This window comes from Nicotiana sylvestris, chromosome 4 (assembly GCF_000393655.2).
Source record: "Nicotiana sylvestris chromosome 4, ASM39365v2, whole genome shotgun sequence".
Classification (NCBI taxonomy): domain Eukaryota; kingdom Viridiplantae; phylum Streptophyta; class Magnoliopsida; order Solanales; family Solanaceae; genus Nicotiana; species Nicotiana sylvestris.
This window is the reverse complement of record NC_091060.1, coordinates 79064039-79136127: the sequence shown is the minus strand read 5'-3', so window position 1 is coordinate 79136127 and position 72089 is coordinate 79064039. Positions and strand designations below refer to the sequence as shown.

Below are 72089 nucleotides of genomic sequence, written 5' to 3'. Positions count from 1 at the left end.
TTGTTTTATTGTTGAATGATTCTTATTTGAAGTTGCTATTATATGATATCCCTTTGTTGTCGAATTATCCTCATGCATTTAGACGTAGTTGCTATTTCATGCCATATCTTTCCTTGCTAGCTTATGTCATACACTAGAATGAAGTTGTCATTTTGTGAAAATACCTTCATTATTGAGTTTATTCTTAAGCAATTAATTGAAGTTGAAGTTATTGTGAGTCATTAACCTGTTCTAGTTGAAGTTGTTGTTTAATGGAGTATCTTTCATTGTTGAGTTATTTTTTCATTTTATTTTGTTGCTATTGAGATTCTTGTACACATTATGGTTAAGGTGTGGGCTATGTGTTGTGCGATATTGGTATTGTTGTCTTGGAAAGGTTGTGGCCTATGGACGCTTGTGGTACGGGTTGATATGTCATATTTGTTGCACCCCACAATTAAATAAATCATGGTAAGTGTAGATTTTAGCATAAACAATCAGTTGGAGACACGTCCGGGGCCAGAAGGTGGTCACACATTTCAGTGGGTTTGCACCAAATATTTCACCGGACGCTGCGACTAGAGCGGGGCGACCCATTTTGCATGTGGGAGTGGCAGAAATTCCTATGCTTGGTAATAATATAAAAAGGTCAGGGATGCTCTTTCTATTTCATTCTAGAAGTATCACCAGAACAAGTCCTCTCAAAATACTCCCAACGCCTTTAGAATTTCCTAGCAAATTGAGGCAAAGTCGAAGGTGAATCTAGATTTGGCAAGATTTAGCTTGAAGGAACTTGGAATCATTGCTATAACCCCCATCGTGTGGTGGCACTAACTCTAAAGATTCATTAAAGGCAAAGTTAACCACCATAGAAATGTAAATAGATCTCCAACAAGGCATATAGAGAAATCATCTTTCTTGGCATGAGTTAGTGTAAGTCTCTCCTTCTTTCTAAATGACTTGTGTACTGTAAGGTTTAGTAGTTCTAAGCCCTCTCAGTGATGTTATCTTGTTCTTGTGTGTTGTTGCTGATAATATATCTTTTAAAGTCTACATTGTTTCGGTTGGTATCTTGTGGTCGAAGAGTATGATTCACTCTAAAGTTAAAAGTTGTTATCTCTTGAAACTTCTACTGCATTGCTATATATATATATATATATATATATATATATATATATATATATATATATATATATATATATATATATATATATATATTGTGTGTGCGTGTGTGTGTATATATATATTGTGTATGTATTTATTTTTACTCTAACGAGCTGCTCTATAGTCAGCCGAGTACGATACCTATTGTGCAACCACTGATTAGTTGGGTATGTTGACGCATGATATGAGATATTACCAAGCCCATCTATGGCTGTCTATATTGATATGTGATGTCAGGCTACCGATGTCAGGCTACCGAGTCCTCTTGAGGCCGGCCAAACCGAGTTTTGTTGAGATCGGGTACAGTCGAGGCCTCTTGAGGTCGAGTACAACCGAGTCCTCTATGAGACCGGGTACGGAGTCATGAAAAATTTACCCCAAAGTATGGCTGCAAATATAAATATATTGTAACGACCCAACCGATCATTTTACTTTCTACATCCTCGTTCCCCTAAATAAAACTTTTTGTATGTGTTTTTACTGCTTTATGACTTGCGGGGATGGTTAGTTCGTGTTTGGAAGGGTTTGGGTTGAAATTGGAACACTTAGTTCCTTAATATTGGCTTATAAGGGCTAAGTTTGACTTGGATCAGTATTTTTAGTAAACGACCTCGGAACCGTGATTTGACAGTCTTAATAGGCTTGTATGATGATTTTAGACTTGGGCGTATGTGCGGATCGGGTTTTGGATGATCCGAGAGCGTTTCTGCACATAAAGTTGAAAGTTGGCGCATTAAAGGTTTTAAAGTTATTTAAATTTGGTTTGAAGTAGGTTTTGGTGTTATTGAGGCCCGTTAAGGATTCCGAGCCTAGGAATAGCTTCGTATAGTGATTTAAGACTTGCATGCAAAATTTGGTGTCATTCCGAGTAGTTAAGTATGATTCGGCGCGTTCGGAGTGAGTTGGAAGAACTTGAAGTTCATAAGTTGATTCTATTTGGTTATCGCAGGTGCAAAAACCGCTGGGTAGTGAGGTTCATTTAAATCGAGGACTTAGGCTATTTTGGCTCATTTCTTTCATCTCTTAGGCGATTTTTGAGCTCTTTGAAGAGGGGTTTTCACCTAGCTATTGGAGGTAAGTAATTTCTATCCAATGTAAGTTAAATACATAGATTATGGGTAGATTTTAACATGTAAAATGGTGAAAAATATGGGTTTAGTTGAAAAACCTAAGTTTTGATGAAAATGGGATTTAACCACGAAAACGATTATGGAATTGGGTAAAAATTATATATTTGAGTTCGTGAGGTTATGGGTAATAATTATTTTTAAAAATTTTCGGAATCCGGGCACGTGGGCCCGGGGTTGAACTTTAGGAATCTTCTAATTTGGGTTAAGTAATTACCCTAATAGTTAAATTATGAACTTTTGAGTATATATTGATTTGTTTATATAATATTTGGCTAGTTTCTGGTTGTTTGGCACCAAGTTGAGAATTTAAAGCGGATTTGTAGACCAGAAGTGAGTTTGAGAACGAGGTAAGTCTCTTGCCTAACCTTATAAAAGGGAACTCATCCTCTTAGGTGTGTTTTGTTGTATGTTACTTGTGTGGGGAGCTACATACGCACTAGGTGGCGAGAGTTCGTGTGTAGCTATATTCAATGAGATGTCCAGGTAGTCTTAGATTCACATCACACTTTAGTTGTATTGTCATGTTTGTTAGGCATACTAATTATATTAAATAGAGCTGAGATTAGAGATTTAAAGTTTCAAACTTCCAATTTAGATTTCTTATTTTTGGAAAGAATTGAGGAATACATAATAACTCTGAGAAATCCATGTCCTCTCGCATCGCAAGTACTTCTGCGTGCGAGGTAAACTTCTCTACTTCATGGGAGTGGGCCATTCGCTTTGGTAGTATAATAGACACATCGATGGTTCATGTCGTTCGACCCTCGGCAGTACACACAGTATTTTGGATCGAATCGTACGTCCTCGGCATAAATCGTGCATGATAACACTCGGAACCCGATTACACTTGATATTATGTTATGGCTTGAGAGATATAATTTATTTAATGACCGAAAGTGATTTGGAACTAGTATGTATTAGATGGAGATTTTGGAATTTATTATCAGTTAAAGAATTATTTATTCACTGCTTGCTATTGTGGTATTATTATTATTTCCATATTCCATGCCTGTTTAGAATTTCTGCATTTTATTATTGGCCCATAGTGAGTGTCGATGTCGACCCCTCATCACTACTTCTTCGAGGTTAGACTTGATACTTACTAGGTACATGTTGTTTATGTACTCACGTTACACTTCTGCACTAATCATGCATGATCTAAGGTAGGTTCATCTGTCTGTCATTCCCGGCACGCACACCCGATACCCCGAGGCTTAGTGGTGAGCTGCTTTCTGAATCCATTCTGCAGCACCCGAAGTCTCTCTTTTGCATTTACTTTCTGTCTATTTTATTTCAGACATTAGTTTATTGTCTTGTATATTCTTCTAGTAGCTCATACACTTGTGGCACTAGGTCTTGGAAATATGTTAGTAGACATTTGATGGCTTTTAACTAATTATTACACCACATTTGCTCTTGTATTTGTTTACACTTCATTTTATTAAATTTGTCACCTCTTAGTTACCTAATAAATAAAAGTCAACTATTTCAAAAATTTTAAAAAGAATAAATACATGGCTAGTTTACCGTTGGCTTGCCTAGCGGCGACGTTGTGCGCTATCACGGCCTATAAGAGATATTAGGTCGTGACAACATGGTATCAGGGCAGTAGGTTCACGTAGGTTTCACAAGTTATGAGCAGGCCTAATTGAGTCTTGCGGATCGGTGTGGAGACGTTCATACTTATCTTCGAGAGGCTATAGGGTGTTAGGTAATTACTCTTTCTTCATCTCCTATCGTCCAGTTGATATGGTGCTATGTATCTTTCTTTTATTCTCTCACAGATGGTGAGAACGCACATTGCAGATGTACCCGACCATGGAGAAGTTGCTCCCCATGTTGCTAGAGGCCGAGGGAGGACTCAAACTCCTGGTTGAGAACGAGGATGTCCTAGAGTTGCTCCAGTTGTGCCACCAGTAGATCTAGTGGATGATTCTGCTATTGAGGAGTAGGGTGAGGTGCTACAGGGAGCCAGCCCAAGCGGATTTCATGTCCCCACCAGGATTGCAGGAGGTCATGGACCATATGTTGCGGTTCATGGATTTTATGACTCAGGCTGGTTTATTTCTAGTAGACCCAGCCACATCTCAGGCAGGAGGGGGAGCACAACTTCCACTCAGGATCCTGGGCATGCAGTTGTCGTATATCAGACCCCAAGCGCACTACCCGTGGGCGGAACTAAGCTAGTTGCAGCAGCTATACCTGAGCCTAGACTAGCTGCGACTGGTGAGCCGCAGAAGCTATTGGATAGATGGATTAGACTACATCCTCTTATCTTTGAAGTTGAGCGATATGAGGACCCCCAGGACTTTATTGATCGTTATAGGGATAGACTGCACAACATGAGGATATTGGAGTCCCACGAGGTGGACTTTACCACTTTTTAGCTGGAGGGCAAGGCCCATAGGTAGTGGTAGTTATATCTTCTCAGCAGACTAGCAGGTTCTCCTCCCTTGACTTGGGACCAGTTCACACGTATCTTTCTAGATAGGTATATTCCACCCTTTTAGAGGGGAGATAGGCCATTTCAGTTTGAGAAGCTCCAATAGGGTCAGATATCGATGACCAACTATGAGTCACACTTATGATACTCCCCGCCAATGTAGAGAGAGTGTGGAGGTTTGTTGCAGGTTTGCACTCTGCTATCCAGGCCACTATGGCCCGAGAGATTGAGATGGGGACTTCTTACGAGCTAGTTGTAGAGATAACTTGGAGGATCAAGGGTGTTCGTCAATGGAGCTGAGAGCAGGTGCCGAAGTACAAGCGGTTTTGTTATTCTGGAGGGATCAGTGGTGCTCCGTCTGGGGACAGAGGTTAGTTTGGGAGGGGTCAGTCTAATAGGCCCACATATCCAGCACCGCCGCTTTCTCAGGGTGCTCTAGTGCGGCCCTATTTCAGCACCATGCCAAAGAGCTCCTACCGCCCACTAGCTATTCAAGGTTCCTCCAGTGGGTATTCAGGCCATCAGGGTCAGACTTTAGGTCAACAGTCTACCATTCTGAGGGGGTATTACGAGTGCGGGGATCTTAGCCACATGAAGAGGTTTTGTCCCGAACTTTAGGGCAAGGTAGTACAATAAGGTCATCAGCCTATGATTACAGCACCAACTGTCGTACCAACCGTCCGGCCGCCCAGAGGCAAAGGGCAGGCTGGTAGAGGTTGTCCTAGAGGTGGAGGCCAGTCAGGTGGCCCTCTAGCCAGGTTCTATGCTTTTCCAGCCAGACCAAATGTAGTGGCCTTAGATACCGTGATCACAGGTATTATTCTGTCTGCGGTAGAGATGCTTCGGTACTCTTTAATCCAAGGTCGACATATTCATATGTTTCATCTCTTTTTTGCTCATATCCTGGGTGTTCCTCGCGAGTCCTTGGGTACTCCTGTATATGTGTCCATGTCAGCGGGTGATTCTGTTGTGGTGGATCGGATCTACCAGTCCTGTATTGTGAATTTTTGTGGTTATAAGACTACAGCAGAGCTTTTGTTGCTTGATATGACCAACTTTGAGGTCATCTTGGGCATGGATTGATTATCTCCACATTACTCCATCCTTGATTGCCATGCCAAAACTATTACCTTGGCAATGTTAGAGCTTCCTAGATTGGAGTGGGAGGATTTGTCTATCAGTGCATCTAGTCGGGTTATCTATTTTCTGAAGGCTCAACACATGGTCAAGAAGGGTTGTTTGGCTTATCTAGCTTATGTTCGGGATACTACTGCAGAGACCTCGACGATTGATTCAATTCCCGTGGTCCGAGAGTTCTTCGATGTGTTTCCTTCTGATCTACCAGGCATGCCACCAGATCGTGATATCAATTTTTGTATTGATTTAGCTCCAGATACCCAGCCTATCTCTATTCCACCGTACTGCATGGCTCTGAAAGAGTTGAAGGAGTTGAAAGAACAACTTGAGGAGTTGCTAACAAAGGGGTTCGTCAGACTGAGTATGTCACCTTGGGGTACACTGGTGTTATTTGTGAAGAAGAAAGATAAAACTATACAGATGTGCATTGATTACCGTCAGTTGAACGAAGTTACCATTAAGAATAAGTACCCTTTTTCGCATATTGTTGTTTGACCAGTTGCAGAGTGCTAGGGTGTTCTCTAAGATTGACTTGAGATCGGGGTACCATCAGTTGAAGATTCGTGATTTGGATGTTCCGAAGACGGCTTTCTGGACTAGATATGGCCACTATAAGTTTCTATTTATGTCTTTCGGTTTGACTAACGCCCCAGCGACGTTTATGGACTTGATGAACTAGATGTTCAGGATATAAATTGACTCTTTTGTCATTGTCTTCATTGATGGCATTTTGATCTACTCGCGTAGCATGGAGGAGCACGAGCAGCATTTGAGAGTGGTTCTTCAGACTTTGCAAGAATAGAAGCTATATGTTAAGTTATCCAAGTGTGAGTTTTGGTTAGATTTTGTGTCATTCAAAGGTGCATGTTGTATCTGGCAACGGTATTAAGGTAGATCCCAAGAAGATCGAGGGAGTTCAGAGTTGGCCTCGTCCTACCAAAATGACCGAGATCAGGAGCTTCTTGGGGTTAGTAGATTATTATCGTCGGTTTGTGGAGGACTTCTCAACTATTGTAGCACCTTTGACTAGATAGACCCAAAAGGGTGCTCCGTTCCGATGGTCTGACAATTGCTAAGCGAGCTTTCAGAAGCTCAAGACCGCCTTAACTTTAGTACCGGTGTTAGTGTTGCCTTCTAGTTCAAGGATGTATACTGTGTATTGCGATGCTTTACGCATTGGACTAGGTTGTGTATTGATGCAAGAGGGGTGAGTTATTGCATATGCTTCACGTCAGTTGAAGCCTCACGAGAAGAATTATCTCATACATGATTTGGAGTTGGCCACGATAGTTCATGCTCTCAAGATCTGAAAGTGTTATCTTTATGGGGTGTCCTATGAGATTTACACCGATCATCGCAGCTTGCAGCATTTGTTCAAGCACAAGGATCTCAATTTGAGGCAGTGCAGGTGACTTGAGTTGCTAAAAGATTATGATATTACTATCCTTTATCATCCAGGCAAGGCAAATGTGGTTGTGAATGCCTTGAGCAGAAAGGCGGAGAGTATGTGTAGTTTGGCATTCATTTCATTATAGGAGAGGCCATTAGCTTTGGACATTCAGTCATTATCTAACAAACTTGTGAGGTAGGATATTTCATAGCTCGGTCGAGTTCTTGCAAGTGTCGTCGCGCAGTCTTTACTATTCCAGCAGATCAAGGCTCGCCAGTACGACGATCCGTGCTTATTAGTTATCAGAGAGACAGTACTACAGGGTGGTGCCAAGGAGGTTACTGTCAGTGAGGATGGTGTTCTGCAACTCTAGGGTCATCTATGTGTCCCTAATGTTGATAGATTGAGGGAAAGGATTTTAGAAGAGGCACACAATTCTCGGTATTCTATTCATTCAGGTGCTACGAAGATGTATCACGACCTGAGGCAGCATTATTGGTGGCGACGGATGAAGAAGGACATAGTTGAGTATGTCGCGAGGTGCCTAAATTTCCAGGAGGTTAAGTATGAGCATCAGAGGCTAGGTGGCCTACTCCAGCAAATGGTTATACCTGATTGGAAGTGGGAGCACATTACTATGGACATCTTCGTTGGGATGCAACGGACCTTAAGGAAGTTTGATACACTTTGGTTCATTATCGGTAGGTTGACCAAGTCAGCACACTTCATTCCGATTGTGACCACGTATTCTTTAGAGAAATTGGCTCAGATTTACATTTTGGATATTGTTCGGTTGTATGGTATGCATGTTTCCATTATATCAGATAGAGGCCCTCAGTTTACTTCGCATTTCTGGAGGGCAATACAACCTTTCATCCATAGATCGACGGGAAGTCGGAGCGGACGGTTCAGATCTTGGAGATATGCTCAAAGCATACTTCGAAGGGTATTATGATCGATTCTTGCCTTTGGCCGAGTTTTCCTACAACAACATTTATCAGTCCAACATTGAGATGGCTCCATTTGAGGCTTTATATGGTCGGCATTATCATTCGTCCATCGGATGGTTTGAGTCGGGCAAGGCTAAATTATATGGTACTGATTTGGTGAAGGATGCCTTGGAAAAGGTAAAGTTGATTCAGGAGCGACTTCGCACAACACAATCTAGAAAAAAGATTTACACAGATCAGAAGTCACGTGATTTATCATTTATGGTTGGCGAGAAGGTTCTCTTGAAAGTCTCGTTGATGAAGGGAATCATGAGGTTCGGGAAGCAGGGCAAGTTGAGCCCAAGGTTTATAGGTCTATTTGAGGTGTTGAGACGAGTAAGGGATGTTGCTTATGAGCTTGATTTGCCTCCCAGTCTATCGGGAGTTCATCCGGTCCTCCACGTGTCCATACTCCAGAAGTATCATGCCTATAGGTCGTATGTATTAGACTATAGCACGATTCAGTTAGATGATAGCCTAGGTTACGAGAAAGAGCCAGTTGCCATTGTTGACAAGCAGGTTCGCCAGTTGAGGTCCAAGAAGATTTCTATGGTAAAAGTTCAGTGGAGGGGTCAACCAGTGGATGAGGCAACTTGGGAGACCGAGGAGGACATACGGAGCAGATATGCACACTTATTCAACACTCCAGGTACGATTCTAGACCCGTTTGAGGACGGACGTTTGTTTAAGAGGTGGAGAATGTAACGACCCGGCTAGTCATTTTACTTTCTAGATCCATGTTCCCCTAAATAAGACTCCCCGTATGTGTTTTTACTATTTTATGACTTGCGGAAATTGTTAGTACGGGTTTGGAAAGGTTTGGGTTGAAATCAGATTACTTAGTTCCTTAATATTGGCTTATAAGGGTTAAGTTTGACTTGGGTCAATATTTTTAGTAAATGACCTCAGAACCGGGATTTGACGGTCCCAATAGTCTCGTATGATGATTTTGGACTTGGGCGTATATTCAGATTGGATTTTTGATGACCCGGGAGCATTTCAGTGCATAAAGTTGAAAGTTGGCGCATTGAAGGTTTTTAAGTTCTTTAAATTTGGTTTGAAGTAGGTTTTGATGTTATCGAGATCCTTTTGGTATTTTGAGCCTGTGAATAGCTCCGTATAGTGAATTAAGACTTGCACAAATTTGGTGTTATTCCGAGTAGTTTAAGTATAATTGGAGTGAGTTGGAAGAACTTGAAGTTCATAAGTTGATTCTATTTGGTTTTTGGTTGTGATTCTTAGTTTTGATCTTGTTTCCCATGTTTCGAGAGGTCTAGTAGGTCCTTCTTATGTTTACAAACTTGTTGGTATGTTTGGGCGAGGCCCTAGGGGCCTCGGGTGCTATTCGGATGATGCGCGGATCAAGTTTGGACTTGAAAGAATTGCTGGTGCACCAGTTCTAGTACGTCCGCACCTGCGAGATTTTGGCCGAAGGTGCAAGCTTTTGACTGGAGAAGAGGCCTGGCATGGACTGCCTAGTGGTCGCAGAAGCGAAGCAGGAACCACATATGTGAAGGCGCAGGTGCGAGGCAGTGGATCGCAGAAGCGGGCTCTCAAAAGCGAGGTTTTGGTCGCAGAAGCGATGAAGGTAGACATGCATGTGGTCCACACCTGCGAGGTTTTGTCCGCAGAAGCGGAGACGCAGGTACGACAGTGGCATCGCAGGTGGGAAAACCGCTAGGCAGTAAGGTTCATTTAAGTCGAGGACTTAGGCAATTTTGGCTCATTTCTTTCATCTCTGGGCGATTTTTGAGCTCTTTGAAGATGGGTTTTCATCTATCTATTGGAGGTATATAATTTCTATCCAATGTAAGTTAAATACATAGATTATGGGTAGATTTCAACATGTAAAATAATGAAGATTAGGGGTTTAGTTGAAAAACCTAAGTTTTGATAAAAAAATGGGATTTAACCATGAAAATGATGAATTGCGTAAAAATTATATATTTGAGTTCGTGAAGTTATGGGTAACATTTATCTTCAAAAATTTCCGAAATCCGGGCACATGGGCCCGAGAATGAATTTTAGGAATATTCCAACTTGGGTTGAATAACTACCCCAATAGTTAAATTATGAACATTTGAGTATTTATTGATTTATTTATATAATATTTGGCTAGTTTCGGGTTGTTTGGTACCAAGTTGAGGATTTAAAACGTACTTGTGGACCGGAAGTGAGCTTGAGAACGAGGTAAGTCTCTTGCCTAACCTTGTAAGAGGGAACTCATCCCCTTAAGTGTATTTGTTGTGTGTTACTTGTGTGAGGAGCTACGTACGCACTAGGTGACGAGAGTCCGTATATAGCTATATTCCATGAGATGTCGGGGTAGTCTTAGATTCACATCACGCTTTAATTGTACTATTATGTTTGTTAGGCATACTAATTATCTTAAATAAAGCTGAGACTAGAGATTCCAATTTAGATTTCTTATTTTTGGAAAGAATTGAGGAATACATAATAAGTTTGAGAAATCCATATCCTCTCGTGTTGCAAGTACTTCCACGAGCGAGGTAAACTTCTCTACTCTCATGGGAGTGGACTGTTCACCTCGGCAGTATAATAGAGGCATCTATGGTTTGTGTCGTTTGACCCTCAGCAGTGCACACAATATTTTAGATCGGGTCGTACGACCTCGGCATAAATCGTGCTTGATAATACTCGGAACCCAATTACACTTGATATTATGTTATGGTTTGAGAGGTATAATTAATTTAATGACCAAAAGTGATTCGGAACTAGCATGTGCTTTAGATGGAGATTTTGGAATTTATTATAAGTTAAAGAATCATTTATTTGTTATTATTATTATTTCCATATTTCATGCCTATTTAGAATTTCTGTATTTTATTATTGGCCCATAGTGAATGTCGATGTCGACCCCTCGTCATTACTTCTTCGAGGTTAGACTGGATATTTACTAGGTACATGTTGTTTATGTACTCACGCTACACTTTTGCACTAATCGTGCAGGATCCGAGGCAGGTGCATCTGGCGGTCATTCCGGTGCGCACCCCCTATACCCCGAGGCTTAGTGGTGAGCTGCTTTTTGAGTTCGTTCTGCAGCACCCGGAGTCTCTCCTTTGCATTTACTTTCTGTCTATTTTATTTCAGACAGTCGTTTAGTGTTTTGTATATTCTACTAGTAGCTCATATACTTGTGACACCATGTCTTGAAAATATGCTAGTAGACATTTGATGGGTTTTAAGTAATTATTACACCACACTTGCTCTTGTATTTGTTTACGCTTTATTTTATTAAATTTTCACCTCTTATTTACTTAATAAATAAAAAACAACTATTTCAAAATTATTAAAAAGAATATATGAGAGGCATGGTTATACAATAGTTTGCATGCATTCACGATCCATGGTCCCTAATTTTCCACAGTTTGGTTTACGTCCCAGTAGCGTGTCTTCAGTATTCAGGTTGAAATCATGTACTCATATTTCTTATGCTATTACTCTTATTTGCTTGTGCTTCTTAATCTTACATTCTCAGTACATTATCCGTATTGATGCCCCTTCCATTTTGGGCGTTGTGTTCATGTCTACAGGTACAGATAGACCCGATGACGCACGTTCTGAGTAGGTGCGCGAATCAACTATTGGTTATTGCTCTCCTCTCCTTCGTAGTAGCTATTCAGAAGTCAATAGTACCTAGTTGTGTATGTGTATGTTTCTTTTGGTACTTTTAGAGGCTTGAAGGCTATAGTTTGGTTGTATATTGTATAAAAAGGGGCAGTAACGACTTGGTTAAGAACATTTGTAAATATGTATAAAATGCCAATATTTTCTTGGTTAAATCAGTTATATTTGTTGACTGCCAATTTTGACCCTCCCTTTTATATCTAATTTATTCATATTTAATAATTTACAATAAATACTTTAAAAGTATTTTCTATTAATGAATATCTATGTTTACAAATTAATTAAGTACTAGTTTCAAAGTGGCTATCCACGCCATTTCTACATAAAAATAGCACGGTCTGGCCAGTTTTTCGACTGGTCATTCAAAAATAGTCAGCATTTGCAAAGTCATTGAAAAATAACTACTATTTTGTTGCAACAAGAAAAGTTCCAGCATAATATACTAGAGATCGGTGCACCTATGTATGAACTTCCAGCATATTATGCTGGAACTCCAACACGCAGAAAGTTCCAGCATAATATACTGGAGATTGGAGCACATGTGTATGAACTTCCAGCAAATTATGCTGGACGGGTATATTATACTGGAACTCCAGTATATTATACTGGATGTTCAGTATATTATACTGGAGTATACTGGAACTCTGGTATAATATACTGAGTTCCAGTATATTTATGCTGGAACTCCAATATAATATACTAGAGTTCTAGTATATTATATTGGAATTCCGTATATTATGCTGGAGTATTTTTTCAGATTTTGAATAGTGCTTTCGTTCAGATTTATCTTTACATAAAAAGTGACTAAATTTCGATTACTTTTGAAAATGTGACTATTTTTGAATGGGGAAATTGCCAGCTATGTCCATTTATAAGTAGCTCATTACAAAAGTTGGCCAATTGATAAAATATTACTAATATTAGCCAATTAGCTATTTGTAATAAAAAAATATCAAATTTTTGCTTTTGTTTTGAGTGAGTATTATTAGAATAGATTGGGCACAACTTAAGGAACTTGAATCTCAGTTTTGGGATGATTTGGTGAAGTTTTGAGGTGGTTTGAATTGAAAATTCGGTAAAAACTGAACATGAAAAAAAATGATATGTGTATCACACTGTGTATCATTTGTGTATCACATATGTATCACATGTATATCCATGTATACCTGTGTGTGAGATACATGCGTGATACATGTGTCTTAGAAGATTTTTTTGAACTTGATTTAATTACTAATTTTGATACAAAACCAGTTCAAATCACCTCCAATCTTCCTCAAATTTTGTATATTGACTTGTTTATATATTTTCAATGAATTTCAACTACACCCATTGAAAAAATTCCTTTTTTGTTTAGATTTTTGGAATATTGTATCTATTTTTTGTATTTCATCACCTTATTTGCTACCTCATCCATAAAATTTCCTTTCCGTCTTGTATCTAGTGTTGCTAATCACGCTTAAAAATATGGAAGCTGATTTTTGCATGTGATTCTTTGAGAGAAAGAACCCTATTATTTGGTTTTTCAATTTTTGTTGGCTAGTTTTGGTAAGTCTATGATTAATGGCTAGAGGTTGGTAAGTTGAGATTTATTTGAGACATTTGTGTAAGTTTCCAAATGATCACTTGTAAATTTGGCTATATTTGAATTTCTCCGCATTTCTACTACACATCCAATAGCAGGCCCAATAAAATGAAGCCCAATATATCACAATAGAGACGTTCGTTTTGTCGGACGTTAAAAAAGGTCAACACCTCAGTCCAGCCAAAAAACTCACAAAATTTCCCTCCCATTTGCCGTTTGGTGAGGAAAATCAAGAATACTCCTAATACTTAAGGTTTGGATGTAAGCAGTTCTCTCTCTAAGTAGAAATAGAGTTGAAAAAATGGGTAAGCAGCAGAAGAGAGACAGAAGCAATCTCATTGTTTTGACGGGAGCCGCTGCTCTTCTCGCTATTGCTGTCAACTTTGCTATCTCCGCCATCAACAGCAAGCATCGCAAGAAAAAAGGTTCCCTTTTCTTACACTTCAATTTTTGTTTATTCCTATAAGAAATGAAACCTTTTCGCATTTTTTTTGTTGAATTGCAGAGATTCCAGGTTCAAATGTTCGAGTGAATTTAACTGCTTCTGAAATTCTGAAATTAGCGGAAAGCATAATTAAGAAATCGAAGCAAGTTCATGATGCTGTTGCTTCAGTTCCACTTGACAAGGTATTTATTGTGTTGAGTTATGTCTAGTTAGATTGTGGATTGTCCATTTAATTCTAATATATATTTCGGCCATATTATCTTTCTTGCCTAGCTGTAGTAAGGCGACTATCCTTTTGCCCTGAAATTGAGAAGTCCCCTTTTGCACTAAACAAACTTATTGGGCACAAAATCTGTGGACTCTGTATGGCCAAATACATCAACAGCCCCTTTAACTTGTTTTCACTTTTCACTTGTCCTCGAGACACTAAAATGTTAGGCAGCCAAACACGATAGATGCGTGTAATTCACATGCTAGAATAACCAATAAAACGGAGACATGCGTGGATGACACACTAAAAAAAACTTTTAGGAAAAAGAAAAAAGTTAAGCTTTTTGACAAGCATTTGCCACAACAGGTCGTGTAAACCAAAATCCTATTAATAGATAGGAACACAACCCAACCAATTCCCAAAAGATATAAATTTGTATCAAATTCGAACTAGTAACTAATCCCAACATGGAAGTACTGAAAAAACTCATATAAGCAAAAAATCTCAAAAAATAAGAACCCTCCATCATCTTCTTCTCCACCCCCCTCCCCCCGAACCCTCTTTTTCACCATTCTTTCATCTTTTCTTTTAATAATTAAACAAATTCTTTCACAAACTTGCCGGACACAACGAAAAATTGTAGCCAAAAATCACTAGGGCATTCCAACTTCACACCAGTTCTGAACAGATTCGATCCAATCCAAGCGCGGGAGGTTCTTCCCCATGTCGTAATCTATCTCCCCATCAAATTTGGATCATTCCAACTTCAAAAATGGCAACTCCGATGAATCTCCAAGCTCCGACGAGCTCTATTTGGCCGGAGATGGTGTTCAAGCCAATCAAATACAGCAAAACCAATGCCAAACAGTTTCTGCACCTCAGGGGAGTGTTTCTAACCTCTTTTATTCTGCTTTGATCCACTCAGCTTCGACAAATTTGAAAAATGGAGAATTTGGCAAGTTGGGTATACAAGGTGTTCCACAAAATGTCAATGTCAATTTCACTCTAATTCAGCAAGCTTCAGACGTTGTACATGCTTCTTCTCATCAAATACAATCCCCCTATATAGTTTTTGATAAATAAAAGGTACAGAATCGAGTAATTCTTGTTCATATGTCAACGCTAAACTTTTTTAGTCAGAAAGCTACTCTTAGTCATAGCTGTTTTTGAGTAAGTCTTGAAGCGGAAGCCTGGATCTTATAACGGATAATTGATATTAAATCCTATGTATTAAAGCAAAAACTTCGATCTTGAAACGGAAGCTTGGCATAAATTAGAATTACTCCTTTGTGTACATAATATTTTCTGAAAAATTAAAAGAGAAGTTTGTTTTTTGGACTATTTTACGCGCTTGAAAAAATTTAGATACATTCACCTTGCCATGTCAGCTTTTTGTGTCTGGGTGACACACTAAAGAGCTGGTTGGAGTGTTTAAATGGAACGACCTTAAGAATAAGTGTTAAAGTGGAAAGTGAAAACAAGTTAAAGGGGCTACCGATGTATTTGGCCACTCCGTATTGTAATGATTCTCAAGTTTGAGGTCCTCATGCGGATGGTTGAAGTATAAGATTAATAACCTGAAGATCCACTCGAATCTTTGGTGCAACACTTAGTATGAGTTCTTCTACTCCAACTTCGATGGGTAGGTTTACCCAGCACGTGTTTGTGGGTTGTAGCAAATGGTGCAGTGAATTACTTGAGGAGCATGTAAGCTTGTCAGTACACCAATGTCATGCAAAATGGTTCTCAACTTTGAGGAGTAGGTTGAATTTCTAGTCCTGTTCTGGGACGTGTTGAATTGATGTTCAAAATTCTAGGAGGGCATGCAGGAAGACGTCGTTCACATTCACCAAAGTTATGTGGCAATAGCTCCTCTTTTCCCCTTGTTTCTATGACTGTAAATGAATTCTATGCCACAGTGTGTAGCTGCATTTGTATTCTTTAAATCTTGTAGGCGACTCATTTCCTGTATCAATATTTTACAAGAGGCTTTCTATGTCGTGACTATTGCTTCAAGGGGAATCTTCAATTGTCTAGGCTTCTACCATCTCGGTTGCTAGAGACCCATTCACTAACTCTTTGGCCACTCTATTTGTTGTGTAATCAACGAGCTTAAGTGTAATCGATCAACGAGCTTAAGTGTAATCCATGAACTTAGAAAACATTCTCTATAGGGAACTCAGGAGGCTTCTATTTTTTGACCACTGCTTTGAGGAGAATCTCTAGGGTGGCGAAGAACTATCCACTCTTTGACAATACCATTTGTAGTGAAATCCATGAACTTATCAAACATTTATTGAATGGAACTCTCATATTCAGGGAGTTGTAAATAACTGATACAAAAATGCAGTATGCAATCCACGGATTGCTGTAGCTCAGTCATGTTAGTGCAACAACAAAACTACAACTTAGACAAGGGCAATCACTAGCTAGAATTGATGGAATTTTAGTTGATTATAGTTATGTGGCCAGTTGCTGAAAGCCTTAGCCAGACCATCATTTCTTATATATTGATAGAGGATTAAGTGGCAAATCTTTACTATGCCCAAGTGCGGAAGTACTTAAGTATGTTACCCTATGTTTCATTCTGCTAAAAAATTTCTTAATAGTTGTTGAGTTCAAGTTCATCATGTGAAGAGAGAATTGTCTCAATTAGCTGACTATTCGGCTAACTTCGGTGTTAACTTGCAGTCTAGCAGTCGAAACTAGTATTTAACTCTCTGATTATTTTCTTGGAGTCAATCAGGCGTTTGTTTGTTTGGAACTTATCAAATATTACTATTTTAGAACTTTCTTCTGCATTAAGTCTTATGCTTTAATCTGATATGCCGTTCTCAAGATATTGCTGATATTTCTATTTGTAAATTTGTAGGTTGCCTATGTAAATGTGATATTGCCATTAGCAGATTTAGAGGCACAGCAGTTCCCCTTAATACAGTCATGTGTTTTTCCTAAATGGTTATCAGCTTCAGAGGATGTACGCAAAGCTAGTGCTGAAGCAGAGAGAAAAATAGATGCTCACATTTCAATGTGCAGGTTCTTCCATTACAAAGTTTCAACCCTTCTATTTCATTTTGCAAATTCCTCTTCTGCTTTTTGGTATCTCGAAGTAGGAAAGAAGATCTTGGTTCCGAGTTTGATCTGCTGGAATGGAACAATTTTTCATTAGGAAGTAGTGATAGTAATTTATTGAAATCAACTAGCATGAAACTAAATTATTAGGAACCATCAACCATGTTTCCTCTTAACCTTTCAAATAACAATCATATAGTCCTTGGATTCTCCTGGTCATAAAGCGAACTTGATAAATGTTGGTATGTCATTGAAAATCTCAAAATTTCCAACTTCCACTGTCCTCAAACTACCGTTAATCCTCCATTTTGTTGTTTTACTTTTTAGCTATGACTGGTTCTTTGCTTGAATGACGTTTTTTTTTCCTTAACACCTTTATGCAAAATCATAAATTTGGTGGCTTCTAGTATATAATAGATGCAAAAGACATTGGTAGAAATACATTTTTCCAAAATGTAAATCATACAAGTCCGATGTGTGTTTTGTATGTCCCCAAGCTTATTGACTTGCCTAGAAAACTTCAGTAGAGGCCCTTCAACAACTCTTCAGGGAACGTTCTTATCTTGGATGCCCAACCTGCCATGCGGTGTTCCATTTCTAAACTCCCATCAGTAAACACAAGTATGTCTGTAGCTTACATCGGGCAACTATTTGATGGTGAGAAATCATAAGTAATATTTAGTTGTGCATTAAGCTAAAAATTTACGGACTACTTCTGTATCAAAACTTTCCTAGAAGCACTTGCTAATTAACTATCCCATCTTTTCTTTATTTTGTATGAGTTCAGGAAGCGTGAGGACATATACAGAGTTGTCAAAGCTTTAACAGTAACAGGGGATGGATTGAGTACTGATGCTAAAAACTTTACCCACTTCCTGGTATGGGGCATGAGCTGATTTCTTCCCTTATTTGATTTTCAAAGTGCACTGGTTTTTGATCACTCATGAGTTATGCACTCTTGTCTTGCCGCATTCACTCAACCTTTTGGTGGCTTACCTTTCTGGATGGTTACTGTGCTTTCATTCTAGTTGAGGTATCCAAGGCTAATAATTTTTAAAATTGCTGTATAGTTTCCCAAAGGTACATAAACTGTTCACTTTGTCGAGGCTGAGTAATGTCAAATGTGTCTGAGTAGTCAGAGCTACCTTTCCTGGGTAGTGAAACCTTCACTCGCGTGCAATTAATAGATAACTAGTTACTCATGCCACATCTGGACTATACATGGAGATTACACAAGTTTTGCTGGATAAACGTTTTACTTCTCTTTCTCTGCAAGGACAGAAATTATAACTCTTTTTGTTGGTACTAGTTTTTGATTGAAGGTTAATTGGAAAAGCACATAACTTTTTGTTTCTTCATATTATTGATAATCTGTGCTTACATGGGGTTGAATTTCTTCATTCTTACAAGATGTTTATAAATTTGATATTGTTAAAAGGTCTCTTTTCCCAGGATCTCTCTTTCTTATGCCTCTGCGTACACTTGCAAAAGAGCCCTTCTCTTTACACAGTCATTCAAATTTTGGATTTTCTTAATCGAGGTTGCGATTTTTATTTGAAGATATCCGCTATTTCTTTTCAGTTTTTAATTGGTTAAGATTCAGTGACAGGTTCGAGAATTTGAAAGGAATGGCGTGAATCTGACCTTATCTAAGAAAGAGGAGTTGCAGCGTTTAACTGCAAATATTGATGAGCTAAGCATGCAATACATTCATAATTTGGATGATGATTGTAGTTTTCTACTTTTCACTGACATGGAGCTAGAAGGGTTGCCCCCTGAGTTTCTCAAGGTAAGATGTAAGACTTTAGTCTTCACATCCATCTCCTATCTGTTACTCAATTTACTATTCTGCACGCACAGTGGAAATCTATTGCCTCCTTTTTCTGTCTTTTCAATATCAATATTTTCTGTTATTTTATGATGAAGTTGCAGGGAAATCGACTCATATTGGGATGTGGAAATTTTATGCTCAGACAAAAATTGATTATGAAGCTCCTGTCTATTACCATCTCCAAAAAAAAAAAAAAAAGAAAAGAAAAAAGAAAAAAAGAAAAGATAATCAATGGCATCATGTAGTAGTATATATGTATAGGTTGACCATGGCATGCTTGAGGAAGGGTAGGGGCAGGCCAAAGAAGTATTGGGGAGAGGTGATTAGGCATGACATGTTATTGCTTCAACTTACCGAGGACATGACTCACGATAGGAAGGTGTGGAGGTCGAGGATTAAGGTGGTAGGTTGACAGATAGTTGTGAGTTTCTCCTAGGTTTACCAGTAGTACTAGTACTATTCTTGTATTCTCTTATTTGTGGTTCTTTATTACTTGTTATATCATTCGCTCCCATTACCATATTACATTACTGCTGCTGTTGTTTGTTGCTTTATTCTTATTGTTCCTTAAGCCGAGGGTTTATCAGAAACAACCTCTTTGCCTTTATAGGGTAGGGGTAAGGCAGCGTACACACTACCCTCCCCAGATCCCATGCATGGAATTAAGCTGGGTTTGTTGTTGTTCTTGTTGTTGTTGTTGTTGTTGTATTACACATATGACATATATCCAAGTCGGGACAATTTTTTACTTAAGAATGTGACACTTCTAATACTAGCTCTAACATTCTAACGCTAACACTTTACATTGCCTAATATTCTAAGACTATCATTTAACATTCTAACATGCAAACTCAAAGTTAAATCGAGAAAATGCTGATTTTGAAAACACAAATTGTCAACAAAAACATTGCTGGAGAACCTACAGAAAGCCAATGAGAAGATCTACTCATCGGGATCTCGCTGGAAAGTTCCGATTGCCAAAAAGTTGATGCAAGATTAGTAGCTGGAAAAAGGAAGGTGCCATTGAAATAGTCCTCGGGAAGAGGTGTAATGTAGTTGCCGCAAAAGCCTGGGACAATTAGGAAACGAAAAGTTCCAAATATGCCCTTGAACTATGCAAAATTGAGTTGATATGCCCGTCATTAATACTTTAGCACAAACATGCCCTTGCCGTCCAATACTTGCTCCAAATATGCCCTTATTTTAAGCGGCCCTATATGGAAAATATATTTGGTCCCAGACGCATACTTTGAGGGCATATTTGGCCCATTAAAGTTCTTAAGCTTTTATGTTTGTGAGTTATCTTGTTTAGTTCATGACAATATAATGGAAGTTTGTAATGATAAAACCTCCCTCAAATCAATTAGTTCCGTTCTGTAAATTTGAAATACGAACAAAGAGAAGTAAAACGTAGGAAAACCTCAACCATTTTGTTGGAAGAGGAGAAACCTATACAGAGGCCGGCCAACTTGTAAGGCTTCTCTTCCAACAAATGGTTTAGGTTTTTTGTACGCTTTACTTCTCCTTGTTCCAAAACCATGCTTCTCTTTCTTCCTAAGCAAAGTGTATTGTGTTTTGTTTGTATGGAGAGAGTAAGTAATTTATTTTTTTCTATTGAGTTAAGATTCGACACATATGATTGATGCATTTTAATTCATTTATTGCCTATGGTGGCTAGACTTATCTATTGTACAACAACAACAACAACAACAACCCAGTGAAATCCCACTAGTGGGGTTTGAGGAGGGTAGTGTGTACGCAGACCTTACCCTTACCTCGAGGGGCAGAGAGGTTGTTTCCGATAGACCCTCGGCTGATAGATTTGTCTATTGTATTGGTTTTTATTGTTGTGATGCCGAGAGTGGCTATTTAGTGGTGTTTTGAGGCATATGAGGCCGTGGAGAAATTTATTGATATAGGCCTTCCAACAAATGGTTTACCTTTTTCTATACTTTGCCTCTCTTTATTCATATTTAGGATTTACAGAAGAAAATCAATCGATTTGAGGGGGATTTATCATTACAAACTTTCATTACATTGGCATGAACCAAACAAGATAACTCAATACCATAAAAGCTTGAGAACTTGAATGAGCCAAATATGCCCTCAAAGCTATGTTGCTCGGACTCTCCAAAACAGCTGCCGTACTCGTGTCGGATCCTCCAAAAATATCCTCCAAAAATACACTATTTTTGGAGGATCCGACACGCACCCATCAATATTTTTGGAGAGTCCGAGCAACATAGCCTCAAAGTATGCGCGTGGGGACCAATATGCCCTCCATACGGGACCGTTTAAAATAAGGGTATATTTTTGGAACAAGTATTGGTCGGCAGAGCACATTTGTGCCAAAGTATTAATGACGGACAACGAAATCAATTTCGCATAGTTCAAGGGCATAAATAGACCATTTCTGTCATGACCCAAATCGATGGGCCGCGACGGGCACCCGGTGCCTTACTTAACTGAGTACCAACGTAACATATTTTTCTTATCATACTATCATGGGTAAATGAGCCGGAAAGACCTTTATGAGATAACCAGAATAAAACATAAGGGAATACTAGACATAGGACGACCCAACATGTTATACAAACTTATACATGTGACATACATGCCTATAAGACCAAAATGATCATTTGTACACTCAAAATATAAGCCGACAAGGCCATACAATCATCCATATATATGATATCTGTATACAAGCCTCTAAGAGTACATAAACATCATAAAGGTCGGGAGAGGGCCCCGCCATACCAATCAATATATACCAAAGTATACTGACCAAATAGGCAACTCCGGAGAAAGAGGAGTGCACCAACACCTTCTGATGAGCTGATAGCCTACTAGGAGGACTGTTAACTTGTCTATCGGGACCTGCGGGCATGAAATGCAGCGTCCCCAGGCAAAAGGGACGTCAGTACAAATAAAGTATCGAGTATGTAAGGCATGAAAAGAAGTATATAAAATACATAAAAGAAACATGGAGTAAAGGACTCAACCTGTAAGTCTGAATAGCTTAGTGAATCATGGAACATTTATAGTGTCATGCATATGCGTATAAATGTCATATCATGCATAGGTATATGCGTACATAACATCATCAAGCCTCTGAGGGCATCCCACCATATCATCTCGGCCTCTGTGGGCGAAATCATCAACGTATACCAACTAATCAGTTGGTGGTGCGTATATAACGCCATAACCTTTCCCCATACCGCATATACATATAATATACGTGTATATAATGCCATATGGTCATGGGTCAATGTATATGTATAAATGAATGCAATGCATAAGAAGTAAGTCAATAAGATCTCTCGGGATATCATAAGATTAATATGCCTTCAGTTAATATCATAAAATAAACTTTACCAACTTACGTATTTTCTGAGATCCATGAACATACGATATAATAATAGGATACATGGGGAATCAACAAAATAGGCATCCGTAGTACTTCTATGAATAGAGTCATTTGTAAAAATTGCCCGTTTGCCTGTTTCGTTTGTATCATATGGATTATGCCAAAAGGAAAGAAGGGATACCTTAACCCCGTTGAGTCCTTAATACCTTCAAGCAACTCTTCAAGCAACTCAACTCAATCTACCACAGCATAAGGAGATTAAAAATCAGTGCTGAGTGAAGGCTAAGTCCGTAACTTAAGCTAGTAGCTCGTTTACGTAAAATCGGTAGCATCTCCCCAGTAACAAGGGCCTCCTCCAATACCATATACCAACGACAACAACCAGAGCAATCCAGCAACATATAAGTATCAATAACATGACACCATATAACAACAAGTCACAACTACTTCATTACGAGCGGCAAGCTCCGATTGGAATCCGTATACCCCATATCACCCCTTATAGACTTCTTATTTTAACTAAACAGTATCATTTATATGACAATGAAGTCATTCATCAATGATTCCGGCATTATACAATATATTTATAACAAATAAAACAATCCACAACTCCAACTATCCTCAGTTAGCAACTTTATTCACTAGTTCATGTCTAGTCCATCAATTTAACTTAATCAACATCAAGATAACCGTGAGCACATAAAAGAACACAATATAATTACCTCCAATGGTAGCTTCCAAACGAAATTCAAGTTATATTTAGCTTACAACAACCCTCAATGGCAATAGAACACCATAGAAGTGACTTTTTGATAAAGTAAGTTGCTTCATTAAAAGGCATCAAGCTGATGCAGTGATTACAAAAATAAATATGCTAGCTCCATTACAAGATGTTATGATGGGATCTTGGAGCTAGCCAATAACAAGAAAATATACCTCAAAGAGGCTAGTCAAGAGTAAGGGAGCTCAAAAAATCTAATAAGACAGTAGAACTATTTACATAGGACTGTTTGGCCCAACAAAAAAGACTAAGTAGACATTTGGCCTTCAGCAAGTGAATTGGAGTTCCTTTTAAAAAAAAAGTGAATTGGAGTTGAGACTCCATCAAAACATCTGAGGTTTCTTTCAGTCCATAGGCACCAAAAAATGCAAGCCGGTATCATCCTCCAGGTGTCCCTGATGGCCCTATCAACTCTCCAAAGGCTCCAGCTCTCGACCGCATCTCTAATATTCTGTGGCATCACCCATTTGAGATTAAAAAGAGCTAGAAACATATGCCACATATCTGCAGCTACAACACAGTGTAATAGTAGATGATTGACTGATTCTAAGCTTCCTTGACATAGGTAGCATCCGTTAACAAGCTGGAAGCTTCTCCTACAGAGGTTGTCCTGAGTCAGACAAGCATTCTTTAGTGCCAACCAGCTGAAGCACATCACTTTTGGAGGGAGCTTTGTTCGCCAAATTAGTTTCCAAGGCCAGGAATCTAAAATTCTGTTATGAGCAACTAGCACTTTATACCCCAGCTTTACTGTATATTCCTTTGCATTGGGACCCCAGCTTAATGTATCTGTAGATTGTGAGTTCATGCTAAAACCTTCCAGTTTACTCATTAAGTTAAAAAGACTCTCTAGTTCCCAATCATGCATGTTCCTTCTGAAGAGGGGATTCCACTGATTACCTTCTCTGTTCTGTGCGACTGTGGAGTCAGGGTTACATGCTATCAGGAAGAGTGATAGGTATAAATCTTTCAGAATGAAGTTCCCTAGCCACCTATCCTTCCAGAATTTAACTTTCAGACCATTTGTAATCTTGAATGAGACTTCTTGGAGGAATTCTTCCCAGAGCTTGCTTATATGTTTCCATGGTCCAACTCCATATGGGGTTCTGCTTTGTTTAGTGCACCAGTGGTTTAGTTTTCCATGTTTTGCTGCAACAACTTCCTTCCATAAGCTATTGTCCTCCCTTCCATATCTCCAGAGCCATTTATACAGCAGGCTCTTGTTGTGCTTAGCTAGGTCCCTGATACCCAAACCCCCCTTGTAGCTTTGGCCTAATGACTTTAGACCATTTGACAAGGTGAAACTTGTGTCCCTCACTGTTGCCCTCCCAGAGAAAGTTTCTTCTGATTTGATCCAATTGCTTCAGTACCTTACCAGGCACTGGAAATAGTGACATGGAGTATGTGGGAATACTGTCCATAATACTATTAATAAGAGTAAGTCTACCACCCATAGAAAGGTATTGCCTTTGCCAAGTAGCTAACCTTTTCTCCACCTTTTCTATTACCCCACTCCATCTTCCAGTAGACTTATATTTTGCCCCCAAAGGAAGCCCTAGGTAAGTGGTGGGGAAGGAGCCCACGCTATAGTATACCTAGTCAGCCAATTCATGGATATGAGGGACCTCATTCACAGGATATAACACACTCTTGAGCATATTGATATGTAGGCCTGAAATTGCTTCAAAAATAAGGAGAGTAAGATTGAGGTGTTGCACTTGAGATCTATCAGCGCCACAAAAGATCAAGGTATCATCTGCGTAGAGTAGGTGGGAAACTGAAGCTGAGCTATCTATGTTGTTTCCAATGGTAAAACCCTCAAACCACTGTAGTTGTTTGGCTTTGTCTAGCATCTTACTAAGACCCTCCATAGCTAGAATAAAGAGAAAGGGGGAGAGGGGATCTCCCTGCCTCTAATACCTTTCTGTGAAGAGAAGAAACCCACTGGACTCCCGTTAACCGGAACTAAGTATTTCACTGTGGTCATGCTGTACTTAATCCATTTAATCCACCTGTCTCCAAAACCCATTTTCCTCAACATATGTAAAAGATAGGACCAATTGACTTGATCAAAAGTTTTTTCAATATCCAGTTTTGCATAAAATGCCTGGCTCTCCAGTTTTGAGCTTCCAATCTAAAGCTTCATTAGCTATCAAAACAGCATATGTGATTTGTCTGGACTTAATGAAGGCATTCTGCTGCCCGAAAATCAGCTTTCCAATGACGGTTTGAAGTCATTCAGCAAGGCATTTGGCAACAATTTTGTAAACACTGCTAATGAGGCTTATAGGTCTGTAGTTTTTGAGTTCAATTGCACTTCTTTTTGGGAACAAGTGCAATAAAAGAAGTACTGCTAGATCTGACCATATAGCAGTATTGGTGAAAGTGGTTCAAAGCTCCTACATCATTTTTGATGAATTCCCAAGCTTTTTGATAAAAAGCCATGGTGTAACCATTTGGAGCTAGGGCTTTATCAGGGGCACAAGCATTTATTCTTTAAAAAATTTATCTTCTTCAAAAGCTTTCTCTAACCATTCTTTCTCTTCTAGAGAGATGCATGTTAGATCTTCAAAGGTAGCAGTTAGCCTCCATTGCTCATTCTCAGTGTAAAGATTCTGGTAAAAATCAAGAATTTTACTTTTGATCTGATCTTTATCTTCAATGATCTCGTCCCCCACCATCAATTTTTTGATATGGTTGTTCCTCCTACATGAGTTAGCGACCCTTTGGAAATATTTCGTGTTCCTGTCACCCTCTTTAAGCCAGAGACATCTAGACTTTTGCCTCCAAGACACTTCCTCAGCTTTTGCAATCTGTAACAATTCCATTTTTAAAGACAATATCTTCTCTTTCTCTGCTTGGGTTGTGAGTCTGTTTTCAGAGGCCTGCTCAATTGCCATAAGCTCATCCAAGGCTTTACTCTTCCTGGTTTCTAACTTGCCATAAGTTTCTCTATTCCAGTCAGTGATGTCTTTTTTGAGACATCTCAATTTCTGCGACAGGACGAAATCTGGAGTGCCCTCGATAGAGTAATTTTGCCACCACTCCTTGATTTTATCCAAGAATCCTACCTCTTGCAACCACATATTTTCGAATTTGAAGTAAAAAGGGCCGACTTCCCAGTCTCCATTTTCCAAGAGTATTGGTCTGTGATCTGAGGTTACTTTAGGGAGAGCAATTTGTTTTATATCCTTGAAGGTGTCATTCCATTCCGATGAGAACAGAAACCTGTCAATTCTGGAAGCTTGAATAGAATCTTCACCCCTGGACCAAGTGTAGAAAGCACCCTGAAGAGGAAGGTCAATAAGACTCAGGTCTTGTATAATGTCTAAAAGCTCTTCATAGCTCTTGATCTCCTGATGCAATTATACCTCTCGCTTTCGAATCTACATACGTTAAAGTCACCACCAATAACCCATTGCTCGTCCCAGATACCTCTGAGAGCTGCAAGTTCAAGCCATAGTACCTCCCTATCTGGATTAGTATGGGGTCCATATACCCCTGTGTAACACCATCTGAACTCTTCAAGGACATTTTCAAACATACATGAGATAGTGTATAAACCTTGTTAAGTATCAACACAATTCCAAAGTCTTTTATCCCATAAGATTATAATCCCACCCCTTGTACCACATGCTTTAAGCTCTGCCCAATTTGCCCATCGATTACCCCACATTTGTTGAATCATAGAAGAAGACCAGTCTACAATTTTTGTCTCTTGTAGACAGAGAACATCTGGCTTCCACTTACCCATCAATGCCTTCACTGTACTTCTCTTCTCAGATTCGTTCAGACCCCTAATGTTCCAGTTGATAACTTTTATTTTCATTCAAACAGTGCTTTGTGGATCCTGCCCCTATCACCCTTTGCAACTCCATCATAATTTAGCCCACATTTTAGTCCTTCCAGCTCTATTTCCCCTTTCTTCCTGGACTTTCTTGCTGAATTACTCTTCAATTTCAATTTTTGTTGGCTTTGTTGTGCCTGTCTCTTATGCTCCATGCGTAGGATCAAATCCAGAATTTCATGCTCAAACCCAACTACATTAACTCCAAAAGCTTTGCATGCCTTAAACATTACTGTTTTCGACCATCTAGAAGTTTCTATCACCATCGGGTCTTGAATTTGCTAATAGCTACTCGAACCTTCTTCGAACCAGGGAAGAGAGAGTGTGTCACTTTGAGGGAAATCGACATCAGAACTACTTAGTGGCTATGGCTCTGGAGTTGAATTGAGACGACGAAGGAAATTGTCTATGGCCATAGAATTATCGGCTTCATCGTCTGCGTATGAGATGGGTTGCTGGGAATTTTCTGTGAAAAGCTTGAGCTTCTAATAAAGAAGGATTAGTTATGGAGCTTGAGGCCTTCTCTTCAACTGTGGTTGCAGGTTTTGGAGGCCCAGTAGCCCTCCAAATACTTTCTAACCTCTTATGGTTTTTCTTCTTTGGGCCTTTTTGATAATAAGCCCAATCCAGCTTCTGAACCCTTGGAACCCTAGCTAATTTATTTTTAGCCTTTGCTTGAGTGTGGGCCTGGTCGGTCTGCTCTTTTAAAATATTTGGGGCTAGATTCAAATTAAAGTTACCTCCCACGTGACAACTGTTAGAAGCGACAAGAGGGGCCCTTGCTTGGCTTGATGAGGCGTTAATAGTTGTCTTCTCTAAACCTTCCCCTTTTCCGGTGACCGTAACCCCATTACCAGTAGAAATAGTTACCAAAAAATCTTCAAGAATGGCTATTTCAAACTTCAAATCCCCAACCAGCAGCTCCATTTTTCCAGGAATAATCTTCCCAGTACGAACAACGCAGATCCGACCCTAGAATAGATGTGTTCTATTTTTTGTGTCTTCATCAATTCCTACAAATCCCCCACAGAAGTCATCGATCAATCGGAAGGTATCTGAGGACCAGGCATGCAATGGGATCCCAAAAGCCCTAATCCATTTGTGCTCCATCTTCGGCGTTGAAATTTCAGTTCCGGTCACTGGTGACCACCAAGATAGAGAGAGATGTCTGCCATTCCAAAACCAATCACTAGCTATGATACGAGTAGCCTCTTGCCTCGACGAAAACTCGCACAAGAAACGATTATGGGCCAACGGAGTGACCTTCAGGCCAGCAGTAACTTTCCACCTGTTTGTAAACCAATTCTGTATCACCTCTGGATTTGGGCTTCGATTGAATGGATCATTGAAAGCACCTAGGAGGCATCTGCTTAGTGGATGAAGACTATCTTCTGCTTTGAGCCTTGGATCTGTCAAAGTTTCCGGCCAGGTTTGGGCTTTTGCTGCATCAAAGTAGGATTTTAGAGCCCGTTTGGATTGGCTTAAAAAAAGTGGCTTCTAAGCACAAGGGCTTAAAAACAGCTTTTAAGTGCTGGAGCTTGTTTTATAAATAAGCAGTTACCTGTTTGGATAAAAGTGCTGGAACTTAAAAAAAGTTGTTGAAGTGTTTGGTAAACAAGTGCTGGTAAACACTTTTTTCTATTAAAAAGACAAATATCCTTAAAGCTGTTAATATTATAAAGGAGTTGATTACTATAATATATTTAATTATAAATTAATGCAAATAAAAAATAATTTATATTTTAATTTAAATTCAATTTATGTGATTACTTTAGATAATTTTTATAAAGTAGAAGAAAGATACTATATAGTCAAGTAGAATTGGTAGAAAGTAACGCAAGTGGATCAAAAAATGATACTTGAGGAAAGTGCAGAAAATGAAAGATGAAGTAGAGAGGAAGATGAAAGAAGAGGAACATGTCTTCACATGTGAAGAAAATTGGAGAAGAAAATGTTTTGGGGTTTCTTTGACTGAGGGTAAGTTTGATATTATGAAAACTTATAATGGACAAAAGAGTAATTTTATTGGTCAAACCAAAATGGCTTTTAAGCCAAAATCGAAAAAGTTGGGATCAACCAACTTGTTGTTTTTGGCTTTTTTTAAGCACATTTTAACTTTTTTTAAGCAGTTTTTTTTTGCCAAACACTCCATATAATAAAAAGTGGCTTAAAAGCTGGTTTGACTAGCTTTTAAGCCCATCCAAACACCCTCTTAGTTGTGGCAATGGAGGATTTATGATAATGGGTTTTTTGGTACCCAATAAACTTAGGATCTTGTCAGCAATGTCAACCCATCCAAAGTTGTAACCCGCTTCTGGAATTATCACTGCCGACTTCTCATGGCCCAACCAAGTCTCAATTCGCGCAAATCTCCCGTGAATGTTGTCATTTTGATAAATTCTGAAAAAATAAGCTTGTTGTTTCCTCCCCCATCTTCTGTAAATATCCCCTGTACCCCTGGAAGCTTGTTTGAGATTTTCACAGACTCACCTCAGATTGTCTTCGTCTATTTTAATTCTGCTTGCAAAACGCCTGCTGCGCTCTGTAATCGAAAACCATCTGAAAGAATTAGTGCTAATATCTGCTGTCTCGAAAGGTTTGTTCTCAGAAACAAAGAAAAGCTTATCCCCTATAATAAGAAATGTTCCCGGGGAAGGACTCGCCGGAGAGAGTGTTTACAGAGAGAGAAGAAGTAGTGGCACGTTTCCCAAATCAGAGCAAAAAGGACCCATTTCTTTCATGCTTAAAAGAACTGTTCCCGGGGAGAATTTAGATACACCATAGAAGTGACTTAACCTAATCTTCACTTCCAATCTCAAGTTTCATATGTTTCTTTCATCAATTCACTTGATAAACATATAAACATGCATAACAACAGAAACCATTTCATAATCAAGATATTTTCCCCAATTTCCAGTCATAACAACACAATATATATATATATATATATATATATATATATATATATCTCCTTAAAACAACATCTCTTCCCTTTTCAAGTGCTATCTTGTAATCTTTCACTCAAACACCACAACCATCATGTAATTAACCTTAAACACCACCAAAAGGATGTTAAACATACCTTAGGTAGTAGATAAAATTCGAACCCTAAGCTTAACTTAGCTCACCATCATCCTTAATCACATCACAATACCATAGAGGGGTTATTCTTCACCTTTGGCTAACTTTGATGTTGGATTATGGTGTATTTTTTTGAATTTTTTTGGAGCCTTGGGGGAACTGTTTGGGAGGGTTTGGAGAGTGTGAGGATGGAAGGAGGTCGAAAAATGAGCAAAGCTTATCCCAAAAACGAGATAAAAATAAGTGAAGGTCGACCATCATTCAAGTGGGTCCCATAGGAGCTGTCTGCGCAGTCTCACAAAAATGCGAATATCTCTCTACTCCAATGTCGTATTGATGAACGGTTTAATGTGTTAGAAATTAGACTTATAGATCTTCAATTTAGTAGGTGGATCATCCCGTAATTCCAAGTATATTGGAAGAAAATCTCAGCTATATTTGACCTAAGTTTCAGCATATTTATGAATGTAACTTGTGATGACCTTTGCAACTTTTGTTCCACAACTCGCTTGACTTCAAAACGTAATACACGACTATCATACGAGTGAAATAACTCATAACATAACTTCCTTATCAAGTTAATCACCTTAGTATCACCCAAAAGTACATGTTATAACATTCCTAACTTGTAGACATTCGACGAAACTTATTTTCTTCAAGTTGTTTAGCTTCTAAGCCTTTCAACGCTCTTGGTACTTGTTATCCATGATCTTAAAGATTTGTTACCTCCAAGGTAACATGATTAACTTACTTTATGTGCTTTAAAAAACGATCTCATTTATGAGCTTACATCAATTGACTTACGACGTACTCTCACGTACGAAAACATGGGGTGTAACAATATTCCCCACTTTGGAACATTCGTCGTCGAATGTTGTTTGATGCGCTTATCAGTCTCATAACCTATAGCTCTTACGAATACTTTAATATTGTCTTTGCCATTTAGGTAACTGTTTTGTGAATAAATCCAAAGGCCAGGACATTCCCCCCTTTAGGCATCTTTCTCACACCGCGACTTGTGATCGGAATTCTTCCAATCTCGTAACTGTTGCTACCATATGTTATGCAGCCTGTACGACTCTGACCTTGCGACTTTTTCCCTTTTTCCTCCAGCTTTTAGCCAATCTCTAGGCCTCACTTTGTGAACATATACAGAACTATGACAAGCTGTCCCTTTGGGAATCTATAGGTGTACTGAAGTTCTTCGCTCGGTACTTGCCGAAATTACGACTATTGCTATGTCTTGTTTCATAGCCTCGGCTATCTATGCTTATGGCTTTACTACAACTAGGTAGGTCATACTGTACCATAACTCTTACTTTAGTTTATTATTAACAGGGTATGCTACCTAACTTCAGGTTACTCTCTCGCTGCCTATCCTATATATATAAATCTAAGTCCTTTAATGCTTCCTCATTACTGTTCATCTTAATAATGACGGCCTAATCTCATCTCATACTTTGTAACTTTAATCCATCCATTGTTGATTCACCTTAATGTTGATCCAAAATCTACCACTAATAAGTTGAAACCTCTTACGTAATACATTGTCACTAGGGTTCGCGTCTCATCGGGGAACATCTGAAGTGACTTGCCTGATCCACCTAGGGACGATACTATACTTCAATAACCATATTTCGTAGCACCTAATGTGATTCATCTTATAGGTGTTTTCTAATCTCGTGTAATTCATGAAATACCTTTTCTTTAAAACATTACTCAATCAAAGGCCTAAACGTCCTCCTCTTATCTATCACCATTACACTCTTATTCTACTACCAGGGAAGAATTTCATCTCTTCTAATTGATCCTAGTCTTAGACTCCTCTGAGTTCATTAAGGCTGTACCGAACTTTCTATAACTTACGGAACCATTAGCTCTCTTGTTTTGATGGGTTTGATCCTGAGGACTTACCTATTCTCGTCACCTTCTCACTCACCTTTTCTTATCCTTACTCCTATCTACCTAAAACCTTGTCGCTCTATGATACTTTATCTTGCGACCTACACATATCTATTTATACTACTCGCAACCTTCCTTTAACTTGCTAGTACCATAAATTTCCTTTCGTGCTTCTCAGCTGTCTTTAAATGTAAGCAACTATTTTTTCTGGTCGTTCCGCCACTTGTTGCATGGATACTTGGCTTATCTTATTGCCCACGAATACTGGAATTTCCTGTAACTCATATGATCTCAGATATCACCTTTGATTTTTTTCCCCTGTTCATTAGCCACGATAGGTGCCACTTTCTTATGGAGTGCATACAATGTTGTAGTGAGACTGTTGTTACAAGACCATTTCTTCTTTAGGTCACTATGCTTACGTTGAAGCCTTTTACCTTATTCCTCAGCTAGTCTTTCTATGTAGTACTTAGAGGAGATCTTCTGACTCCTGTAAAGCTGCGACCTTATTACATCGTATACCCGAAGGAATTTTTGATGTTTTTACTCTCCTATAATTATCCTTAGTTACATACCTCCACGCCTTTGTGCTCGTAGGGTTGCTTCTGAACTGAAATTTAAACTGTCTCCCTAGTGACACTCTCTTTTAATTCTGTAACACTTATATGGTACCTTTAACTACCCAACTTCTATTTGAATATTTCTCAAGGATCATGATGTCATATCTGCGAGACTGAATTCACTATGTTGGGGTTCACTACGTTTGTCTTGCATGATCTGTTGATTTGTCTGTATCCTCTTGCGCATAAATTGTTTAGATTAATTAATAGATACTAACAATAATACAATATAGAATATATTAATATAATAAATCTGCTTCTTAGTTCTTACATGCTCAAATACGCTCCAATTTCTCCCGCATCCAGATGCACTACAAGTTAGGCTTAGTACTTTGATGGCAAACTTTTGCAAGTTTGGAGTTTGATGTCCAAATTGCATCCACCATTCAACTTTCATCTTCTGGACATGAGAGTTTTTGACTGGCCAACACTCCGCTCCATACAACATAATTGGTTTAACCACTACTCTATAGAACTTACCTTTAAGTCTTGCTGGTACATTCTTATCGCACAAGACACCGAATGCGAGCTTCTGCTTCCATTTCATCTACGCCGCTTCAATAAGACGTGTGAACATCAAGTATGTTGAAAAAGGTTTATGGGCTCCTCCTTATAAAAAAAAGAAGGTTTATGGGCTCCTAAGGCAGTTAATATGCCATATGGATAAGCTTTTGGAGGCAAATTTCCAATTTCTGAATGGAATTTAATAAGCATATTAGATTGGAAGTCGGTGATGGTAAGGGATGAGGCCATGGAAAAATAATTGGGATGAATCTGGGATTTTTAAGGATCAGTTTCCAATTTATTTTGTGTTGCTGGTAATCCGAATGCTAGCGGATGTGTTCCCTGAGGAAGGCTGGGAGTTTCAGTTTAGAAGGAATCCCTTTGAAAGAGAAATGCAGGAAATTGATTTATTCATTCAGAAGATGCAAAAATTTTAGTCACACACGGAAAGAAAATAAATTACTCTGGAAGGCAAGTAGTAATGGCATTTTCTCAGTAAGTTCATGTTATAAAATTCTTAACGCACAACAGCAGGGACAATCTAGGAAATGGCCTTGGAAGATGATTTGGAAGACTGCAGTGCGCATGCTTGGGCTGGCTCATGGCACATGAGGCTTGTCTACCACAAGAAACTTTAAAGAGGAAGGGCTGGATATTATGTACTTGATGCTATCTCGGTGAAGACTGGTGAATCTATGGAGCACTTATTTTACAATGCAAGTTTACCTGGTAGATGTGGTCTATGTTTTTGGCTATCTTTGGAATAGAATGGGTTATCCCTTGGGAATTCAGAGAAGTACTTGAATGATGGGAAGCAACTTACCCAGGTGGCTTATTGAAGAAAATCTGGATGTATAGACTATTTGGGAAGAAAGAAACACAAGAAGTTTTTGAAGTCACGAAGAAAAAAATTCAGATTGTAAAATTCAATTGCCTGTATTATTTGTATTCCTGGAAGGATGGGAAAACTATTTTTAATTTGCATGATGTGCTAGACTTGCTAGAACATTTAGGAATTTGATGTATTCAAGTCTAGCTTACTTTTTTTTTTAATAATTCCCAGTATCAACTTGATACTATTTTGTAATAAAATCTTACCTTATCACAACAATAACAACAACGACAACAACCTAGTTGAATCCCACAAGTGGGGTTTGGGGAGGGTAATGTGTACGCAGACCTTACCCCTGTACGCAGACATTACCCCTACCCTGGGGAGGTAGAAAGACTGTTTCCGAAAGATCCTCGGCTCGAGAGAAAGAGGAGTAATAATGTTTTATTATATTCTTTATGTTTCTGTTGCTTCCATGACAAGGACTGTTGGTTTTTTCCGAATAGAGGAAAATCAACAACAGAACAGAGAGGGGCAACCACCCTTTAAAGAAAATCCCAAACTCTCATTTTTGCTTCATTTCTTTTTGGGCTGATAACTTGTAGCAGGAAGTAGCACATGTCACATATAAAAAAAAAACGATGTGCGACATCATTATCAATCTCCCCATTACCTTGGATTACAGACCCTAGATACTTGAAACTTCCTCTCGTGGGGATGACTTGTGTTTAAGTCTCACTTCCACTTCCACCTCATGGGTTACTCACTGAACTTACACTCTAATTATTCTGTTTTACTCCTACTCAACCTGAAACATTTAGACGCCAAGATTTGTCTCCAAACCTTCAGCCTAGCACTAACTCCGCCTCTCGTCTCGTCAATCAACAATATTCATCAGCAAATAACATGCACCATGGCACCTCCCCTTGAGTGTGATGCGTTGGTTCATCAATCGCCAAAGCAGATTGGCCCTATGACTCACAGAAAAATGATAAATGACGAATAAAGTGTCAAAATAAATAATGTTGAGTTAATATTTTACAATAAATAAAAGAAAAATAATTAATGAAAACATTTTATTTTTATTTCTTCAAGTTAGCGCTTTTACCAAATCTGCGTCTTAATACCGTACTAGAATTGGATTTGGAAAATAACTTTATTTATATGATGAATTTGGGAAATAATGGAATTGGATTCTTTTTCTAATATAGTATTTTAAAGATTTAATTATTTGTTCTTAATATTAAAGAAACTAATTTATTTTTTGTGATTCAAAATTTTAATATTTAACAGTAATAATTATTTTATCAACTAAGTGTTCTCTTTTTAAAGACTAAAAAATTGATGATTGTGTCTTAGGGTTCTTGTGTTGTAGATAGGAATACAGACATGTAAAAGTGGATACTCTATTTCATATTTACCTGTGTTAAATAGTCAATATTGTTAATTATTCCTTTGGATTATCTTCATTAATCTTATTATTATGACAAATATGAATGTGTCTTTATTTTAGGACTCTTATATTACATATATTGCTATAAACTTTATATATGCTTCTTTACATAATCATATAAGTATCATTTAATGACTATTCCATCGTTTAATTTGGTTTATATATGTAAGGTAAGTTGCATAACTTTAGTGTTCTTTTTTATGTGTTTATTCGAATTAAAGTGGTAAAATTTGAATCGATTTTAAAGTTTTGAATATTATGACTTCTTACATAGTTCAAATAAAGAAGAGTTTAAAGTCCTAAAAATTTAAAGAATAATTAAATAACTATTTTGTCTAGTGTAAAATCTATTTTTAAAGGGTAAAATAGGCGAACGACATTTCGCTAATGGCCTTCGTGCTTTTAATATAATATAGATAAAAAAACCTTCAACGAGCATTTTCTGACACTCTCCTCGTTGTTGAATTCATGCAGAGCTTAGAAAAATCTAAAGATGGTAAAAGAAAAATCATTTTGAAGAGCCATCAGATTTCACCAGTGCTAGAGCTTTGCAAGGTGAGTCAAGCAGAGATTATGACATATGCATGCATCTTTTGCTGAAAGGCAGTTTTCTTTTACAGAACTATTTATGTCATTGCTCCTAAATCCTTCTGGGTGTTTGCCTTTTTAGACTTTACTATATTTGTTGATTGTTTGGGACCAAGGAGGAACTCATGCAATGCTAATTGATGCATTGTTTCCATTAATTTCCATATATTAATCTGTAACTTCTCTTTTTGTGTATCACCAGTTGAATTGTTTGCTTGTTATCTGAAATTAGCTGGTTCGTCTAGTTGAACCTAAGGAGCTTCAGTATTTGTTATTAAATGCTGGTGAAATTATTTTATGAGAACTTCTTTCTAAAAGATGATAGCTAATGTAAAACGAATATATGATTTTATTTCAGAATTTTGGGAAGTGTTCTTAAAAGCAGCCCATTGCTATCAACTAACTCACATTGCTAAGTACCAATATCATATGGCTACTTTGGTGGAACACTACACATGCGTGGATATTGTGGATGTTAGCGGAAACGTAAAAGAAAGAACACAAGATTTAACGTGGTTCGGATCAAAATAATCCTACGTCCACCAGAGAACAATTGCCCTTTTTAATATTAACAAAGGAAGGGGAGATTTCCCAATTACACTTAAGAGAATTTCTCTCTTAACTCTCTACTCACTACAATGTATTGTATTATTTTGGGATGATTTCTACAAGTGAAGGAGTGCATCTATTTATAGAGGTAAAGACCTCCTCTTGATGTCATTGGTGACATCAAACTACCTCCTCTTGATGTCATGGGTGACATCAAAGGAGGAAGCTTCCTCCTAGCATCCACACCAACTCTTTCCACCAACTCTTCCAATTGGCATGCCATTGTTGACTAAACATAAACCAACATTTTCAGCATGCCATTGTTGACTAAACATAAACCAACATTTTCAATCTCCACCTTGGTTTGCGTTTCGAGCGTGTGAACAACTCTGGCCAAAACTTCTAAGCTTACTGGGCAACCCCGTTGTAAGAAACAAGAAGAATCAAACCATTGTTGAACATACCACCTCCACCTAGCAACTGTTCTCTTCGGAGTTGCATCAGTTGATGCACACCCCCGCCAAGTCCTTGCAGTGTGCAAACTTAGCGAGCGGGACTATCTTGGTCAACATGTCTGCAGCATTATCGTCTGTGATAACCTTCACGACCTTGATAGTTCCCTCATCAATAACATCTCGAATAAAATGAAATCTGACATCAATGTGTTTAGTGCGCTCATGAAATCTCTGATTTTTCATTAGATGAATAGCACTCTGACTATCACATCTAAGAGTTGATTCCAGCTGAACCAAACTCAATTCCGCTACTAAACTTTTCAACCAGATAGCTTCCTTTACCGCCTCCGCTGCTGCCATGTATTCTGCTTCTGTCGTAGACAAAGCGACAATCGACTGCAAAGTCGACTTCCAACTGACGGCACTGCCAACGAGGGTAAAGATGTATCCAGTTGTGGACCTTCTTCTGTCAAGATCTCCTGCATAGTCAGAATCCACATAACCGAGAATTGAAATACCTGTACCACTTTTTCGAAAGGTAAGACCAACACCAGAAGCTCCTTTGAGATATCTCAATATCCACTTGACAGCTTCCCAATGCCTCTTTCCTGGGTTGGACATGTATCTACTTACCACACTTACAGATTGAGCAATATCTGGACGTGTGCATACCATAGCATACATAATACTACCAACTGCACTGGCATAAGGAATCTTTGACATATGCTCCACCTCATCCTCAGACTGAGGCATTTGTGACTCTGAAAGTTTAAAATGAGGAGCTAATGGTGTACTTACAGGCTTGCACGTTTGCATATTGAATCTCTCGAGAACCCTTTCAATATACCTCTTCTGAGAAAGATGTACAACATCGTCTTCTCTTGAAATCTCCATACCAAGGATTTTCTTTGCAGCTCCTAAATCCTTCATGTCAAATTCCTTACTCAATAGTTTCTTCAAAGCATTTATCTCTGTAATGTTGTTAGCAGCAATAAGCATATCATCAACATACAACAGTAAATAAATCATTGAGTTACCAGACATCTTCTTGTGATACACACAACTATCAAATGCACTCCTTGAGAATTCATGTGTAGTCATGAATGCATCAAACCTCTTGTACCACTGTCTAGGGGATTGCTTCAAACCATACAAAGACTTCTTTAGTTGGCATACGTGATCTTCTTTTCCCTCAGCTAGGAAACCTTCAGGTTGATCCATATAGATTGTCTCTTCTAGATCACCGTGTAAGAAAGCAGTTTTGACATCAAGCTGTTGAAGCTCCAAGTCAAATTGTGCAACCAATGCTAGTAGCACGCGAATTGAGCTATGCTTCACGACCGGAGAGAAAATCTCATTGTAGTCAATTCCCTCCTTTTGGCTGAAACCTTTTGCAACCAATCTCGCCTTGAACCTAGCATCTTCCACTTCAGGAATTCCCTCTTTCTTTCGGTAGACCCACTTGCATCCAACTGTCCTCTTCCCCTTTTGTCTTTTCACTAAGACCCATGTCTGATTCTTGTGAAGAGACTCCATCTCTTCAGTCATGGCTAACCGCCATTGTGCGGCATCCTTGCAAGAAGTTGCTTCAATATACGAGGAGGGCTCCAGATCTTTAATCTCTTCTTGTGCAGCTACGAACGCATATGCAATCAAGTTTGCTTGATTTATAAGGCGTTCCGGTTCTCGTGTCTGCCTCTTCTCCCTCCCCTTCGCAATTGTGTATGGTTCATTGACAGCAAGTTCTTCAACGCCTACATCTTCTGACTCATCTTTAACCTGAGTCTCTTGATCCTTTTCCTTGGCAAGCTCCACCGGAAGCTCCACCTGCTCGTTGTTCTTGTTTCCTGAAAACTCCACGGAAACTTTACGGGGATCAAGTATAGAGGATTCATCGAAGGTGACATCTCTACTAACTATAAATTTGAGTAAAGACAAACACCAAAGTTTGTACCCTTTTACTCCATCCACATACCCTACGAATATGGCCTTCTTAGCCCTTGGTTCAAGCTTTCCTTCATTAACGTGATAATAAGCTGGACACCCAAATACTCGTAAGTATGAATAGTTAGAGGGTTCACCTGACCATACCTCATTCGGAGTCTTAAAGTCAATTGCCGATGCTGGAGATCGATTGACAATATGAGCAGCAGTGTGAACTGCTTCAGCCCAAAATACTTTGGACATTTTGGCTTGTAGGAGCATACAACGAGCCTTTTCAAGAAGAGTTCTGTTCATTCTCTCGGCAACTCCATTCTGCTGTGGGGTATGCCTGACAGTCCTATGTCTTGAGATCCCATGAACCTTGCAGAATTCATTAAACTCTTCATTGCAAAACTCCAAGCCATTGTCTGTGCGAAGATACTTGATTTTCCGCTCCATTTGATTTTCAATCAAAATCTTCCACTCTTTAAATGCTTCAAAAGCATCACTTTTTGCCTTCAAAAAATACACCCAAACCTTTCGTGAGAAATCATCAATAAAAATGAGAAGATACCTCTTTCCGCCCTTCGATGGAAGTTTAGAAGGACCCCATAAATCTGAATGGATGTAGTCTAGCACTCCTCTTGTCTTGTGTTTGCCAGTGCTGAAGCTGACCTTCTTCTGCTTCCCTAGAACGCAGTGCTCACAGAAGTCAAGCGTGCTGATCTTCTCACCTTCCAAAAGTTTACGATTGCTCAACATCTCCAGTCCACGTGCGCTCATATGACCTAGTCTCATGTGCCATAGTCTTGCCTTGTTATCATTAGATAACTGCACTGTAGATGCATTTGCAGAGCCAACAATGGTGCTTCCGGCCAATGTGTAAAGGCCGTTCTCCAGCTTGCCTTTCAGCATGACTAAAGAACCTTTAGTCACCTTCATAGTTCCTGCTTCGCTCATGTACCTGTAGCCTTGTTCATCCAGAGTACCCAAGGAGATCAAATTCTTCTTCAGATCAGGAACATGACGGACTTGTGTAATAGTCCTCACGATTCCATCATGGCAGCGAACCCGAACTGAGCCAATGCCAACTATTGCACAAGTTGCATTATTGCCCATTACTACGGTTCCTCCACTTTTCTCGTAGCTGCTAAACCAGTCTTTTCGGAACGTCATATGCAGAGTACAAGCAGAGTCTAACACCCATTTGTTTTCATAACTACTATTATTATTACACGATGTTGTTAGTACATAATCATTATCAAAATTATGTACCTGTTCAACTGTAGATGCACTCGCCTTTTCCTTGGACTTTGACATTGGGCAATCTCGTTCAAAGTGCCCCTTCTTGCCACAACCCCAACACTCTGTATTCTTCTTGTTCACACGAGACTTTGATCTGTGCTTTGATTTGGTCTTTCCCTGTTGGCTAGTCCGGCCTCTTACAAAGAGGCCACTTGCCTGGTCATCTCTATCTCCTTCAATGTGCCTCCGCACATCACTAGAGTTAAGTGCCTGCCGCACTTGCTCAAGCTTGATAGGCTCCTTGCTATACATCATTGAATTCTCAATATCACGATATCCTGAAGTCAATGAAAATAGCAAAGCACATGCAAGCGTCTCCTCCTCCCTTTTAATTCCTGCAATCTGTAAGTCCATGACAAGTTTATTAAACGCATCTAAATGATCTTGTAACGAAGTACCTGACCCCATCTTAAATGTGTGAAGACGCCGTTGTAACAACATTCTTGTTGTCACTGATCGGTCTTGGTATAGCCCTTCTAGCTTTTCCCACAACTGTTTGGCCGTCTCTTCGGTACCCGTACTCACTTCACAAAGCACGTTAGGTGCAAGGGATAGTTGGATTGCACTCAATGCATCCCCTTCAATCTTCTCCTTGTCGGGAGCTGATATATCCGTAGGATACTTTCCGTCAATAGCATGGATTGAACCTTCCCTCCGCAGTAACGCCATCATCTGGATCTTCCAGATATTGAAGTTGTTGCGTCCATTGAATCTATCAATTTCAAACTTCATGGAACTCATATTTGCTTGTTCTTTCTCCTTGGATCGTTAAAGAATCCTGTCGCTCTGATACCAATTGTTAGCGGAAACGTAAAAGAAAGAACACAAGATTTAACGTGGTTCAGATCAAAATAATCCTACGTCCACCAGAGAACAATTGCCCTTTTTAATATTAACAAAGGAAGGGGAGATTTCCCAATTACACTTAAGAGAATTTCTCTCTTAACTCTCTACTCACTACAATGTATTGTATTATTTTGGGATGATTTCTACAAGTGAAGGAGTGCATCTATTTATAGAGGTAAAGACCTCCTCTTGATGTCATTGGTGACATCAAACTACCTCCTCTTGATGTCATGGGTGACATCAAAGGAGGAAGCTTCCTCCTAGCATCCACACCAACTCTTTCCACCAACTCTTCCAATTGGCATGCCATTGTTGACTAAACATAAACCAACATTTTCAGCATGCCATTGTTGACTAAACATAAACCAACATTTTCAGTGGACTATATGGCTTGAGAGAAATAAAAGATGCTTTGAAGATACTGCTAATTTGATTCTCTAGATTAAGGCTAATTTTTGTTTTGTTTTTGGTGTAGCATGAAACATGTAAATGCATATATTACATGCATACTATGTACGCTGGCATCCCTGCTGCACTACCTCGTCGGGAGCATCCATAGTAATATCTGCTGCCTAGTCAAAGTAGGTCTTAATCAGATATGTGCCAATCTGCCACCCTTTTAACGAATTAGCAATGGGGTGAAAGTCTGTCAAATGCTTCATCTCATCTCGCCACCTTGGTACCCCACAACCCCTCCCAACAGTGTGGACTATGGACATCTACAGGAAGCCTTTAAATTAGCTCAATGTCTTCTAGTGTGGTAGTTGCCTAGAATGTATGTCTCTGGGTGCCGACGCTTTAAAAGCACCATGATCAACCGTCAATCAAATTGTATACGGCCAAAAGCGTACATCACACAGAACCTAGATTTGTATAAGCACTGTATGACACGACTGTAGAGGAGGGGCACAAACATGACACTAGAACTTCCCATCTATACATCGTGGATGATGGGTATCTGGTTCAGAAACCGAGAGCTTGGGGCTTAGAAATGGGGAGATTGCCGGTTTTTACTGCGAGAAGGGGCAAACTTTTGGCGTTTTTGTGTTTCGTTCGTGGCTGGGTGGGCGTTATATTTTTTATATAGGTCATTGGACATTTACAAAAATCTACCTTTATTCTTAAAGGTAGTAGATTTTAGTAATATCCAACGACCTGTACTTAATTAGGCCTAAATAGCCGTCAGTCGTGTCCAATCAAAATATAGGTCGTTGAAAGCTGCAAACTCTCCTTTTTTGTAACCCCCCCCCCCCCCCCAAAAAAAAAAAAAAAAAAAAAGAGCAGCCCATTTGTGGACTTAAGCTGGTTGTTGGACCCATTTTGGGAGCAAATTCGATTACTTATCTTGAGCCAAGCTGGGTTTATGCGGTGCTGTTAAATTCTTGCTCAAAATTCAAGTTCCTGACAGAAATACCTCACCCTGTATTTATTTTTTTATTGCTTCAGTCTTTAATTATCTCTTCAATGTACATCTTGAAATAAGGTCTTATTTTATGCAAAAATGTTACTTCTGAAAGTTCTATGTCTGTCTCCTTGATAACCATCCTAAACATTTGTGATATAGAAATTCTCTGTCTTTGAAGGTGGGATCAACCAGAAGAGCTGTTTCTATTTCCTATGGGCGCAGATGTGAAGCCAATGTTACTATCCTTGAAAAGCTGGTATGAATGCCCAAAAGTTTGCAGTTTCTGAGCATTTGCATAGAAAAAGAAGTTGACATGATACTTGATACTCTTAGGAGTTCTATTATATTGAGAACTGAATGTACTATGAGCTTTTACTTCGATTGTTTTGGTTGTCTGTGGAGAATATTGTTTTCACAGAAAATGCTGATGATTAAGATGAACTTACTGTACGCTTAAGTTCCTGATGGATGCAGATTGACTGACCAATGTACTAATATGCTGTCTTCTCCTCCTATTCAAATTCCAGTTAATATTCATGTTTCTTGTACAATTTCAGATTCAGTTGCGGCACAAGCTTGCTAGATTGCTTGGCTTTGCAAATTATGCTGACTATGCCACTGATGTTAGAATGGCAAAGTCTTCCTCTAAGGTTGGTGCAGAATTCATTGTTGGTTGATATTCTTTACAGAACTTGAATAATTTGCCCTCAAGAAGAATACACAACTCCCTTGGCTCCTAGGAATACATGTCTCTCTTTACTCTATTCCGTCATTACCCTTTCTTTCCTTTTAATAGTTCTAACCACTACTATAAAAAAAGAGAAGGATTATGCACAAAATGTTAAGAGGTGCTGAATATCTATCATTTCCACTATATGCAAAGAGTAACAATTTATGTTTTATATATTTGGAATGTTTATTACAAGTTTGCAAAATGAATTTTGGTCTGCCGTTTCTCTTGATTTTCAAACTTATTAGGTGTTTGAGTTCTTGGAGAGTCTCTCTGCTAGCTTAAATGATTTAGCCTACAGGGAACTTTCGATGGTTAAAGCATTAAAGGTAACTTCGAATTTCCTGTATGTTGACACTTTAGCTTATGTTTGGTCTGTTTCACCTATATGCTTCACCTCTTGAAGATTCTTGTGTTCTGGTAATGTAGAAGAAAGAGGAAGGCGAATGTCCTTTCGGCATGGAGGATCTTCCATACTACGTCAAAAGAGTCAAAGATCAACAATTCCATATGAATTTTGGAGTAATTAAACAGTACTTCCCTATCAATTTGGTTTTGTCCGGCATCTTCAAAATCTGCCAAGACTTATTTGGTAATCACCCCGAATTGTGTTTGGTGCTGTCTTTGATCCTTTTTCCCTTACTCATAGCACAATAATGTAATAATAATAATAATAATTTATTTAATATTAGGCTTAGATTTCAAGGAAGTTGAAGGTGCTGAGGTTTGGCATCCAGATGTGCAGCTATTTTCAACTTCAGATCTAAGTTCTAAAGGACTTGTTGGTTATTTTTACCTAGATCTATACTCCAGGTTATCCCAGCTCGATTATTCTTCTTCAAGTTCAATGTGCTTCCTTTATCAACTTTATTGTAGAATACTGAAAATTCGTTGCAATTTTAACAGAGTCGGTAAATATGCGCACACCTGTGTCGTAGCTCTTCAGAATGGTTTACTAAATAATGGTTCAAGACAGGTAACTGCTGGATGTATCATTTGCCTGATTCTAGTTTTTAGATTTTCACTAACGAAATTTCCTTGGATCCAGATTCCTGTGGCACTACTTGTTTCTCAATTTGAAAAGAAAGTTGATGGTCACCCTGGGTTGTTGCAATTCCCTGAAGTGGTGAATCTTTTCCATGAATTTGGTCATGTGGTATGTGACTTTCCTTTCATGCCTAGTGAAAAATTAGAACACTAGTCTGAATTCCAGTTATCTCTCATGTCAAGTTATAATACAATTGGAGAGCAATGTCACCTGGCACCTCCCTTCCAATTAAATACTAGTATGTCCTTTTTTCTTAGCCAATCTTGCGATTATTGTTTTGTCTAATAATTTCAATTTTGAGGAAAAACCTTGTGGGGCACTGGCTAAGAGCCATTGCCAGCTTCACAACTTGTTAGTCAAGGGGTGCACTGGAATTAATCCAAGTGACTGCCAGTCCCTTGAAAAATGGTTTAGTTCGGGTCGAATCCATGTTGAAATCATTATCGAGCTGCCTTCGTTACATATAAGGATTGTCTGCAGCTCGGAAAGTGGTAACAAGAAAAAATTGTCAGATGTGATTAATCGCCTGATCTGAACTTGTTAAAAAATGAAGGCCGTGCTTCAACCAAAGAATTGAAGTATGATGCCATGAAACTTTATTGTATATATTGCCATGAAGGAGAACTATAGAGCCGTACCTTTGACATTATCTTGTTAAAGCTTACTGGAAGACTTCTAGAGAGAAATGCTTATCTTATTCTTAATTGTATGTGTTTGGTGGAGTAAAAAGTATCATGTGTAAAATTGTGACGCCATGAATGAGGGAGGACTGATGGGGGCGGGTCAAAGGAGAATGACTGACAGGATTCCAGGTTAGAAAGCTCCCTAAGAAGAGGTGCATTTGACATCTTAGACAAATCACACATTAGAAAGAGAGAGAAAAGTGATGTACTATAAAAAACAAAGCACAAGTTCATGGTATGCCAATGTGTGAATTAGGCGCACATCTGCCGCAAACAAAAGTTAGGTATTTAAGTGGAGAAGGATAGAGGGGCAGACCCATTATCCACCGAGTTTCCAATCATCCACCTCTGGTCCTCGGAGATTTCTCTGCTGAATAAAAGTTCACGTGGTACCCAGGCTTTTCGGCTCGATATGGAGTAACTTAAGACACAAATTTGTGACATCTTTTTGGTTAATGCGAACAATATGTACTATGGGTACGATAATGGGACAAACCTCTACAAGGACGCTGAGTTCTTCAGATGGGTGCATGTGATGCCCATGAAGGAGCAGGGTGATAAGGACGTGTTAAGGAGAAGGACCAACAGACTGTAGGCTAACAGACTAATAAAGATGGAATGCATGACACCTATCCTGCACTGGAAAGGGACACAAAAGTGATGTGCTATATAAGACAGATCACAAACACATGGTACACCTGCTTGTTAGCTCAATGTGATGTAACCAAAGAGGCCAATCCATGAGGTCAGTTGGGCCAAAGGGAACAGTACGTACCATAGACTTGAGCTGTAACAAAAATTGAATGGCTAACCACAGAAGCCCCAAAACTCTTCTGTCCTCTAAGTCAGATTTTGCATCTTTGGTCCTTAAAATTTTATTTGCATTTGCTCACGGCCACGCTGGTCCCTTTTGGAGCTGCAATGTGATGTGCATTCATAACAGGACCTATTTTAAAGGCAAAGCTAGAACCAAAAACAAGACAACAACTAACATCATTAACAATCACTTCTCTCTTTTCTGTTCTTTTTTTCCCCTTCCATTTATCCTTTTTCTAACCCCCTTCCTATTCTCTAGCCTACACAACTCATTTCGGTTCCCGATTAGAGCTTCTCCTTTGGGTGCTAATGGTTTCGTATTCGTTAATAATTTAAAGTCCATACCAAATTTTCAATTAGTTTATTGCATATAGCCAATATTAAACTTCCTCCAATAATCCCAATTGTCTCAATTTTTCCTCAGTGTTGTTTTGTTGTGTTAACTTTTGATACTATTGTTTTAGTAAGAACATGTAAGAATGTAAATGATAATAGTATACTGTATTATTTCTTATCGTAATATAGTACTTCATTTGTGTATAACAACAAAAAAATATAGAATATTCCATTTGTTCCATTTTATATGATAATATTACTATCTTGGAAGTGAAATAGCTTTTTCTTTGATCACAACTTTTTCACATATAATTGATAAAGAAATAGACCTTCGGCCTAACTCAACCAAAAAGCTAGCTTATGGGATATGAATTGCCAAGATCATATAAGGAGTTCAATTTTGCTTTCCACAGCCAATGTGGGACTCAACACTCTCACCACCAACATGCCCGGGACTGGACATCTAGAGTGTTGACAATATAAGATGGGGACCCAACATTGGGTAAACAATAAATTGGCGAAGAGCCTGGCTCTATACCATGTCAAGACAAGAAGAGAAGAAAGAATTCGTAGAATAGATTGCTTGATTATTCCCTTAAAGCTCAAGCTGTTGGGTTTAAATAACCTTCGCATGAAATACAAATAAGGAAATGCTATAATTACAGGCCTACAAAATCTCCTAATTACCTAATTACAGGATTTGGGTATCCTTCTATATTTACATAGTATGAATTGTTGCTATATTTAACTGTACAAAACCTAGCAGAGGCAAAAATGCTATTCTCTCCATCTATTAAGTCTTTGTGAACGGAGTTACCGATACTCGTGGTGGCTGAAGATAGTGAATACCTGGTAGATAGTGTGCATAAGTTGGACCACACACCACCTTTATCAAGGTAAAAAGAATTCTTGTTCTCTTTCTAGTTCTCTGCTAAGACAAGTCAAGTAAGGGACAAGATGCAGATCTAACAAGTGTTCGTCTCCTTTCTTTTCTTATCCTCCTTTTCCCCCCTATCATATGGGTTGATTTCCTTTTGCCCTTATGTAATGGCATCACTACATCAAATGACATCCACCTTCTGGCACATAGAATTCTAGTTGCCAATGCATAGTTGAAGTTCAAGGACCAAAAGGATTATGTTATAGAATATTAGCTATAAATATAGTCTTAATACATTTACTAGATCATTCTAGATACATTTAGCAGATCTTGTAATATTCTTTTTTATTTGTTTTGATTTCTTTCCTTAGATAGATTTCTTGTAACTGTATAAATTCCTTTCATATTTATGAATAGAGAAATCAACTTCTACCATTGAATTACATGGTATCAGAGCTGCTAGGGCTCAATTCATGCTGAGAATTTTTTCCCGGCGACAGGGTAGGCATCGAGTGAGTCACACACACCACCTCGCGACTGCCTCTCACACTCCGGCATCACCTCATCAATTCTAGCATATACCATGTGTTTTTCTTGGTGTTAAAACACTGTTTGGAGTTTATTCTTCACGTCCAGATTGGCTTTATTTTTCCCTATACTTCTAAGACAGTCAATTTGGTAATTTGTTTTGTGCTTCTACAACTATCAGATTCTGTTTGGGTGTCGGATTGCTATTATTTTGTGTGTGTGCTGTTTATTCGGTATCATTCACGTCTTGCTCTTGTCAACCAATTTTGGGTGTCAGATTGTTCATTTTTTTACTTTTATTCATCAGTTGACTAAATATCAGTTAAAATGTCTGATGATAAAGCTTCCGTGACTAGAATAGTTCCAGCATTATCCAAAATTACACAGTATAAATTAAATGGGTCTAATTATTTACATTGGGTGGTTTGCAAATGTTGATTGGGTTGGATCTAAAATTGGTAGAAGGTTTACTACCGGCTAAGCTGCTCGGATACGGGTGCAGGTCTTTGATACGGGTGCAGATCTAGAGGTCAGATCCTTCAAGATATAAATTCTAATATTAGGGATACAGATCCTAGTACGGATACGTTTGCGAGGATCTAACTAAAACTGATTCAAAAAAATAAAAATAGAAAAGTATCTCTAAATTATGAGAATTTTTATGGAATACTTACGTATAGCTTGTAAAGTGTGGATTTATTTTTTATTTTCAAGTTGTAGATAAGTAAAGGATTGATTTCCTAGATAAGATATGCTAATTTCTTCAAATTTACCCTAGTTTTGGTTCTGATTTCCGAATCAAATTGTATCTCGTCTCGAATTTTTCCATCGTTGTGGTCAAAGTATCCAAAATTGTTTGACCAAATCCGGTACAGATCCCATGCGCACACCCATGCTAGTGTCGTGTCGACACAGGTGCGACACCTAAATTGCCGTGTCAGAGCAACTTAGACTATCAGTTATTGTGTCTTTGTTGGTGGAAATTTTATATCATGGAGGAGTAAGAAACAAAATGTTGTATCTCGGTCAAGTGCAGAATCCGAGTACAGAGCTATGGCACAGGCCACGAGTGAGATTATGTGAATACATAACCATTTGATAGAAATTGAGTTGAACTACTCTATACCAGCAAAATTCTGGTGTGATAATCAAGTCGCTCTGCATATCGCCTCGATCCAGTATATCATGAAAGAATCAAACATATCGAGGTTGATTGTCACTTTATTCGTGAGAAGATTCAGGAGTACCTGATTTCCACTAGTTATGTAAAGACTGGAGAGCAACTAGCTTATTTTATTCACAAATTCGCTGAATAGAACTCGAGTTAATTATCTTTGGAGCAAGTTGGGCAGGGTCAACATCTACGCTCCAACTCGAGGGGGAGTATTATAGAATATTAGTTGTAAATATAGTCTAAATACATTTACTAGATCAATACATGTAGCACATCATTTAATATTCTCTTTCATTTGTTTTGATTTCTTGTAACGGTACGAATTCCTTTCATATTCATGAATAGAGAAATTAGCTTCTACCATTATTAAAGATTAAAATCAAATGCTCTTCCATGAATAATTTTATGATACAAGTAATGTCACTTTGCACATCACATGTTCGAAACCTGTCAGAGACAAAAGTGTGGTATTTAAGTAGAGAAGGGTATTGGTACGAGCTCATTATCCCCCGAGTTTCGAACAATGCGCTAGTTCGCCCTTTGGAATTTCTCGATTACTAAATTGAAAAGTAGAGTCGCTTTGTTTATGGTCGAAAGGAGACCTAACTCGAGGATTAATTCATGTCTGTATTTATTCCTGCTATTTGGCTAAAATATGTTGGGCAACCACTTTGTAGATGCTTATCATTCAGCTGTGGTACCCATATTGATAAAGTTTACCTTATGTACTTCTCTATGTAAAATCTCATCCACACACCGGGTTAATTTTTGGAACAGCTAAGTGTGTTCTCACTGATGTATTTGCTTCAGATACATCACATTTGCAACTGTGCATCATTTGCCAAATTCTCGGGGCTGCGCCTGGATCCTGATTTTGTGGAGATTCCTGCCCTTTTGATGGAGAATTGGTATGTGTTTAACACTTTGCCCTTTAAATTGATCCCTGTGTCGTTAGCTTATGGTATTATAAGTTTGAATTATTCGTGCCAGGTGCTATGAAAGCCTCTCTTTGAGGCTGATCTCTGGTTTTCATCAGGTGATCCATACTTCCACTGTACTTTCTATCCATTCTCTATGCTTCCAGTAAGATGAGACTTAAAATACGTCAGATATTCAGACTTGCTACTATTCTGCTTTTCTTTGCTCTTCCATCTGTTCTCTCTGTTGCAAGAAATGTTCTTTTGAGTAGCATTTACCATTCAAAAAAAAAAAAAAAAAAAAAGAGAAGGAAGAAAAACAGTTACTTTGAAGGAATGCATTTGCTTTTTTACTTGCTTATGTTAACCTTCATGCTAGTTTAACCAATAAATTTCAAGTTTGATACATTGGCTTCAAATCAGAAACTATGCTTGACCTGATGTTATTGCCAACAAACTTGGTAATCGTTCTTTTTTAGATAGTTTGATAATATTTATACTCTATCGGCATCACTTACCTTTTGTAGGATATCACAAAGCCCATCAAAGATGAACTTTGTAAATCGCTTAAGAAATGGCGATGCTCCTTCTCAGCACTGAAATTAAAACAGGAGATCTTTTATTGTAAGTCTTTCTATTAGCTTGTTTAAAACTTAGCAATTTACTGGTTCTTCTTCTAATCCATGAAGGGATAACCTATTCTGTTCTTTTGGGTCCTTTTAGATACTAAAATTGGTAATCTTCATCAGATCACTTTCTGCTGCAAAGTTTCAAAACTTGTGTTTTCCCTAGTCATGCATACCTTATTAAATTGCCACTATTTGAATGATATGCTCTTATTAAATTGCCACAATTTCAATGATATGCTTACTCCTTTCCCACATATTTCTATGATATAGTCTTAGAATGTGCAATGTAAGAATAATCACAAATAACTATACGTCATTTGATAAAAAGAATCACAAACACCTGTATGCCATCTCTACTTGCTCAACATTCTGGATTTGTCCTCCTTCTGGCCCTGATCCCATTACCTTGTGTTATCAGATCTTCTATCAGCACTTCACTAGGTTTGATCTGCAGTTTTTTCTAAACATTTCTTTGCTTTTGACTAGGGGTGTCAAATGGGCGAGTTGGGCTAATTTTGGACGGTTTAAAATTGGGTGAGTCAATAAATGGGCGGGTTATTGACCCACCCAAAAGTAACTTGGGTTGAGATGGGCTAGGTCAAGTTGGGCTAAAATTTGGGTCATAGCCCAATCCGCCCAATTCTTACCAAGCTTTAATTAATGTTATTGTGTTCTTATGAATTTTTTAATTATCAAATAAGACTTTTTTTTTTCCTTTTATTATGGTCATATATAACATATCAAACAAAAAAAATATTATTTTTAATATATTTTAGCAAAGTTACTCATGGATCAACTTGGGCTAAAAATCGGCTCAACTTTAGATGGGCTGAAATGGGTTAGGTCAAGATTGGCTGAGTTCAACAAATGGGTGGGTCAATGACCAACCCAACCTTGGGCCGGTTGGCGGGGTCAAATGGGTTTTGACTCAAATTGCCACCCCTAATTTTGAAATAATTTATGCATGCATGATCCGAGAGAAGTAAGGTCATCCTAGCTCACCTATTTCACATTCAGTCCTGGCTTAAGGACTTTTGCCTTTATCTTTTGATCAAACATCACTTTCCTCCGTGGGAAATTGCACTTTTGGTTCCTTCGGTCAGATTTTGTTGTTGTTCTCGTGATATCTAACTAAGCAATATTTAACTTCCATTTAATTGAAATATCCACTTTGTTCTCTTGATTGATGGCCTCCCGCAAATTCAATAGAATATTAACTATTGAACCACGTGCCTACATTTACTATGCTAAATGGAGGTTATATTGATATTTCTTTACTGCAAATTTAGGGGGATATAGTTTGTTCGCAACTGTCACCTTTCTATGTGGAACATAAGCACTAAAATAGCCTCCACTTGGCATATTACATAATGTAATACTAATATTCACATGTTTTAAGAGTAAACCATGAAACTGGTCGGAGTCTAGTTCATGACGGACTTAAAATGCACATTACAATTAATTGAAGGTTAAATTTTCTTAGTAAGATATCAATAACAACAACAACCCAGTAAAATCCTACTAGTGGGGTCTTGGGAGGGTAGTGTGTACGCAAACCTTACCCCTACCCCGAAAGAGTAAAGAGACTGTTCCAAAAGACCCTCGGCTCAAGAAAACAAAAAGAAAAAGGAGACAATATTAGTATCACCACAGAAATCATAAGAAAATAGGAACAACATGAAATCCAGAAGAAAGATGCAAAGCAAAAGCGATAGCTAGTAAATAGGTTGTGCACTGAAAAGTGAAATAGTAAGACACAATATTGCCACTAGCTATCTTAGACAAAAACCCTATCAGACTGGTCTCACAATGGTACGAAGTAAGGAAAGACTCAACTACCTCCTAACCTACAACCCTAATACTCGACCTCCACATCTTCCTATCAAGTGTCATGTCCTCGGAAATCTGAAGCCTCGCCATATCCTGCCTGATCACCTCTCCCCAATACTTCTTAGGCCGCCCTCTACCTCTTCTCGTTCCCTCCACAACCAACCGCTCACATTTTCTCACCGGAGCATCTAGGGTTCTCCTCTGAACATGCCCGAACCATCTGAGCCTTGCTTCCCGGATCTTGTCATCAATGGGAGCCACATGTGCCTTCTCCTGAATAGGGGTGTTCATAAAAATCCGAAAACCCGAACCAAACCGAACGCCAAACCAAATCGACCAAAAAAACCTATACTTTTTGTTTTGGTTTAGTTTTGGTTTTGAAATTTAAAAACCGATCAAATTTGATTTGGTTTTGGTTTTAATAAAAAAAAATCGAACCAAACCGAATATAGGAGTAGCTATTTTAAATTTATTATTACACCTATAATATATATATGTATACTTTTATACAAAGTTTCAAATTTTTTATAGTAAATGTTAATCGATTACACTTTTAGTACATGTCTTTACCTTTACATTTTAGTTTGATTGGTAGTTTTCTTTTGTTAAGTGTAAGAATCTATTTCATGTTAAAAATAATATATTTTTAATTGAGTCCTTAAATTATTCATCACTATTTGATTCAATTATCATCAATATATCTTGGTAAATAATAGGTTTCTCAAAGGGCAATTGATTTGATAGTGTTACGTTGAAAATGTGGTCGCCGAAATATGTGTTTGGTAATGTATGTCTTATATTTAAGAAAAAACCGACAAATAACCGAAAAAACCGAAAAACCGACATAAACCGAATCAAGAAAAAATCGACTTAATTGGTTTGGTTTGGTTCTAATATTTGAAAAACCGACTTACTTGGTTTGGTTTCTTTTTAGGGAAAAATTGATCCAAACCGAACCATGAACACCCCTACTCCTGACTATCATCATTCCTAATCTTATCCATCCTAGTGTGCCTGCATATCTATCTCAACATCCTCATTTCCGCCACTTTCATCTTCTGGATATGTGAGTTCTTAACAGGCCAACATTCAGCCCCATACATCATGGCCGGTCTAACCACCGCTTTATAGAACTTACCTTTGAGTATCAGTGGCACTCTTTTATCACATAGGACTCCAGATGCTAACCTCCACTTCATCCATCCTACCCCAATACGGTGTGTGGCATCCTCGTTGATCTCCCCTCCCCCCTGGATAACCGACCCAAGGTACTTGAGCTGCATCTACTTGGGATGACCTATGATTCAAGCCTCACATCCGCGTCCACTTCCCCCGGCTCAGCGCTTAACTTACAATCCAGGTATTCCGTCTTCGTCCTGCTCAGCTTGAAACCCTTAGACTCAAGAGCCTGTCTCCAAACCTCCAGCCTCTCGTTAACACCGGCTCGCGACTAATCAATCAGAACTATATCATCGGCGAATAGCATTCACCATGGCACCTCCTTTTGAATATGGTGTGTTAACGCGTCCATCACCAGGGCGAACGAGAACGGACCGAGCGCAGAACCTTGGTGTAATCCCATTACAACCGGAAAATGATCAAAGTCGCCTCCTACCGTCCTAACCCGAGTCTTTGCCCTATCATACATGTCCTTAATTGCCATAATGTAAGGAACCGACACACCTTTTGCCTCCAAGTATCTCCACAGAGCTTCTCTAGGAACCTTGTCATATGCTTTCTCTAGGTCAATAAACACCATGTGTAGATCCTTCTTCCTCTCTCTGTACAGTTCCACCAACCTCCTAACAAGGTGTATAGCTTCTGTAGTAGAACGACCCGGCATGAACCCGAACTGGTTATCGGATACAGACACTGTCATCCTCACCCTCGCTTCAACCACCCTTTCCCACACTTTCATGGTATGACTCAGTAACTTGATACTCCTATAATTGTTTCAACTCTGGATATCACCTTTGTTCTTATACAATGGAACTACCGTACTCCACCTCCACTCATCCGGCGTCCTCTTCGCCTTAAAAACATTAAACAACCTAGTCAACCACTCCAAACCTGCTCTCCTCTCACACTTCCAAAATTTCACCGGAATCTCGTCTGGCCCGGTCGCTCTACCCCTACTCATCTTACGATAGCTCCCACAACCTCCTCAACCTTGATACGCCTTCAGTACCAAAAGTCCCGGTGACTCTCGGAATGCTCCAATTCGCCTAGCACAATATCTCGATTCCCTTCTTCATTCAGAAGTTTATGAAAGTAAGTCTGCCATCTCCTCTTAATCTGGGCATCTTCCGTCAATACTCTACCATCTTCGTCCTTGGTGTATCTCACTTGGTCCACATCTCGAGCTTTCCTCTCTCTCAACTTGGCCAGCCGGAATAACTTCTTCTCCCCGCCTTTTTCCCCCAGTTCCTCGTACATACGACCATACGCCGCAGTCTTAGCCTCCGTGGCCACCAGCTTAGCTTCCTTCCTAGCTAGCTTATACCTCTCCATGCACGCTTGCCTCTCCTCCGCGCCTATGCTCCCCAATAACTTCAGGTACGCCGTCTTCTTCGCTTCCACTTTACCTTGTACCACTTCATTCCACCAAAACATAGTGTATCAATCACGGAAGGTCCAAAAAGTCAATTTCGATAGCTACTTTGGCTTTCCTACCTCCCCAACTGTCCCTTCACGCCAAAAGAAAATTGGTGTTGAAGGAACTATTTTGCTGGTAAAATAGATCTCCTTCCTTGCTCCCCTGCCTCCAAATGCGGGCAAAAGATATAAAATCACCACCAGTCTGCTTTTGGGTTTTTTTAGTTGGATTTCACATTGATCCTATAAAAGTTACTGGGTTTCAGAAATGTTTTTGTAAGGAAACTAATAAATCCAAATGTATTTGTCAAATATGGCAGCAAAGGAATGGGATGACAGTGACGAGATACAATGTCAGCGGTGAACCCGGTGGATATGGAAAGGCAAAGATGGAAATAAGCAGAGGAACAGGCACACAAGAAGGAAAAGAAACGAGAGTAGATTTAGGGGTTTTGGTGTAGTGAAGGGTATTTTTGGGAGTATAATAAACTGTAAGGGTTAACAAAGTAAAATACTTAATCAAACACAAGGAGCTTTAAAGTTGAAAAGCCATGTTGAGGTGTGCAGCTTATGGCTTTTGATTTGTTTTGGCATAAAAACATCTAGCTTAATAGCACTTTTGGTGTTACCAAACACTAAAATAAGCCAAAAGGTGCTTAAAACCAGCTTCTAAGTTTATCCAAACACCCTTTAAAGGCTGGTCAAACGAGCTTTTAAGCACTTTTTGTCTTAAATTTGGTGTTTGATAAACACCAAAAGTGCTTTTAAACTAAAACAAGCCAAAAATCATTAATTGGCACCCTAACTTGTATTTTTTCTGCTTAAAAGCTCCTTGGATACCAAGTATCCTACTTTGTTGTCCCTTACATTTTCTTATATTCCAAACAATACCTTTCATTGCACCAAAAGCCCTAACTCCACTTTCGTTTCTTTTTCCTGTTTTTGCCGCTTTCTTTCCTTCTATGCATCTTTGCCGATATCGCCAATTCCTGCGCTGCAGATAGACTATCAAGTTGGAAGATGTGGTATTTGTCTAAGTGAGAAAGAGCAACTTTAGCAAATAGTTTATTCGATAATCTTTCCATGTATACCATGTCTTTGTTTCCTTACTTGCTAAAGTGGAGAACCAACTGAATAGACTATGAAAAGGCTTCCTCTGAGGAAAAGGGGTGATAAAATGATATTGGTCAAATAGGAGAAGGTGAAAGAGGTCTAAACTAAGGATGGACTTGGTGTAAGGAACTTAAGATTAGAGGGTACGAGCTATTTAAATAGTTTTTGTGATATAGTCAAGACAAAGATTTACCTTGGAGAAGGGTTTAAGTGCTAAAAATGGGAAACAACACTCTTGGTGCAACAAGACAAACTCAAACCCTCTCATGGATATGGTCTGAGGACACACATAGAAGTCTTTGGTCAGCATTCCAAATATACACCTACTTAAAAGTAGGAGATGGTCGAAAAAGATTTTGGAAAGGTTGTTATCTTAGAAATAAACTCTTGAAGGAGACTAACCCTGATATCTCAATTTAGCTGTAAATCCAGATGCTACAATTGCTCATTGCAGGACTGTAATAATTGGAGCATTAATCTGAGGAAAAATTTACAGGATAGTTGGATACTTGGATGCATGGCTTGCTGCATTTATTGGATGTATTGTGTGAGAGGGCTTGGGAGGTGTGAGAAAATGATTAATTCAGATGTTCTTAAACCAAAAACGACAAATTTACTTAAATCTCCTTACAAGCTCCAAGGGTTTCCTCTTTTGGATGAGTCTCTCCAAATGAAGCTTGCCTAACCCAAGATAATCTGATGAAAGGAGAAATAATGATGTGCAACAGATGTTTTTTATGTGTGAAAAGAGTAGAGAAGTGTTAATCACCTGTTCCAGTACAGGAAAGCTGCAACTGAAATGTGGCATATGTTCCTAAATATATGTGAATGAAATAGGTGACAATGATATGACCATATCACAGTGCTTTTGGCGCTGAAGATGAAAAAAAAAAGGACAATGGAAGGTAGAGACATTCGGGAAACCGTTCCTCTGTGCTTCGTTTGGGTTTGACGGCAGGTGCTTTGAAGACTGTCGAACAACAGTTCATCAGCTGAACGCCTCATGTTTGCATTTTTCTCTGGTGCAATAGTATTTGGTTTATGGACTTCATCAGTTTCCCCTTGTAGCTAAAGGCATATTTTGTAATCTGCACCTTATGTGAAAAATGCAATTCCCTAATGCTATATTATTGATAAGTATAATTTACCTTTTGCTCCGTAAAAACTGTTGCATATTTAATTCACATATGCATAAGATATGCAATAGCGATCTCTGAGTTAAAGGTTTGGTAGGACTCATGAATTTTTAGAATGCTATCATATACACCATCAAATAAATCTTGGGTTTCAAGTTTTTGCTGCAGATGTCTTTTTATTTTATTTTTCTTTTGGGTGTGGGGGGTGGGGGAGGGGGCTGCACTTACCACTCAGAATGAAGCCAGTGACTGTTATCCTGCTTAAAATAAATTAGTCGGGGACAAAATGTAGGAAACAAATATTTTGGACAGTTGAAGGTTGGTCAATGTACCAGAAGGAAGCACAAACCTCTTAGACTGTGTCACTTAAAGAGGGTCACTTTAAAGAGTTGACATTCATCTTTTCAGGTCTATTCGATCAAATTATTCATTCTACTGAGAATGTTGACATTAGTGGGCTGTTCAAGCATCTTTATCCGAAGGTATATGTTGTCACTGTTGTTTATTGGAAGGAACCCTAATATATTGTGTCTAAGCTCTTCTCCATTTCTCCAGGTTATGGTAGGCTTACCGCTTTTAGAAGGAATTAACCCAGCTTCATGTTTTCCACGAACTGCTATTGGCTATGAGGCCACTTGCTACAGTCACATCTGGAGTGAGGTTGTGCTCATCCTCGTTCTTATCTGTTTACTTGACAAGTTTGTCATTCATGGATGTGCCCATAAAAGCCTAATAGATTATGTTACTTGCTTTCTTTTTCCTCCATTTACTACCTCTATTTCATTTTATATGGCACTCTTTTCTTTGGAAACTCTTAGCTTTGAACTTTTTATTTTACTCTTAATAACATTGCTCTTATAGCCATAGAAATGTCATGGCATGTTTAAGATTACATGTTTTAAGAGCAATTTTGGGTATGTGCCAGAAGTCTTTCTTTCTTAAACTCCATGCCCGGTCAAACATCGCCATGTAAAATGAAGCGAAGGGTGTATTTTATTATTTTTGCTAAATGCATCATCAGCTACCTCATGCTAAGCTTTGCCAGAAGTATTGCAGAATTACTGTACAGTTTGGAGTGTTTATATTCTATTTGGTAATATGGTTTTGACAAATTTATTAATTCTTCCTAGGTCTTTGCTGCTGATATATTTGCGTTGAAGTTTCATGATGATATTTTCAACCTGCAAGCAGGCTTGCAATTTAGGAATAAGGTACCAAGTACATCCCTGAGATTGTACTTTCCATTTGCTACACTTGAACTTTATGTTTAGATCGACAATACTTAACCACATATGATGTCTGACTCTGCAAGGATGGGTTAGTTTTCCCGTAAAACCTAAGTGATTAGTACCAAGTGATCCCAGCGAATAACTTAACATGGATAGATCGCTCTTTCTCTTGCATGTTTAAAGACCAGAACTAGCTTTTGCAATTGGAGATGTAATTTTGCCTTTGCTTTTTGTGGTTATCTGAGGCAGGAATCCTTGGGGATAACTGCTAAAAAAAAAACCTGAGGGTAGTCTAGATTTGCAACTATTGCAGCATATGACATATGCTACTATGTTACTACAATTTCCAAATTCTACATCTAACCGAATGAATCCCTCTTAGCCACTAGGACTGCTGTCTCTATCCACATTCAGCTATGTTTCTATCAATTTGACGCCGCTCCCCAATCGTCAGTAAACTTGAAACTTAAAATTTCACTGCACACTAAAGAACCTGTCTGCACGCAATTACTCCATTCTCCAATTACGGCTGAAGTATAAGCCCCTGCCCCTGCCCCTCAAAAGATTAGGGCCTTTCTGGCTACGAGTATTGAGTTTTACTTAAATCAATTTTTATAGGTCTTTTAGTTTCATGATAGCCGACTCAGCTTGAGGAAGTCTTCATGTTTTTTCAGAAAGTGAATGCAGTTTCCAGAAACTATCAGGGAGGATCACATCCTAAGTTCCCTGCTGAATTGCTCATTTTCTTAAGTAATGACATGAGAAAGCTCTCCTTTCTTGGCACTTTAAATTTTTTTCATTTTCTCTTTGTGGTAGGTATTGGCCCCAGGAGGAGGAAAAGACCCCATTGAAATGTTATCTGAATTTCTTGGGAGGGACCCATCAATACAAGCTTTTCTTGACAGCATATCTGGTACAAACTAGAGTTCGTTTCACCATTGGTAAAGCAGGGTGAATTTTTTCTGCTCCATCCTGTAAAAGATATAGTTGCCGGCAAAAAATATACTATTTTCCATCATGATAATACTTTAGGAGGAGAAACAAAAAAGATCAGAAATGGAAATAGCATGTAAAATCAAAGGCAGTTCAACTACAACCATTGAAAAAGTGTGGTTGAGCTGTTGCTAATATAATCTTTATTCTCTCTTCGTAGGTTTTTTATTTTTTATTTTTTTTCCGCAAAATTTTCTGAAAGGTCCTAAGTACAACAAAATAACTTGTAATTGTGAAGTTGTTAGTGTTTACCCTGAAAACGGATAACAATTGAATTTATACTGTGGTTTTAAGGACACGTGATTTACTTAACACAAATTGAGAGAAAATGTAAATTGATAATGGAATTAACTGCAAATATAAATGGAGCAAACTAAACGAAATGTATAGCTTTAATCCTTGAGCTAGATTGCCCTCGAATTAAGCGTATATATCGCTGGAAAGTATGAACACAATAACGAAAATATTGAGAGCTTAAGAATAAGAGAGTATTGTTTTTGTGACGTGAATATGATGCCCTTTACAATTGGTTAGACCCCCTTTATATAGTATGAGAATCCTATTCTTGGTACATTCCTAAATATAGTAAAAAAATTCCATAATTGACTAATTAATCAGTCTCTTCTTGATACATGTTGGGATTTACGCCGTGATCCTTGCCCGATAGTGGATATTTCATCTTTCCGTTATTCGACCCAGTAAGCTTCCCTCGATCTCCATCTTATTCGGTCCCGATCTTGGTCGATCTCCAGCTCGGTTGGTTTTGATTTTGGTAGGTCTCGATCTTAATCGGTCTTAGGATCTCGAGCTTGGCAATCTAACTTCGTATCACAGTTCGGTATGACATGGGGTTGGATCTTGGCCTGTCACCCCCGATCTCGATTAATCATAAAAAGGTCGAGCCCGATTTTGACCATATACAAATAGTCCCCTCGTTTTTTGGAGAGTAACGACAAGAAATGATTTGAGCCGTCGAACTTCACCTCGATAAATCATGACATAAGCACCATGACGTAAGTAACAAAGGTAATTGAAACGCCATGTCGGCACGTTCCCCAAGCATTTAATGCGCGTCAGTCGATAGTCGGTCATTACTGGCTTTGAACCGTCACTGAGAAATTATAAATATCCTTCTTCTTAACTTTTCAAACTTTACTTTCAAATTTTCTTCATTCTAATCCTCAAAATCCTTTGCCTTCCTCAAAGCTTTGTATTCTCATATCCCTGAATTTCTTCGCTCGCTTCATCATAAAATACCAAGCGCTCCTCTATAGTCCCATTCTTCTTTACTCATAAAAGAAATGGCTAAGACTTCAAAAACCATTCCACAAAAGGAGACTGCTTCATCATCACGGCCGGTCGGTGAGGAACCGGCGGCGAAGCCACGCCCTGAAGAGTTTTTTCCTAGGGATGTGTCCTCGATTCTGATTTCAAGATTGAAAAGACTTCCTTGGTGCCAGGTCGATGCGAACCGCTATCGAGGTATATATGTTCGATAGCCGAGAAACTCCTCTCCCAGGTTAAAAAGATTGCAATTGGGGTTAAAAAACACGTGGTGGTGCCTGCTCCAGAAGAAGCAATCACCACCCACGTGGAAGGGTTCGTAAGTATTTATACTTATCCCTTCACGTTGGGTCCCTTGGATCCGATCATCGTAGATTTTTGCAAGAAATACGAGGTTACCCTCGATCAGATTCATCCCACTTTCTGGAGGATAGTGATATACTTCGTTTCTTCTCAAGTAAAGTCGATGGGCTTCCTTTCACCCTCGACCACCTCATACGCCTATAGCCCCAGACTCTATCGAGGGGGACTAATAAAGCTTCAAAGTCGAGCAACCAGGGCGCCTTTCTCGAGCATAGATGAGGACAAAGACCGGGGCTGGATGGGACGATTTGTTCGAGTGAAGACCTCGAACTTGATCTCGGCCGAGAGTGTGCCATTTCTTGAGAAATGGAATATGAAACGTAAGTATAAACCCTTCCTTAACTCCTGTTTATTGTCTTCGTATTTTCACCCTTTATTATCTGCATTTTACTTGATGCAGTCGTTGCCTGGATGCAGGGTACGGTTCCTCAACTCGAGGATTGGGTCAGGAGCCTAATATCGAAGTCGACACATGCTGAGCGCGCATGGTGCAATTTGGCGAAAGGTCGATAGGAGGCTAGTAGTCATGGTAAACTTTTCTTCCTGACTTGTTCATTTGACCATGGTTCGAATATTTTCCCAGGCTTATTCATTTCTTTTGGTTTGTAGGTCTCGGGTAGGATGTGATGATGAGGCCCCTGTCTGGTGATGAAGAAGTCCAATCATCTGCTCTGAAGTCGGAGAAAAAGAGGAAAATGACTTCGAATTCCACGTACTTCGAGGGGCAGAAACCCAAAAAAAAAGCAGCTCGTAAACCCAAGGGGAAAATCATCCCTTTATTTATGGAGTCAGTCCAACGACTAAGGGATGAGGCCGAAGAAGAAGAAGAAAGAGAAGACTCCGGGCTGGTGGCCCGTGCGCGAGCTGGCACCGAAATTCGAAGAACTACTGAGCCGGTGAGAGTTGAAACTGCTCTGCCTTGATTAATCATAAAAGGTCGAGCTCGATTTTGACCGTATACAATTAGGTATCATATCCCGGGGGTAAGAGAATAGCGAAAAGAGGATGAACATTGGAAACTTTCGTCATTTGGACTGAAGAATCTGTGGAGGAAATCAGGTTTTAAATTTCTTTGAATTGGCTTTACGTATTTTCGTAGTCATACTTAGAACCAAATTAGACATAAAAATTGTAAATTTCCAAAAAAAAATTTAATTTTTTTTAAAAGTGAAATGGTATTTGAAAATTAGAGTTGTGTTTAGACATGAATATAATTTTGAGTTGTTTTTGAATTTTTGTGAGTGATATGAGTGAAAATTTTGAAAAATAGCTTTTTGGAGTTTTTTAAATTTTTGAAAATTTCCAAAGTGAAAATTTAAAATTTTATTGCCAAACACTGATTTCTAGAAAAAGTGAAAAATTTTCGGGAAAAAAGTGAAAATTGTTTGTTTACCTTGAAAATGGTATTAACAATTATATTTGATTTTGTGGTTCCAAAAATATGTGATTTATTTCAATACTATTTGTTAGGCAATAGATGCTAAGTGTAAGTAAAGAGAATAAGATATGCAAACCAATGCTGCCGCAAGACTAGGCCTTGAACTGGCCGGAATAGGGGGCCTCGAGGTCTAGTTAGGATAGTTAGCAATGAAAAATTGATGGAGAAACAATGATATCGAAGGTTTCGAAGATAGCCTTTTGCGGTTAATAATGGGAAATAAATGAAGAACAATAAATGAATAATAAATGAACAATAAATGAACAAGTAATGAATCTGTAGAGTAATTGTTGAGCACGTTTAGGCAAGAAAAGCAGAGAATGTTCTATTGTATTGAATACTCATGTGTGTTACAAAATGACAAGGGGTCCCCTTTATATAGGAGGGGTGAACACCAACACAGTACAAGTCTAATCATGACAGAGAAATGCTATTGGTATAGCTGTGTAACAGACTTGTACTATCTTTGCAGACCTTATCAGCTCTAACCATGCGTCCTTAGGAGTTTTTTCGCCTTTCCATGATGGTCATCGATTTTATACTGCCTCGAGGTAGGCCGCGATGAGCCTTCGACATGCTTTCTCGAGGTATGCATTTTGGGGTCGAACTTCAGTTTTTACTTCGAGACCCTCGAGATTGGGCCCGAGATGCCATAAAGGCCTTGATATCAGGGCCCCTAGTATCGGCCGCACACAGATAGTCCCTGCATTTCTTATAATGAAATGATAAGAAACGATTTGAATTCTTTGATTCTTCGATGTCCCCATCATGATGCAAGTCACGTGAGGTCAGTGATTGATGTGATAGAAAAGACGTGCAAAAGTCACGCCTGTATGTTTCTCGAAAAGCTTTAAATCGAAAATGGCGGTTGACAGTCCTTTTATCTTCTTCAACACGCATGACTTATCCCTATAAATGCCTCAATCCTTCGTTCCTTAAACCTTTACCTTTCACAACATCTTCAGATCTTTAGAAACTATGTTTATACCCTCACTTCTTCCTTGTGTTCGTCTCTCAACCGATTTCTTCCTCTCCTTCTGAGATTTTGGCAAAATCTCTAAAATTGTTCCCCAAAAGGATTCATCAAGCTCGTCTAAGAGTAAAACAGTAGTACCACCTCGTATTGAGGAGTGTATTCCCGGGCCTTGTGAAACATCTTCTGATTGCCAGGTCGAAAAACCTTCCTCTGTTCCGGGACGATGCGAACCTATGTCTCGATACATCAGCCTAATAACTGAAACTAAGAAAGTCAAGGTTTACTGCCATTGGGGGGAGGCGGTGCAAGTAGAGATTCCTTCATGTGAAGAAGACAAAACCAAACACAAAGCCAATTTTCTTAGTATATACACATATCCTTTCACCGTAGGCCCGGTAGAAGCCTCTTCGCCACCGATAGACCCAGTGATCCTCGATTTCTGCAGACAATATCGGGTGACGCTTGGACAAATCTATCCATCATTCTAGCGCATTGTTTATCTGATTAGGTATTTCTCGAACATGGTCGAGGGGATGCCTTTTACCCTTGATCATCTGATTGAACTGTACAACCCCCGAATTTATCGAGGAGGCCTGATTAAGTTAAAACATCGATCCTCAAAGACCTTTTTTGCTAGCATTGGCGAGGACAAGGACTGAGGGTGGATAAGCCGCTTTGTCCGAATCAGGACCTCGGACCTGATCCCCGCTGAGAAAATGCCATTCCATGAGGAATGGAATATGAAACGTAGTTAAACATGTTTTATTAATCGGATATCTTTTCTTGCCTTCCAATTAACTCCCTTCGATGATGCATCTGTCGAGTGGTACCTCGGTGCTGTCAAGGATCTCCCGGGCTGGGGTCGATGACTCGATTCGACCTGCCCATATGTGAAGCGTGTGTGGCGTGATCTGGCTAAGACCCGTTGGGAGGCCAAAAACCATGGTGAGTTTTTATTTCTGTCATACTCGAGCTTCTTAGAGAAGATATCTCTTGATAGTACCCTCACCCTTTGTGCTTATGCAGGCCTTGGAGAGGCCGTTTTGATGAGGGAACCCCTGCATAGGGAAGCAGATACCCTGAAGCCTGCTAAGGAGAAAAACAGAAAGAAGAAATCACCAGCTGAGTCCCTGAAGCTGAAGAAGGCTAAAGTTCATTTACTTCGGAAGTAGCAGAGAGCCTCTGAGTTGGGGGCAAAGAGAAAGATGACTCCCCGCTTGCACCCGGGGGAAGAGGAAACGCGAATGCTTCGGACCTTGCTGAGCCGAAGGCAAATAAACCAGAAGTTGCTGATGTTGTCCCACCTCGAACAGAAGAGGCTCTCAATGGTGGGTCAGATTATGTCGCTGAGCCGGTCGATGCCAAAACATTGCCCGAGCCGAGGGGCATTCAATAGATGAGTTAGGGGATCCCAGTTCTGAGGCTTCCTGGAGGCAAGAAAAGCCCCGATCGATCCAATCGGAGTTATTGATATGGTTGATTCTCCGCCGGGTCCGGCATTCTTTCCGAGGGAGATACGGGGTGCCCATAATAGAGAGACTTCCGATGCGGGGGCGTCCCTTGGAGAGAATGACATGTTTGAAGGATTCTTCACTGGGGTCAGAGAGAACCCCGAGCTTAACGCTTCGCTCATTTTTGAGGAAGCCGAGAGACTTCGTAAACAGGTAATCTTTCGTCGACTATGCTCTGAGCTCTGATCCTCATCTTCCTGATTTATTGCTTTTACGCTTTCAAGCTATAATGATTTACAATCAGGCCTTTGCTAAGTCCCAAGCTAAGTTGACCCATTATGAGGAAGAGTGTAGGAGGCTCTCATTAGGGGCTGACGAGCTCAGAGCTCTTTTTACCAAAAGGAGGAAGAACTTCATGACCTTCAGGCTCGTTTGGAGACGGTGTCTCGAGAGCGGACCGCTCTTGCTGAGAAGGTAATATAGTCTTCGTATGTTTTTATTTTTGTGCTTGTCGGACTTTAGTATTTAATACCTTTGGGTTGATTTTTGCAACTTGAGCAGAAAGATGTCTTGATGAGAGAGGGGCTCAGAGCCAGGGATATTGAGATTCTCGGACTCAAGCAGCGTGTGGACGAGATAGCCTTCAAGAAAGATACCCTCCAGGGGAAGTTGACCACGGTTGAGCATCATCTTCAGGATGCAAGGACGGATAGTAGTAAGTATAAGGATCTCCATGCTGAATCGGTCGCCGCGCTATTTGCAGCCAAGTCCGAAGCTGATCCGCTCATATCCTCATACCGAGAAGATGCTGCTGCTGCAAATGCTCGAGCCAAAAAGGTATCTGAAGAGGTCGAGCGAGAATTGACCCGAGCCTTGGAGCATGCCCGATTAAGATCTCAGAGATAGGCTCTCTAGGATGTACATGCAGAGGGCATTGATTTGTCTGCTGAGATCGAAAGGGTGAGGGCCCTAGAGGAAGAATCGGCAGCTCTGCTTTCTTCCGATGATGGTTCAGCAAGTGGTTCGGCCAGCAGCTCGGAGGATGATGAAGATGAAGGTGAAGTCCTCGAGGGGGAGGATGTTGTTGATGTTCCGGGGGGTCGAGGGCCAAGTAGTTGAAGGCACAACTTCTGAGGGAGCTCCCTCCGGTCAAGTGACCCCGACAGTAGATTAGGTTTTTATTTGTTCCTTTTTTGTGTAAGGGCTCCAGGCGTGAACCTTGCAAATATGGCTTTGTGAACCTTTATTATATATATAAGGACCTTTGCTTTTCGTCTTTTCTTGTCTTCCCTTTGCCTTTTTGGAATAAACTTTGATGCTTGTCGATAACCAGTCCGATGTGTCGGACTTTAAGATAAGAACCCTTAGGTTGTGCTTGATGAGTAATTGATAATAGTTGACTGTTTAGGGCTCGGTCCTCGAATCAAGTTTCGACTCGGGGCTATCGACCCTCAAGTTTTTAACACATTGGCCTTTAGGCTGGCCCTTAGGTTCTTACGCATTGGCCCTTAGGCTCTTTAGGCTAGCCCTTAGGCTCTTACGCGTTGGCCCTTAGGCTCTTCTTAGATTGGGTCGATGCGACCTCTAATATGGATATAGTTTCCCTTATTTCGGCTAAAGACTTTTGAAGTTTTGATTATGACTTGGCATGTTTTATGTTCGTTCGACTTTTCAACGGCTCAGACAAGAACCTCGATTATGAGTCGGTATATGACGATAGCTGAGTACCTCGGGAGGTTCGCTCGAAGGCTAAGTTTTCGAGACCTTTTCATCGAAGGCTGTTTGTTTTTGAAGCCTTTTTATTATTCGGAGCTGATATTATCGAAGCTCCTTTGCTTATGCCAAGGGTAGCCTGATTAACCGGTTCTTTTCAAAGTATTTTCAAAGTATTTGAAGGCCTTTAGTTTTATGGTGGCAGTCGAACGTCTCCGAGCTGCGTTAATTCGGCCGTAGCCCTTTAGTTCGACCATAGTCTTTATGTTTGGCCATAGCCTTTAGTCCCCGGGTACGGTGACCTTGGCATCTATATCAAGGGTATGCCTTTTTAGGTGTCTTACAAGTTTGAATATATAGCCTTGGCCTTAATATCGGGGTTATGCCTTTTTAAGGTCTTATAAATTTGAGTACGCCTCATTGAGGTCTTATAAGCTCAGTATTGCCTCATTGAGGTCTTATAAGTTTGGGCATGCCTTGTTGAGGTCTTACAGATTCGATTCTTCCTCACTGAGGTCTTACGAGCTCGAAGTTGCCTTATTGAGGTCTTACGAATTCGAGTTTTTGATGGCTTCGATGAGCTGATTGTCGATGACAGTCCCCGAGAGTTCGAGGATTTTTGGCCCTTGAGCCGTTTTGCGTGAAAGTAGTAAACTTCTTTGAGGCATACATCATTTGACAAGCAGGGAGGCTTCTTTGATTACTTGATATATGTGTACATGTTCTTGCCTTCGGAGGCTCGATTGTTCTACATGGACACGGTTCATTCGACCGTTTGGCCCAATACAATATTTTCCTATCGAGGTCCCCTTAGGCATAACTCAATTTTTTCGAAAAGATAACCTCCAAGGGGGATGCCCCCCAGTATTCGAGGCTGATTGAGAAGAAGCCTTGAATACTTGTTGAGTTCTCCCTAGGTAGCATATAGATGTTGCCTCGTTGAAAACCTCGCCAGTAAAACCCATTGGGATAAAACCCGATCGAAGAGAAAAAGAGTGCAACGCATGCTTTAAAACCCAAGGTCTTCGAGTCGAAGGGTGCTTTGGCGTCTCCTATCGAACACTTGTAAGAAATTAGTATAAGACATAAAGCAAAAAGGGAGAAGGTTATACCTTAGCAGTAATAGCATTTGAGCATCGATATGTTCTAACTTCTAGGAAGTTGCTCGCCTTCCATGGTGCCAAGTTTGTAGGACCATTTGCCTACTACTCCGATAATGCGGTACGGTCCTTCCCAGCTCGAACCTAGCTTCCCTTCATTTGGGTTTCGAGTGTTGAGGGTGACTTTCATTAGGACTAAGTCCCTGACTCCGTAAGTATCGAAGGTTTGTTCTCCTGTTATAATATCTCTCGATCCTCTGTTTTTTGGCGGCCATTCGAACTAGTGCAGCCTCTCGCTTTTCATCTAGTAACTCGAGGGCTGTAGTCATGGCCTCGCCGTTCGAGTCCTCGGTGGCATGTCGAAATCTGGCGCTTGGCTCTCCGACCTTGACCGGTATCAAAGCCTCGGACCCGTATACCAAAGAGAACGGTGTCTCTCCCGTGGTTGACTTCGAAGTTGTTCGGTATGCCCATAGTACTTCGGGCAATACCTCTCTCCATTTTCCCTTCGCATTTTCTAACCTCTTTTTCAAATTTTGGATGATGGTCTTGTTCGTGGACTCGGCCTGTTCATTTGCACATGGGTGATAGGGCGTTGATAGGATCCTCTTGATTTTATGATCTTCGAGGAATTTCGTCCCTTTACTGCCTATGAACTGCTTCCCATTATCACATGTAATCTCGGAGGGGATCCCAAATCGGCATATGTTGTGGTCCCAGATAAAGTCAATGACTTATTTTTCTCTTATCTTCTTGATGGCATGTGCTTCCACCCATTTTAGAGAAATGGTCAGTCATAAACAGAATAAATCTAGCTTTACCTGGCGCCGTTGGTAAGGGGCCGACGATGTCCATCCCCCATTTCAAGAACGACCATGGTGATAAGACTGAATGTAGCTGTTCACCGGGTTGGTGAATCATTGGTGCAAACCTTTGGCATTTGTCACACCTTCGAACGAATTCCTTGGTGTCCTTCTCCATGCTATCCCAATAGTAGCCTGCTCTGATCACCTTTCGAACCAAAGAATCGGCACCAGAATGATTTCCACAAGTGCCCTCGTGGATTTCTTGAAGTACATAATCAGTGTCCCCCGGTCCCAAGCATACTGCTAGATGTCCGTCGAAGGTCCTTCTATATAGTGTTCCATTCTCGTCGAGTGAAAATCGAGCTGCTTTGGCTCGAAGGGCCCTCGATTCTTTTGGGTCTGTGGGCAGATTCCCATTTCTCAAATAGTCGATGTATTTATTCCTCCAGTCACCGACTTGGATAACTGTACGACAACCCCTGGGAGTATGTCATCTTCTTCGACGGACGACCCTAGGTTCGCGAGTGCATCGGCCTCACTGTTCTGGTCTCGAGGAATGTAGACCAAACTCTATTCTTTGAAGCGATGCAATATGACCTGAAGTTTGTCTAAGTATCTTTGCATCCTGTCCTCTCGAACCTTGAAGCTCCCATTTACTTGGTTGACTACCGGAAGGGAGTCACATTTTGCTTCGACAACTTGTGCTCCTAGGCTCTTGGCCAACTCGAGACCTGCAATCATAGCCTCACACTTGGCCTCGTTGTTAGTAAATTTCGAAGTTTTTATAGATTGCCTAATCATGCCGCCCGTAGGCAATTTCGAAATGATGCCGAGCTCGGACCCTTTCACATTCGAGGCACCATTGGTGATTAGGGTCCATACCCCCAATGATGTGCCCGTTTTTAGCAAGAATTCTTTTTCTACCTCGGGCACGAGGGCAGGAGTAAAGTCGGCCACGAAGTCCACCAAAATTTGGGATTTGATAACCGTCCGATGTTGGTACTCGATATCATACCATCCAAGCTCGATGGCCCATTTGGCCAATCTGCCGATAATTCAGGTTTGTGCAAAATGTTTCGAAGAGGGTACATTGTTAAAACACATATACGATGGCATTGAAAATAAGGTTTTAATTTTGGAGATGCACATATTAATGCAAGAGCTAATTTTTCTAAGTGTGGATACCTAGTTTCAGCATCTCCTAGAGTTCGACTTACATAATAAACATGGAATTGCGTACCTTGTTCTTCCCGAACCAACACACCGCTTACCACTACTTCGGATACGGCCAGATACAAGTACAATGTTTCATCTTCCTTCGGGGTGTGGAGCAAAGGCGGGCTCGAGAGATACCGCTTTAATTCCTCTAAAGCATGTTGGCATTCCGGAGTCCATTCAAAGCTGTTTTTCTTCTTGAACAAGGAGAAGAAATGATGACTCCGATCTGATGATCTCATAAATGAATCGGCCTAAGGCCTCTATCCGCCCGGTCAGCCGCTGTATGGCCTTCATATTATTCACCACTGTGATTTCTTCAATGGCCTTGATTTTGTCGGGGTTGATCTCGATCCCCCTATTCGACACCATGAAGCCTAAAACTTTGCCAGATCCTACTCCGAAGACACATTTCTCGGGGTTAAGCTTCATGTTGTAACTTCTAAGGATATCGAATGATTCCTGAAAATGAGTCAAATGGTCCTCTGCGCATAGGGACTTAACTAGCATGTCATCAATGTAAACTTCCATAGATTGTCCTATTTGATGTTCGAATATCTTATTAACTAGGTGTTGGTACGTAGCTCCTGCATTTTTTTAGCCCGAAGGGCATTACATTATTACAGTATATACCATACTTCGTGATGAATGAAGTTTTTTTCGGTCCTCTGGGTTCATTTGAATTTGATTATATCCGGAGTATGTGTCGAGAAAAGTGAGGATCTCGTGGCCGGCCGTGGCATCGATCAAGCGATCGATGTTGGGCAATGTGAACGAGTCTTTGGAGCATGCTTTATTCAAGTCTTTATAATCTATGCACATTCTTAATTTATTTCCTTTTTTGGGAACCATGACTATATTAGCCAACCATTCAGGGTATTTTACCTCCCTAATTGATCCTATTTTGAGGAGTTTTGTTACCTCATCTTTGATGAACGCATGTTTTACCTCGGACTGAGGCCTCCTTTTTCCCTTCACTGGTTTGAACCTGGGATCGACACTTAGTCGATGGGTGGTTATTTCCGGCGGATTCCTTTCGATCTGGAAGATGCTCGATCAAGGCGGCCTATTCGAGTTCTTCGACCGTTGATTTTGTTGCATCCGACTCCTCGGGGGAAACGAAGGTCCGAGGAGTAAGGAAGTCTTCTTCATCATCTTCGTTGGAATGCTCATAGACCACCTGTTCCTCGGGGGTCAGCCCGTTTCCCGACTCATCCTGGACAAGGAGAGTCGATGTTGGTGCCATGTCGTTTACCGCGAACATCTCCTTTCCTGCATGTTGTTCTCCGTATACCATTTTTATACCATCTTTTGTTGGGAACTTCATCATCGGATGAAGAGTTGATGGTACCGCCCTCATTTTGTGTATCCACGACCTTCCAGGTAAGGCATTGTACCTCATGTCACCTTCGATGACATGAAACTTGGTGCCTTGAACTGTACCGGACACGTTGACTGGGAGGCTGATTTCTCCCTTTGTCGTCTCGCTTGCCATGTTGAATCCATTGAGGACACGAGAGGTGGGCATGTTCTGATCGAGCAGTCCGAGCTGCTCCACCACCTTCGACCAGATTATGTTGGCCGAGTGTGTGCGGTGAAAACTGGGGAACCAATTCCCCCCCCCCGACGTAATGCTTCAGATAGTGACCCCGGAAGCACGGGATCTCGGGTCGGTCTCTTCCTTCGAAACCTATCGATGCCCTGCCAAGAATAAACATCGAGCAAAGCCCCGACGAACGCAGGAATTCCCCGAGGAACGCACCCGGGGTCGATCAAATCTATTCAAGCTGCTCGACGCCAGCCCTCATGCGACGTAAAACTAGCGGGTTGTCACATCTCATTCTTTTTTGTCATACTAAATATTTTGTACTAAGTTTGGGCATCCCCTTTCTATAAAAGGGGGGTCGCCAACACCTTGCAAGGCAAAGCTACATTGATCCAACTCAAGTGCAATAATATCTTCTCTCTCTCTTCTTTAATTTGCTTATTCCCCTTGGTTCAAAGTCATTTATCTTCGGTCATTCTCCTTACCACTAGATACTGACCTGTATTCATTGCTTCTTAACTTGTTCTTCATTCTATAGCTTAATATTGGCCGAAAGAGCCCTATTTAATTATACCTTTAACTGTTACCCCATCGCCGATTGTCCCCGGTAGTTCGAGATCGATACCAATGCCGACCCCGAGGTCCCATCGACCATCTCCTTACTCGGATAATAGGCCCCTTTGGTTTGATTACTGCCTCATCTTAGCTCATATCTTATCATTATACTTCATGTTCTTAGCATTAACTGCTTTAACAACTAGCTCGAGAATAGATCACGTATTTTTAGAATCCCATTTACAAATTTAATTGTTGTTACCATTTTCATAGTAAACAGTTTGGCGCCTACCATGGGGCTAAAAATAATAGTGATTATTTTCTTGTCCAAACGCACATTATCTTTCACACTTTTTCTTGTCCAAGATCCTTTGATTTCAGGCCAAAATGTCCGGCTCGGTAAACGGAGTTGAGAACGACAACCTCAAAAATCACGGGGAAAATGGCGTGGCTATCCCGGCCGCTGGAGCACCTCCGCGGAATCCTGATATCACTCCCTGACTAATCCTAGCGGATGCAGATTCAC

At 39.6% G+C, this 72089-nt stretch overlaps 1 protein-coding gene across 2 annotated transcripts; it reads left to right on the top strand.

Annotated features, from left to right (window-relative positions):
• Positions 1-13650: 13650 nt before the first annotated feature.
• Positions 13651-59271, top strand: LOC104236568 (probable thimet oligopeptidase). Of its 2 annotated transcripts, none has more exons than XM_070172042.1 (20): positions 13651-13887; positions 13968-14089; positions 16991-17154; positions 17978-18068; positions 18800-18979; positions 35883-35963; positions 42658-42735; positions 43037-43129; positions 43458-43538; positions 43639-43801; positions 43902-44022; positions 44116-44185; positions 44258-44365; positions 49485-49582; positions 49665-49710; positions 50119-50215; positions 57303-57376; positions 57450-57554; positions 58025-58105; positions 58940-59271. In XM_070172042.1, the coding sequence occupies exons 1-20, from the start codon at positions 13764-13766 to the stop codon at positions 59045-59047; spliced, it is 2085 nt and encodes a 694-aa protein (XP_070028143.1). In that variant the 5' UTR covers positions 13651-13763; the 3' UTR covers positions 59048-59271. The 2 variants fall into 2 exon arrangements, with proteins under 2 accessions (XP_070028143.1, XP_070028144.1); XM_070172043.1 differs by lacking the exon at positions 58940-59271 and adding an exon at positions 58742-58930.
• The last annotated feature ends 12818 nt before the right edge of the window (positions 59272-72089 follow it).

What these genes read in the sequence shown, in the direction of transcription:
- LOC104236568 (XM_070172042.1), top strand. Translation starts at nt 13,764, where the DNA reads ATGGGTAAGCAGCAGAAGAGAGACAGAAGCAATCTCATTGTTTTGACG. An exon ending in CAGTGCTAGAGCTTTGCAAG is followed by an intron (nt 35,964 to 42,657) that starts GTGAGTCAAGCA and finishes CTGTCTTTGAAG; the next exon opens with GTGGGATCAACCAGAAGAGC. An exon ending in TGGCAAAGTCTTCCTCTAAG is followed by an intron (nt 43,130 to 43,457) that starts GTTGGTGCAGAA and finishes CAAACTTATTAG; the next exon opens with GTGTTTGAGTTCTTGGAGAG.